Raw genomic sequence first — 72,089 nt, 5'->3', positions numbered from 1 at the left:
TTTTTTAAACAATCTTATTAACAGAAAAATAATTATTAAAATATAAACATATGTTTTTATTAAATTAAGATTTAATGTAAGGTTACATTAAGGTTTTATTTTGTGTGTCAAAGGACCAGGAGTGGGCGCGCAACGCGCGCCCTTTTGGTTCTAGTAAATAACATAAATCGGTCCCTGTTTATAACGCAGAAAATCTAACGCTATTGCTTTCTTCCTCTTTCCAAATAGAAATAACATTAATCGGTCTCTGTTTATAACGCAGAAAATCTAACGCTATTGCTTTCTTTCTCTTTCGAGGATAAGTAACATTAGACTGTCTCTATTTACCTAATTTGCATATCTACTCGTTTCATATTAAGGATAGCAATTTAAATAAGTTAGGGTAATGTCACATTGAGTGGACCGCTACTTTGAGTGGACCACCTGAGTTTTTAAGTTATCTGACAGCGGAAACGTGAAATAAATAAAACGAATAGCAGCACCGCACCTAGAAACAGTAAGAATTTATGTTCCGCGATTATCATACACGTTATTGTTTGATTTAACGCATTTTTAAGAACACAAACCAAAAAAGAAGTCGCTCTTACAATGAGTAAAGTGATTCGGAAGCGTAAAAGTAGTGCAAAATTTAAGTTTTAAAAGGTAACTTATTTTTTTCCTACTACTTTGGACATTGGAATTGATTGTCTTAGTTTAATTAAGTGATAATTTTGACTCAAAAAAAAATTTTGGTGTCTGCCATAAAAAGTTGCATGTCACCATGAGTGGACCACTGTTTATAACCATGATTGGACTGCCTGTTTTTTATATTTTTAATGTCAGTTTACCATTTTTATGGAAATAAATTGACAATAAATTGGTTTGAAACTGTTTTATGTTCTTTATTAATTTTTTTGTGATTTTGATGTGATATGTGCCAAAATTATTGAAAATGGTTTCACTTGTAAACATTGCGACACAAACATGGTCTGAAGCTGCATGAGCATGAATTTTGTTTTAAAATATCAGAAATATTAAATACATTAAAGAATTTAGAATAACTTTTACAATTTTTTAAAAGTGGTCCACTCAAGGTTACACTTTTTTCATTCCTTAAAAATGAGCTATTTTTTAAAAGTTAATTGTTTTTTCCAAATAAAAAAAATCAATGCTATTGTGGTATAAACACTTATCTAGGGATCTAAACTAAAGCTTGAAATAGAAACCTCCGATTAATTTGCTGTCATGAAGAATTTTTTAGAAAAAAAGCTTAGGCGGTCCACTCAAGGTGACATTACCCTACTTTTTAAACAAAAGGGAAGCTTTTTATTTGCACTAAGATTTCTTTTCAGTTCTTGTTTACCTACATTCTGAGTAACATTTAGCAAAGAAAAAAAATTTTATCTTGTGTAGAAAGCACTTAAAACTGCATTTGTTTATAAAAAAATTATTAAAAAATAAAAAAAAATAATTTTTTAAAATTTTTATTTTATTATTCGAAAGTACATTTACTCACTGATACAACCATACATTTTTGTTTAATTTATGCAAAAACTGAATTAGTTAAAATTGTTTTATTAAAAGGGTTTAAAAATCTTTAATTAACAATAAAAAATATAAATAATTTAAATATTTTTGAAATACTCTGTGAAAATATTACTAGATACTAGTACTTTCAAATACAAATACTTATTTCAAATTTTGCAACTTTGCAAAAATAGGAGGGCCACTTCAGGAATTTTTACTCATTGTCAATTTTTATTGAAAGTTGTTTAGAAGCAAAATCTATGCTTCCTGACCTTGCACAAGTATAAACAAATTTAGTTAAATTAATTAGAAGTAAAATTTCGGGTGAAGCAAGAAGAATTATAATAGGAAATAATTTTAATACAATAAAACAATAAAACAATTAACAGAAAGATTAAAACAAATTTACGCGCCAGTAAAATCTGTATGTCAGTTACAAGGAGAGTTAGGAGCAATGTATATGAGGGAACACGAAAATGTAATTTCTTACGGTTCAAGAATTGCAGAAGCATCAGAAAGAATATTAGATGCACATACTATTAATAACACAGCCCCACAAAAAAAGAAAAGTACCCTGCGCGAAAGTCCACAGTACCATACCCCTATGTATTTTGATGCGCTGAACACGAATCCAAAGTCAGATTTGCTCCATCACGTCAGGATTTTTTTCTAACCTCAAAAAACATGTCAGATTTTATGTAATTTATGTAAAATACAAAATTTTTAAAAAAATTGATAAGATTTTTCTCAAACTTGTTTTTCGGGGGTTTTTAAGATCGCTGATAACGAATCTGCAGTCAGTTTTTAAAAATTCAAAATGGCGGATCTAATATGGCGGACAAATTAAAAAATTTTGTTGGATTTTCACATTACTTGGTATATGTATAGGGGTTTTCGGGGTCGCTGATTACAAATTTGCAGACAGATTTTAAAAATTCAATATGGCGGTCATTTTTTCGAAAATTGATTTCTTTTGCTTTAAAATGGGTACTCACTGGTTTTTCGGATCGCTGATCACAAATTTCAAATCAGACTTTAAAAATTTCTAACAACTGGTCCAATATGACTTGATATGCAAGCATTTTGGGAGTCGGTTAATTTAAAAGTTTCGAAAAGTTTGTTGGTAAACATTTATGCAGCAGGAAATGCAGATTTTTGGTAACCTGAATGCCTAAATTAAAATGTATTTATCGAGATGACATCTAGGAACATTTCTAGAGAATTAGGCATAATTTCTGGGTGAAGTTCAATTCAACAATTGCAGAATACTTTTCTCTTGAACGCAGGCCTGCTAGGACATAATACTGTATCGTATTTCCGTTGTGCTTTGGCACAATATAGACCTTTTCATTTAAGACCGGAAGTTGAAACTACGCCATGACAGACGGGGCGATTTTAAAATTTTCGAGCAACTTTGTGTCAGAATGTATATTGTGCTAATAACAATTCAAATAAAAAGCTCGATGAAAATGATATTCCAGAAGCAAAATTAATGTATAAACAGGTAGAGAAAAATACTGTAGCTGTCAATTAAAAATATGGTTATAAAGCCGAAGTCAGTGTTTAAAGGGTAAAAAAGTCTATATTGTTTATATGTAAATAAGGTTATGTTATGTTCTGAACATAACCTTACCCAAAGGTCTCATTTTCGATATACTTGACAAGTTTTGCAATTACTTCGAATATTTTCATTCCTAATATTTTATTTTCTAAATGTTAAACGGTTTTGGGAAAGAAATAAAGTAATAATTTTCAGTCAAATAAGACTTGCAACGAGCATCACTTTTGCAATTCCCAAAACAATATTTTTTTTGTGCATCAATTTTTTTCCTTTGTGGATTATTTTTCTCAGGGATACTGCTCATTTTTAATACACGCTAATTTTTTTTCTACATTCATTAGTAATATTTTTTAATTACTTTTCACTATTAGCACTGTGCATTTTGTACAAAAAGTGCTCGAAACTTTGTCGGAAGTTATATATATACTCCGCGCTTGCGCAGTACAGATTCCTTAAATGAAAAGGTCTATTAATCCTGCTGCTTCGATAGATGTAGTAGGCGATAACAACTGCCCCGAAATGGGATGTGAAGAATGATTTGCTTCCTGTCTATCGAAGTAACGAAGCCAGCGAAGGCGCGCTGCCTTGGAGGGGGACGTTAGGGTGTGAGGATGATACCGTAGTGTGTCCGACGACAAGTTGATAATGTCCTCGTCAAAGTCGGAAAGCTCTCATACTTAGGCCTAGGGAGGTATGAGGGTTATCACCCCTAGGACGGTGGACTCGCCTGCGATCAGACCAGGATCCCTAGCGTGCGGGCATTTTCCTAAATATCATGGCTTTCAAAAATCAAAACAATAAAAAATCTTCAAACGCTTCAAAAGTTCTTTTTGGAGTGTCAACCTCACAACATACATGTGACAGAAATGCAGATGTATTTTGTTACGTATGCGGACAATTTTATATCCCGAAAAATCGCAAATTAATTAATGAAAACATTAAACAAATTTACAAAGATTGTTTTGATTTTGACATAGTCAATCAGAATGAAAAATGGGTTCCAAATACAATCTGCAGTTCCTGCTACACAATATTAACTCGTTAGAATGATACGAAAGAGGATAAACACCTGAAGTTTAAAAAACCAACATTGTGGAAAAAACCATTGAATCGAGAAGATTGCTACTTTTGCATGACCAATGTAAAAGGCTATAGCCTTAAAAAAAATAAAAAAAATAAAATAAAAGAATATAATTTACGCATGTGTAGTATCTGTGAAAAAACCCGAAATTTTAAGTCATTTAACTCTTTCTTCTGCAAATATGGAAATCGACAGTTCACCATTAGAGTATGTACTTTCCGATATAAGTGATGCGATTAGTAATATTGTAGAAGACAATGATGATATTTATATTCCAGATGGTTATCAGGAAGAAAAGGTTAAAGAAGGCTTTACGCAAGAAGAGCTTAGCAACCTCATCAGAGATTTGAAATTACCCAAAAATGGAGCAGAATATCAGCTAGATAGAAAAATGCAAAAATAGAATATGTAGCTAGATATCTAGCTTCAGTTTTAAAAAAGAAAAATTTGTTATCTAAAGGCACCACAGCTTACTTTTATCGTGACAGAGAAAAGGAATTTCGGAAATATTTTACAAGAGACGATGAGCTTTCATTAGTATATTGTTCTGACATTGAAGGACTAATAAATGAATTGAAACCAAACATATATGAAGATCAACATAAGACTAGAGGTTATTCATTGACTCTTCTAAAAGAAGTCTAAAGGCAGTGCTAATTCATAACACTAATGTTTTTGCTTCAATTCCTGTAGCCCATTCCACTAAACTTAAAGAAGATTATGAAAATGTCAAATTAGTTTTGGAGAAAATTAAATATAAAGAACACAATTGGCAAATTTGTGGAGATTTTAAAATTATAAGTATCATGTTGGGCCAACAAGCAGGTTTTACGAGAACACCTTGCTTTTTATGTTTGTGGGACAGTAGAGATAAAAAAAAACATTACGTACAAAAAGAATGGACCAAAAGAACATCCTTTACACCAGGTTTAAAAAATATTATAAAAAAAACCTCTAGTTGATCCTACAAAGGTAATTTCACCACCTTTACATATTAAACTAGGGGTAATAAAACAGTTTGTAAAGTCTTCAGGTAAAGAAGGGAAATGTTTCAAGTACCTGGAACAAATATTTCCAGAGATATCTAATGCTAAATTAAAGGAAGGAATTTTTGTTGGGCCAGAATTCGCAAACTAGTAAAAGATGAAAAATTTATCACAGTAATGAGTAAAAAAGAGAAAGCTGCATTTGGCTTAGTTTTAAGGGAGTTATTGAAAACTTTCTTGGCAACCATAAGAGCGAGAATTGGGAACTAATAGTGAATGTTATGATCAAAAACTTTCAAAAATTAGGATGCTTGATGAGTTTGAAGCTCCATTTCCTACATTCACATCTGAGTTACTTTCCAAAAAATTTAGGAGACTACAGCGAGGAACAGGGAGAACGGTTTCATCAAGTTTTTCAAGATATTAATGAAATGGAGAGCAGATATCAAGGCAGATGGGACGTAAATATGATGGCTGACTATTGTTGGATGCTAAAAAGGGATATTGTTCCAGGAAGAGTAAACTTAAAAAGAAAACTACTGCACAGGTCTTTCGAAGCCAAACGAGTCCGTTACCATAAACAGACATAAATAAAAATTACATTATTTTCAAACGGACATATTGATTTTTCAAAATCTAATTGAAGATTTGTTATCAGTGATCCAAGAAACCACTGAGTACCCATTTTAAAGCAAAATAAATCAATTTTCAAAAAAATGACCGCCATATTGAATTTTTAACATCTGACTGCAAATCTGTAATCAGCGACCCCGAAAACCCCTATGTACCAAGTAAAGTGAAAATCCACCAAATTTTTAAATTTTTGCCGCCATATTGGATCCGCCATTTTGAATTTTTAAAAACTGACTGCAGATTCGTAATCAGCGATCTTAAAAACCCCCAAGAAACAAGTTTGAGACAAATCTAATCAATTTTTAAAAAATTTTGTATTTTACATAAATTACATAAAATCTGACATGTTTTTTGAGGTTAGAAAAAAATCCTGACGTGATGGAGCAAATCTGACTTCGGATTCGTGTTCAGCGCATCAAAATACATAGGGGTATGGTACTGTGGGCTTTCGCGCAGGGTACTTTTCTTTTTTTGTGGGGCTGTGTAATGAAAATAGAGTAGACCAAGCATTTACAACAAGTTTAGATAAAAGCAACTGTCGATTGTTTTCCGCGAGGACTTAGACCAGAAATTAAAATACGAATCGGAACAGCCGATACATTTCAAGCCATAGTTAATAAAGCAATAGAAATTGAAAGAAGATTACACTGGACCACAAAGGGAAATTGAGGTGGACATGTTCTAAGCATAGGTGGACTTTATGTTTTTGGTGTCGCTGATTACGATGCTGGTGTCCGTATGACCCTATCACGTCAGCATCAAGGTCAACTCAAGGTCAAACACCTTATTTTGCAATATTTAATTTTTTTGACCCCGGATTCGGAAAGAACGGAAAATTTTACGTCCCAATACGTTTTGACCATTTTTATAAACCAACCTTTCAAAGTCAATTGGACAAAATTGAAGATGACCTTCAATTGACCTTGAAAGGTTGGTTTATAAAAATGGTCAAAACGTATTCGGACGTAAAATTTCCCGCTCTTTCCGAATCTGGGGTCAAAAAATTTAAATATTGCAAAATAAGGTGTTTGACCTTGAGTTGACTTTGATGCTGACGTGTTGGGGTCATACGGACACCAGAATCGTAATCAGCGACCCCAAAAACATAAAGGCCACCTATGCTTAGAACAAGTCCACCTCAATTTCCCTTTGTGGTCCTGTGTTATCATAATACCATGAACAACGTAAAAGTGAGCATAATACTGAACATCATTCTCATCTTAAAAATAATAAAGATTTTGCTAAAACAACAAAAATTAATATTGTTCAATATAATGTAATAAATTGTTTAGCCTATGGAAAGAAGGGTCATTTTGCAACAAACTGTTTTCAATTTAATAAAATATTAGGATCAAGACAAGAAAACTCTCTATCCAGGTCCACGAGAAAATTTTTCTAATCAAAATCGATTTAACTACCAAAATCCAACGTTTAATCAATTTCAACGTCAAAATTATTATAGAAATCCACAACAAAAACGAAGACAAAATAAATTTAGAAATGTACCACAGAATCAATTCTACACTCTGTTTCAAGATCAAAGGCAAAATCAACATCAAAATTTTTCGCAAAATCAACAACAAAATTTTTTCCAAAACCATCAACAACATTTTTCTCAAGAACCACGAACTAACACTACAACAAGCTAAAAACAGAAGCTTCAGGACAAAATTTATCGCAAAAAGTAATTAACAAAGATGAACCGTAACTAATTTTAACTAAGCAAGTGAAACCAAAGTCAACGCTTATCCAGAAATCCTTTTAAAAACATTATTGAAGAAAAAGTTCAAGGAGTAAAAGAAGAAAAAGTTAATATAATTCAAGAAACTCAAGAAAATATAATTAAATGTGTGCAAGAAAAAATTGAGGAAAAAGAATATATACATTATATACGAAGAGATTATAGTTCAAATAGTGAAACTTGCAATATTATTAAAAGGAATCAAGAAAAAATACAAGGGGACAAGAAACAAAACGAAAATGAAACATTAGAAAAGAAGACTCAAGGACTACAGGAAAGGCAGACTCAAAAAATGCAAGAAAAGAAGAATCAAGAAATTCAAGAAGGAAAAACACACAAGAAATTTTATGATAAAGTTTATATTGACAAAATTGAAACAGATCCTAAGTATATTAAACAAAAATCAAAAATGGAAAAACATGAAGAAATTGATCAAGGCTACGAAACCTCCAATTATGAAGAATTATCTGAAGAAGAAGATAACCCAAAAGAAGATAGCGATAATTTAAATATAAAACAAGAAAAATATATTATGAACTGTAGAGACCAATTACCAATGCGCAAAGACAATTTAACCTATTTTGTTTCAGTCAACGAAAATCCTCTAGATAATAAAAATTCATTTTTTAAATTTGTTACATGTAATGTATACAAAATATCCCCCCAGTAGAGAATAAATTTCCAAAAGTAAATTTACTAAAAAAAAATAATAAATATATATATAGAAATAAACAAGGAACCAAAATAGTAGTATATATCAATCGACCTAAAAAATCTAAAAAGAACAAGAATAAAAATTTTTTTTAAGGGAAATCAAAAAGAAATAGTCTTTTTTTGCAGACAAATCAGTGTAACAAACAAAAAATATTCTAGACAACAAAACGATAAAAAAGCATGAAATAATTAATTTAGCTTTATTTTATTTAAAACCATATTTAACAAAAAAAGATAATTTAAAGAATCAAAACTAATATAAATTTTTCTGTTATAGCGATCTAACACCATACCGTTTACATTTGCATGCCAATCTGCAAGAAAAAATTATTAATTAATTTTTTTTCTCTCTTTCTTTTCTTTTGCTTCCTCATAAGGAAGCTTTGCATTCGTGACGATTTTCAATTTTTCAAAAGAAGGTTATATGGACTCATTTTCATCTATAACATATATGTATATTCAATTCTGAGCAAATGTCCAGATGTATGTGTGTGTGTGTGTATGTCACAAAAATTGTGTACAAATTATCTCAAACAAATTTTGATGGATTGTGTTGAAATTTTGCAGGTTTATTGCAGTCATTAATACCTAAAATCTGACACAAGGATTTTCAAAATATCTAAAAAAAAAAAAATTTTATACAATTTTTTTAAAATTCAAAAAAAAAATTTTTGTAAATAATTTTTTTATTTGTTAATATTTTCATTAATTTTTCTCAAAAATACATTCCTGACAAGAAAACGAATCGATTGATGTATACAAAGTATATATTTTATCAAAATTTATCAAATTAATAAATATTTTTCTTTTTAAAAAAAAATTCAAATTTTGTATTTTTTTCATAATTTATTTAATATTAATATTAATATTTTGAAATGATTATTCTATCATAAAAAAGAAGCAATTGGCAAATGAAAGTGTAAATTTCACCAAATATTTATATAACAACTTATAAATTATAAATGATTTATATAATTTTATTTTTAACAAATCTTCTGGACGAACCCTTTTGTACATAGTTTTTCAAAAGTTTGCAAAACCGCAATTTTTATACATTGAGGAAGCTAAATGGTCATGAAATGAACAACTTGTTTTTATAGATTACCAAAAAAACCAACATGATATGGATAAGGTTAATTATTTTTATATTTTACACCATACTTCTTAAACCATCACAATCATATACACAAATACTTCTACCTAATGAACCCAATATTCTTTTTGAATCAGTTAAAGACATCATCTTTCCAACTAACAAAAAACATCTAATTAGCTATGTAACTATAAATGATATATTAGAATTTGGAAGATTATTAATAAATTTGTTTAAAGAAATAAAAACACAGTGCACAAATAAATGCTCAAATGATCACATTACAGAACAAATTAAAAGTAAAGAATTTAAATTGCAAAAAACTTTAATACAAATTAAAAACCTTCTTAACATCAGTAATACCGATGAAAATAAACAAAACTTTCAAGAAATTATTTAAAAAAAAACTATTTGAATCCAATGTTATTTTGGATACAAAAAGATATTGACATTTTTCCAATAGAATTCTCTAATGATATTAATAGCATAACTTGCATTAATGGAACAATACAAAATTATACAAATTTGTTTTATGGTTTTCGTAGTCGAATTAAAAAGAATTATGAATCATTCGTAAAATTCGTAAAACAATAAAAAATTATACAAATTTGTTTTATGGTTTTCGAAGTCAATTTAAAAAGAATTATGAATCAGTCGTAAAATTATGGATAAAAGAATTAATAAACCTATATATCAATATATTTACTATACATAAACTCTAATAAATATCATAACACATTCTAACAATAACCAATGGCATCCTATATTACTAAAATCTATACCACAAGAAAATCTTAAAAATTGCATTCAAAACAACATTACATTATCAGATTTACTTAAAAATTTAATAATTACACAATTTATTTTTAAAATCAAATTATATTTCTCATTTACAATACTTATTATCTCAAAACATCAATATAATGTATACAAATTACATGTAATTCCTTCATTTTTTAAATTTAATACAAACTTTAGTATATCTACATACATAAAATATAAAACTTAATATCTTGCTATCAATACGAACAATTAAACATATTTTCATATAAGTAACTTATTCGAGTCAAATAACATTTTCTTTTAGTTGCATGTGTAAATTTTAAATATTATGTGTAAAGAGTCAAATATTGTATAAGTACGAATATAAAAAATAAATTAATCCAGTAGATAACAGAAAAAACATGAACTAAAATTTTTAAACAATTGCCACTTGTTCTATTGAACAAGACAAAATTACATTGAAATTAACATTGAGAAATTACAAAACAAAAAAGAAACTAAGAGAAAATTAGCGAAAATAATGTTAATACAATTAAATCAAAAATATGATTTCAATAATAAAAAAGAAGATCTCCTGAAATATCTACATAATTTCAAATCATGTATAATAGTTAAATTTACTAATTGTAATTTAATAAAGAATCAATCTAATACATTGTAACAACTTCGATTTTAAAAAGTTTTATACAATTTTGAATTTGGAAATTGTTCAATTTCATTTTCCAATTTCCAAATTTTCGAAGGGGGGGGGGGTGTTACGTCACCGTAACCTATTTTCAATAATATTAATAATAATATGTAAAATAATAATTAATAATAATTATAATAGGGTCAGTCCATTATATTTCACCTTAAGTCGTTGCGGCTTATTTTTAGAAAAATCTCATAATTTGTAGAAATAATGTTTAATATCTTTAGAATTCACTTTTGATAATTATTTTCAAAAATTTTTTGAATTAAACGTATAATTTTAATTTTTTAATTGAGTTGTACAGAGAAAAGGTTAGTTTGACAGCCATGGAAATTTAATAAAAAAGCATGGAAACAATTAGGAGAATACAAATTTTTTGACTGATATTTGTTAAAAATGTGTAAATTTACTTGTATAAATAGATTATTATGTAAATATACCAAACATAATAGATAAAAATTAATTTCAAAACTTACCTATAAAATGTCAAAAATCACGACACTTCAATTGAATCTTTCTAAAAAGTTAATAAATATTAAAAAATGTATTTCTGCTTAATATTAAGTAAATTTAATGTAATTTCATATTATGTGATGATTTTTTAGTTTTACAATAAATAAATGTTGAAAAATTTACTTATAATATTGAGTCTTTCATGATTTTCGGTGATTTCAATCACTTGTATCTCCTCTGGCGATTAACGAAAAAATCCACTTTTGGTGTTAATATTTAAGTTGGGCCTTCTTTTCCATTTTATCAAATTTTGGCGATGGAGAACGAGCTGCTTCCACTTTTATTCATATTTAATAAATCTTGTTCCAAAATTGAATTTTTTGGTTAAAATACAAGTAGATGTTTGCAAAACTATCGAGACAGCCAACTTCAGTTTTATAAAACTACTTGCATTTTAACCAATAAATTCGTTTTTGGAAGCAGACTTTTTAAACATGAATAAAAGTAGAAGCAGCTCGTTCTCCATCGCCAAAATTTGATAAAATGGAAAAGAAGGCCCAACTTAAATATTAACACCAAAAGTGGATTTTTTCGTTAATCGCCAGAGGAGATACAAGTGATTGAAATCACCGAAAATCATGAAAGACTCAATATTATAAGTAAATTTTTCAACATTTATTTATTGTAAAACTAAAAAATCATCACATAATATGAAATTACATTAAATTTACTTAATATTAAGCAGCAATACATTTTTTAATATTTATTAACTTTTTAGAAATATTCAATATTGAAGTGTCGTGATTTTTGACATTTCATAGGTGAGTTTTGAAATTAATTTTTATCTATTATGTTTGGTATATTTACATAATAATCTATTTATACAAGTAAATTTACACATTTTTAACAAATATCAGTCAAAAAATTTGTATTCTCCAAATTGTTTCCATGCTTTCTTATTAAATTTCCATGGCTGTCAAACTAACCTTTTCTCTGTACAACTCAATTAAAAAATTAAAATTATACGTTTAATTCAAAAAATTTTTGAAAATAATTATCAAAAGTGAATTCTAAAGATATTAAACATTATTTCTACAAATTATGAGATTTTTCTAAAAATAAGCCGCAACGACTTAAGGTGAAATATAATGGACTGACCCAATAATTAATAATATAATCATAATAATTAATAATAATAAAAGTTAATAAATAATTGTTATTTACATATTATTATAAATAATAACTATAAATAATAATACATAAATATAACAAACAATAATAATAATAAACAATAATAAATTGTAATAATAAATATTAAATAACAGAATTATAATAATAACATCAACAACAGCAGAATTGTAATACTAAATAATAACAAATTTAAACAATTATAATTACCAAATAACAAATTGTAAATCAATTATAAACAATTAATAACAAAATTATAAAATAAGATATGAGTAATGGGTAAGGACAGTATTTTATGACGCTGAAAATTACTGGATTATGCCCTGAAAAACTGATTATTATGCGAAATTATGCGTTGAAAAATTAAAAAGTGCAAATTGATGCTTTTGAAAGAAAAACGTTATTAAGGACCTAAATAAAGCTTTTAACATTATGCTAAATTTTTTTAAGAAAAACCACCAACATTTTTAAATAAAGCAACTTATTCTCTATAAATATAGCGTAAAGGTCATCAGAAGAAATATGTTTTGCGATGACCACGGTAACAAGGAGCTGGTTTCTCAGAAATACAAAATTCAAACGAATTTAGTTAATGTAAAAGATAAAAAAAATGCTGTGGGTTCTCAGCTGTAAAAAGATATTGTTTAGGGTCATCCATAAAGCATACTTAATTTCCGAAATTTTATCCCCCCCCCATCTTGATACTTTTTCCAATAATGATTAATATGAAGCATGATATTTTATGGACCCCCCTACTCCTTCAAATATCACGTGCTTTATGTATTAAAAAAGCCCACTAAACTCAAGAAAAATAGGAGATTCAGTGCAGTAGTTTTTGAGAAATAGTGCGATCACCGATTTGAAAAATGCTGTTTTAAGAAAAACGAGTTTAAAATTTTATCATACTCTTTCATTAGACGTAATTTTGTTCCGGGCTACAGGAATCCGGACTTAACTAAACCTTACTTCAGATTTTTAAAGCTTTATATCTCACTTAATTTTTAAAATATCAACTTATTACACAGGCACACAAAAAAATAAAAAAGTCAAAACCCAGAGGTCACACCCCCCTATCCCCATGTTTTTGGGGTCGCTGAAACCGAATAAGACCATGAAAATTTTTTTTCATCGGCCATTTTCCCGCTACCACCCCCTTACACCTGCTCCCGGGGGTTGAAATTTCAGTTTAAAAAAAAGTGGAGTAGGGTGTCTATTCCTATGTTTTTTGGGTTGCTAAAACCAAAAAAGACTACCAAAAACAAATTCTTCCCTCCCTTAATCCCCTACAACCCCCTTAACACCCGAAAGGTGGGGGGTCGAAATTCGAATTTTCACGAAAAGTCGATTACGGTGTCTAAACCTACGTTTTTTGGGTCGCCGAAACCAAAAAAGACTACCAAAATCAAATCCTTTCCACCCTCAACATCCTACAACCCCCTGCAATAATTTTTGATAATTAATATATAATTTTCAATCTCCCAAAAATCGGTTCGTTTTATTTGTAAAAAATTATTACAGGGGGTTGTAGGGGATCGGGTGGAAAGGATTTGATTTAGGGAATCTTTTTTGGTTTCAGCGACCCAAAAAACGTAGGTTTAGACATCGTAATCGACTTTTCGTGAAAATTCGAATTTCGACCACCCACCTTTCGGGTGTTAAGGGGGTTGTAGGGGGTTAATGGAGGGAAGAATTTGTTTTTGGTAGTCTTTTTTGGTTTTAGCGACCCAAAAAACATAGGAATAGACACCCTACTCCACTTTTTTTAAAACTGAAATTCCAACCCCCGGGAGCAGGTATAAGAGGGTGGTAGCGGGAAAATGGCCGATGAAAAAAAATTTTCATGGTCATATTCGGTTTCAGCGACCCCAAAAACATGGGGAAAGGGGGGTGTAACCTCTGGGTTTTGACTTTTTTATTTTTTTGTATGCCTGTGTTATTTTACAATCATATGTCTGAGACCCTACCCACACAGTACCGAAACTTTCCTAAAAATTTATTAAAGATTTACTTGCAAAGTTAGCTCAACATTTATTGAAGTGGGGCATTTAAATCTTTGCAGAATTTTCACTAAACTTTGCAAGTAAATACTTCCAAGCTTGGAAGTAAATTTTTAGTAAATATTTAGGAAATTTTCGGTGTTGTGTGGGTAAACTTAGAAAAAATACAAGAAAAGAAAAACCGATTTTTTGAAAATTACAACTAAGATTGCCCTTTTAATTATGGATGATTAATTTTATTCATAAATTTATGATAAAATGTATTTATAAACAGATATTTCGTTAATGCAGATTTAGACTGTGTAATATTTTTATATTTCTTGCACAAAAAATATAATTATGCACAATTATGCGAGAATTCAAAAATTGTGCAATGAAAAAAAATTATGCGTTTTGATGCGACGTTAAATTTATTTTATTTTATTCATAAACATTATAATACGTAAAACTTTAAACTTTCTTTCAATTTTTGAAAATTATGCGATTATGCGCTTTGCACAAAGTGTAGGTTTCTAGTAATGGGAAATGTACACGTGCGATCTAATAGTGAGTCACCACAAGTGTTCCTGTAACATAGGGTTTCTAAAAATGCATGGGAAAGTGAACAATTCGTAAAATACATGAAAAAGTGAACAATTCCTAAAATACATGGAAACGTGAACAATTACAGGCAAATTTGGGTATAAGAGCCAGACCATCAACAGCAGTTGAGTCAAGAAAATGTAGTCGTCAATATTATAAGTCTCAAATTGAGAAGTGGTGCTCCGTACAAGTCCAGTCTACAAATTTAATCTATAACAAGTGGTTGTCTGCGACACAATGCTCTAAAAAATCCTGTCTTAGTGGTGGTCCTTTACTCTACGTGTATTTCAAAGGTGCATTTTTGAAGATAAATCTGGAAGTCAAATTTGCTGTTATGGTTCCTGTCTCAAGTCACACAATACTGCATTCACTCAGTCAACCATTCTTAGACTAGTGCCATTATACTTTAACGATCAGGATCACCCATTGTCCAAGGTAGAAACCACTTATACACTAATATTTGGAAATCCCGTGTTCATCTCTTATTTTTCATTTTATTCTAATTTCAAAAAATATATATATATATATATATATATATATATATATATATATATATATATATATATATATATATATATGTTCAACTAAAGTATTTTCTTGTGTTTACCAAACCCCGTCCCTATTTTAATTAATATTAAAATAAAATCGGAAAACATTAGGGATATAATAATTAGGATCGTTACACAGAGGTACATTTTCTAAAGGTTTTGGTTGTGCTCATTCCGATTCCTGTGTTAAAAATAAATTTAGTCCAAACTAAAATTAAATATGGCGGTTTTAATGTCAAAAAACACAAAAAAAATTTCATTTTTTCAAGTTTCACATTTTTTTCACCTCGAAAAAGTGTAAGAATAAAATTCTATTTTAACCATCGGTGCATAAAAATTACACTTTCGAGAAAAGTGAAGTTGAATTTAAAATTTCAAGATGGCGGGCCAATATGGCGTCAAATCTAAAGTAAAATTTGAAAATTTTGGGCAATATTCTTCATATATTGACAAAAAGTCGATGAATTCGACTGAATTTTGTTACTCGGGGATTTTTTGGAGTCGCTGATTACAAATATCACCTTCATTTTTAAAAATTTAAAATGGCTGATCCAAAATGGCGGACAAGTTTTACAAAAATTTATCGAATTCACTTAAAACTTGACACTCAGGGTTTTTTGGGGTCGCTGATTACGAATATGAAATTCATTTAAAAAAATTCAAAACGACGGATTCACTATGGCGGATTTATTTGTTAAAATTGATTAAATTCACTTGTAACTTGTTACTCGTAGGTTTTTGTGGTCGCTTATTACTAATATGATGATAGTTTTATAGTGAAGGAGAATAAAAGGAAAACATTCAGACAAATAGTTTTTAAAAATTAGTTAGTATGCAAATATTATTAGTTATTATTAGGTATTATTATTAGTTAGTATGCATATTAATTAGTTAACATGCAAATAATATACAAAAAAATATAAATTAATATACAAAAAAATATAAAATAATATATAAAATAATATACAAAAAAAGAATATACTTAACATTCGTCAATCAAAAAAATTATAAAATTTTAAAATAAATAAATTTCAAAAAAAATATAATTAATCTAACATTTATTCATAAATAATAAAAAGATTATAATAATATCTTACAAAAAAAATTAATAAATAAACATTCGTCAGCAAAAAATAAATATATACAAAAATTATAAAATAATATACAGTGCCGCTCAATAACTTTTGCCCACCCTACAGCGATTAAACACTTTACAAAAGTTTTGTATTTTGTTTATTATTAAAGTTAAAAAGTTAAAAAAGGTCTCCTTTTAAAGCTCTTTTTCTAAGCTTTAACACTATATAAAACAAAAATTAAAAAAATTAATTTATTAATATTTAAAAAAAATTATTGTAACATAAAATTTTTCAATTTTTTTGGTTTTTTTTAAGTGATACAGTTTATTAGAAAATCATCGCATGGTTAATCGCAGTTATATTATTTAAAAGCTGGTTTTAAGACCTTTAAAACGCATTTTTCAAAAAATTTTTACGATAATTTTTAAGAACAATATGATTATTTGTTTAAAAAATTAGCCATTTTTTTCAATTGTTGATAACTCAAAAACGGTTCGTTTAAAAAAAAATTTTAAGAACATAAATTGTTCATTGCAAAAATTTTTTTGCATTTTTTATATTTTTAAGTATTAATCGTAGATATTTGGTATTTGGTAAGGAAAAGTTGCAAATTTTTACGATTAATACTTAAAAATATAAAAAATGCAAAAGTTTTTTTTTTCAAAAAATACGTTAAAAAATTTTTTTTCTAAAAAAAAATGTTTTGTAAAATGTTGAATCGCTGTAGGGTAGGCAAAAGTTATAGAGCGGCACTGTACAACAAAATATAAAAATAATATGCAAATAATATATAAAAAGATATAAATTAATATACTAAAAATAAAATAATATACAAAAAAAGGGAATTGAGGACAGATGGCATTATATTGAGAAAGAAACTAAAATTCCGAATGATGATTTCAAAAATAGTATAGTTTTTATCATGAACAATATGTATTTTCAATTTAACAATAAATTTTAAAGACAAAAGTTTAGTACTCCTATGGGTTCTTCTATTTCTCCAATCTTGGAAGATATTGTTATGCAAGATATGGAGGAATATATTATTAGAAATTTAGATTTTGAAATCATCTCATATAAGAGATATGTTGAAAACACATTTCTATGTGTTCCACAAAATAAAATTGAAATTATTATTGATGCCTTCAATTCCTTTTATGACAGATTGCAGTTCACTCATGAGTTGGAATGTAATAGAGAAATTAATTTTCCGAATATTAAAATTATTAGGAACCACAATGATGATGGTATTATTATTAATTGGTACATAAAAGATACATATTCAGGTAGACTTTTGAACTATTATTCCAAGCATCCTTTACAACATAAAATTGCAATTATTAAAAATTTAGTTGATACAGCATTAAAACATTCTAATAAAACTTTTCATAATAAAAATATTAATTTATTTAAATTAGATTTAAAACTAAACAATTGTCCTGATAAATTTATAAATCAACATGTACAAAAATGGATTTCAGAAATTAACAATGGGAACCAAATAATTATTGAATAATAATTATTGAATAATAATAATATTGAATAATAATAATAATTATTTAATAATAATCAAATTAGTGATATTAAAGATAACTAGGGTAATGTCACCTTGAGTGGACCGCCTAAGCTTCTTTTCCAAAAAATTCTTTATGAAAGCTAATTAATCGGAGGCTTCTATTCCAAGCTTTAGTTTAGATCCCTAGATAAGTGTTTATACCATAATAGCTTTGATTTTCTTTTATTTAGAAAAAACAATTGAATATAAAAAAATTGCAAATTTTTAAGGAATGAAAAAAGTGTAACCTTGAGTGGACCACTCCTAAAAAATTTTAAAAGTTATTCTAAATTCTTTAATTTATTTAATATTTCTGATATATTAAAACAAAATTTATGCTTATGCAGCTTCAGACCATGATTGTGTCGAAATGTTTACAAGTGAAACCATTTTTAATAATTTTGGCACATATCACATTAAAATCACAAAAAATTAATAAAGAAGAGTCATTCCATTATATTTCGACTAAAGTCGTTGCCGACTAATTTTAAAAAATTGTAATATTTTGCAGGAATGATTTTAAAGATATTAGGATCACCGAACAAAAAGAATTTTTTAAATATTTTTTATATTTATTGTAAAATAAGCATCTAATGTATATGAAGTCGTAAAAACTGACATTTTTTCATCTATTAGAAAATATTAAAGAAAACACATAATTTACTATAAAAACGTAAAAAAATTATTAGAATTTATTAAGAATGAATTATTTTATTATTATAAATTGATAGAAACAATTATTAATAAGAAATATTAAATAAAAAGTAATTTTAAAGTTTACATGGAAAATAACCTATTTTTGCAAATTTCATTAACTAAATATGAGAAAGAGAAATCATTAAATTGGATAAAACCTTATGAAATATAAAGTACCTGTGATTAACTTTTAGTTTTTCTTATCACTTTCTTCCTGTTTTCTTCACAAATATTAAAAAATAAGCAATTAAAATTGGCACTTTGCTTATTTTCACGATTTTCAAATGTAAATAACTTTTGCCTAGAAAAATGAAAAATTACGAAAATTGGGCAATAATTAATTCATCACTAGATACACTTACTGGAAAAAGATTTTCTTTTGTCCCGAAGCTATTTCTCGAATTAATTAACTTTAAACTTTTTACTATTTTTATCAGGTTAATACATGTGATTTCTTTAAAACTGAAGTTGGTTCAAAACGATTAAACAAGAAGAGCTAACTTCGTCCTTTAAAAAACACATCGACGCCTCCCGTTCATATAATGCTTATTGAAAAACAAATGCAAGATCATTCTTATTCAGTTTTTAGTGCAAGACAATTCTTATTCGATTTTCCGTGCAATAAAATGCTTATTCAAAATTCTATGCTAAAAAGTACAATCTGAAATTAGCTTACACTATGAGTTTTATAAAATTTTCAATTGAATATAATTTTTAATTACAATTGCTTAAACAATATTTTTTTTAATACGTAAGAGATAATCAAGTATTAAATTTTCTAATAACAATAGATACGCACTGAAATTCTCAGATATTTAATTGCAATTTAATATTAAAAAGATGATTTAGGGTTACATTTATTGTTCTGTCAGTGGCAATTGTTTTGCACACAATTTTGAATAAGCATTTTATTGCACGGAAAATCGAATAAGAATTGTCTTGCACTAAAAACTGAATAAGAATAATCTTGCATTTGTTTTTCAATAAGCATTATATGAACGGGAGGCGTCGACATGTATTAACCTGATAAAAATAGTAAAAAGTTTAAAGTTAATTAATTCGAGAAATAGCTTCGGGACCAAAGAAAATCTTTTTCCAGTGAGTGTATCTAGTGATGAATTAATTATTGCCCAATTTTCGTAATTTTTTATTTTTCTAGGCAGAAGTTATTTACATTTGAAAATCGTAAAAATAAGCAAAGTGCCAATTTTAATTGCTTATTTTTTAATATTTGTGAAGAAAACAGGAAGAAAGTGATAAGAAAAACTAAAAGTTAATCACAGGTACTTTATATTTCATAAGGTTTTATCCAATTTAATGATTTCTCTTTCTCATATTTAGTTAATGAAATTTGCAAAAATAGGTTATTTTCCATGGAAACTTTAAAATTATTTTTTATTTAATATTTCTTATTAATAATTGTTTCTATCAATTTATAATAATAAAATAATTCATTCTTAATAAATTCTAATAATTTTTTTACGTTTTTATAGTAAATTATGTGTTTTCTTTAATATTTTCTATTAGATGAAAAAGTGTCAGTTTTTACGACTTCATATACTTTAGATGCTTATTTTACAATAAATATAAAAAATATTTAAAAAGTTCTTTTTGTTCGGTGATCCTAATATCTTTAAAATCATTCCTGCAAAATATTACAATTTTTTAAAATTAGTCGGCAACGACTTTAGTCGAAATATAATGGAATGACTCAGAACATAAAACATAGTTTCAAACCAATTTATTGTCAATTAATTTCCATAAAAATGGTAAACTGACATTAAAAATATAAAAAACAGGCAGTCCACTCGTGGTTATAAACAGTGGTCCACTCATGGTGCCATGCAACTGTTTATGGCAGACACCACAATTTGTTTTTGAATCAAAATTATCACTTAATTAAACTAAGACAATCAATTTCAATGTCCAAAGTAGTAGGAAAAAAATAAGTTACCTTTTAAAACTTAAATTTTACACTACTTTTACACTTCCGAATCACTTTACTCATTGTAAGAGCGACTTCTATTTTGGTTTGTGTTCTTATAAATGCGTTACATCAAACAATAACGTATATGATTATCGCGGAACATAATTTCTTACGGTTTCTAGGTGCGGTACTGCTATTCGTTTTATTTATTTCACGTTTCCGCTGTCAGATAACTTAAAAGCTCAAGTGGTCCACTCAAAGTGGCGGTCCACTCAATGTGACATTTCCCTATAAAAATAATAATGATAAGAAGATAGTTTTTCCATATTATGGATCAATTTCAGAAAACATAAAAAGATTATTGAAAACATTTAATATTAAATCAATTTTTAGTGTTAATTCAAAACTAGATAATTTTATTAAACTAGGGAAAGATAAGCTTGAGAGACATAATCAATGCAACTGTGTGTATAAATTTCAATGTAATTGTGGGAAATCTTATATAGAACAAACAAAAAGACCATTATATATTCGCACTAAGGAACATAAGAGTAATATTAACTTAAATGTAAAATATCATAATGTTATTAGTAATCACTTTTATAAATGGGATAAATTTGAAGTGCTAGATATTGAACCTACTCTTAGTAAAAAACTTTTCTCAGAAATGTTTTTTATAAAAGAAGGAAGTAATAGTTTAAATAAAGTAACTGATTTAGATAATTTTGATAGTTCATACGAAATGATTTTAAATTATTTCCAGTTTTTGTCTTTATTTAACAATTGATGTACAGAATCGATAGTGTTTGGAGTTTAGTTTTAATTTTGACTTCACACGCAGAGTTTTAATTTATTTTGTTTTAATTTATTTCGTTTTAATTTATTTAAGTACTTTTTTTAAAAATTTCTGTGGTGTGTTATTATAAATGTGTGTCATTATAATGTCCAAGTTTATCAGTGTTAATTTATTTATTTAACTATGATGTTAATGTTTATTTATTTATTACAAAATTGGTTTTATAATCTTTTCTAGGTATGTTATTCTCAACTTCATTTTTTATTATTTTATTTATTATTTTAATTAAGTAACTATTATATTTTTTAATTTAAAATTTTTATATTTTATTTTACTTTATTCACTCTAAATTCTTTATTATAATTTCGATTCTCATTTATTTTAGTTATGACTCCAAACTCTATGTTTTCTCTGACGTTTGATGGGTGAATATATTTTTATTTCTTTATGACGAATATTTATTTATTAAGGGGTTATATACAGTCACGATTTTCAAAAAATCGATTATTTTTTTTTGCATTTTCTTAAAGTATATATATTTGCCTGTTGTGAAAAAATTTTTTATTAAGATTCGAGAAATATTTTTGAAGTTGCAGACAAAATTAGAAAAGCGCATTGTGGGGTGTAGAGCAGGTGCAGCGTCTTTAAGGGGTTATATACAGTCACGATTTTCAAAATGTCGATTTTTTTTGCATTTTCTTAGGGTATATATATGAGGCATTTTACGTGAAATGTTCTAAGTTGAAATTTCAACTTCTTGAGAAAAATTGAAACTCAGGAAATTTGTTGTTCTATCAAGTAGAAATGTGCCCCAAAAAATATTTTTGATTTTTTTAAAAATTTGGAGGGGGTAGAGGGGGGTCACAATTTGACCAATTTTGCTAACACCGGCTACTTTGTGATTTTTTTCTGAACATACTTGTAATGGGAAAAATCTTTTAGAATATGTTTCTGAAAGGTTTTTTCGTCCTCTTTCCAAAAGTGTATTTTATTTTTTAATATTTTAAAAATTTACCTTAATTTTTGATAATTAATATTTCATTTTCAATTTCCCAAAAATCAGACCGTTTTTTTTAAATAAATTATTGCAAACGAAAGCTGAGGTTTTTTCCTATCGGCATGTAAATTTTCAGAATGCCCTTTTTTTTGTTTTTGAGTTATTAAATTTCAAAGAATAAATTGCGGCGCGCTGCGTCGCGGTTGCACTGAGCCGCGTGGCAACCGGCGTCAGACGAGGCGCCCGGGACGCAATTTATTCTTTGAAATTTAATAACTCAAAAAAAGATGCTCTGTCTTTAAATTTTTTCATTGTATGTTTGGGGAGTTTGTTATTAATTTATATAAACAATTATTAAAAAAAATTTCATTACTTGTATGTTTTTTATTTTGATACTGTGATCCACGGTAAAGAAAATAAGCCTAAATTGATTAAAAAATATTAATATTTAAAAAAGTTACAAGGATTTTTCTAAGTTAAACTTTAACTGCTGTTTTCTCGAAAACTTGTTTTCGCACGTAAGGTCTCTTTCCACTGTCCAGGTCACATATCCTTTTTTTGTATATTATTTTATATTTTTTTGTATATTATTTTATTTTTTGTAGATATATTAATTTATATTTTTTTGTATATTATTTGCATATTATATATTAATAATATATTATTTATTATGTTTATTATTTTATAATTTTTGTATATTATTTTATATTTTTATAGACTCCCTTAAGAGAAAATCATTTAGATTTCGAAACGTTGGAGTAAACTAATTTTTAAAAACTATTTATCCGAATGTTTTCGTTTTATTCTCCTTCACTATATTTACTATTTCTCGTACGTAAAAGATTGATTTAATGATAGTTTTTAAAAAATTTTAATTTCAAATCTCTTGGTGGACAGCAACATTGAAAAACTCATCTAATTGGTTCCCGGTGTCAAAATGTGTATATATACGTATCGCTTACAAGATATACACTTGATATCTTTCTAATTATGTGCATAAACAACACCGGACACCAATTAGATAAGTTTTTCAATTTTGCTGTCCGCCAAGAGATTCTGAATTAAATTTTTTTAAAAATTATTATCAAATTTGTAATTAGCGACTATACAAAAACCCCCAAGTAACAAGTTTCAAGTGTATTTGATAAATTTAAAAAATTAAGTCCGCCATATTGAATCCGCCATTTTGAATTTTAAAAAATGAATTTCATATTCGTAATTATCAACCCAAAAAACCCTCCAGGGACAAGTTTCAAGTGAATTCGATGAATTTTTATAAAACTCGTCCGCCATATTGAATCCACCATTTAAAATTTTTGAAAATAAGAGTTCATATTCGTAGTCAGCGACACCGAAAACCTCTGACTAACAAAATTCAGGCGAATTCATTGACTTTTGGGCAATATGAAGAATATTGCCTAAAATTTTCAAACTTTACTTTAGATTTGACGCAATATTGGCCCGCAATCTTGAAATTTTAAATTCTACTTAACTTTTCTCGAAAGTGTATAATTTTTATGCACCGATGGTTGAAAATAGAATTTTATTCTTACACTTTTTCGAGGTGAAAAAAAATGTCAAACTTGAAAATATTAAATTTTTTTGTGTTTTTTGATATTAAAACCGCTATATTTAATTTTGGTTTAAACGAAATTTATTAACACTGGAATCGGAAAGAGCCCATCCAAAACCCTTAGAAAATGTTCCACTGGTATAAATTGTCAACCGTTTTATTTATAACTAGCTGTCGTACCCGTCTTCGACGGGTTTGTAGTTCCTGTGTAGATAAATTTATTCGTACCTTCGAAAAAATTATTTTAGCACATTAAGCTTTTTTTATTTCTTTATAAATTTCAATGCTTTGAATAACACTTTGTTTGATTGGTATTCAGCCAATGTCACTGAAATATTTTTAATTTTTATATTTTATTATAACTTACCAAATCTAATTTAAACTTTGTTGAATTTAAATATCTCAATGATATTGTTTCCAAGATGTACCACATGGAGGTAACTAATCTTACATCTCACCTACACATAACCATGAAATATTCGAATATTTAAATTTAAATATTCGTGTGCCTTATGGTGCTTTGCAGGTACAAATCTGTATGTACAGATTTGTTTTATTTATTATTCACAGTATACATAGCCATACAAAGTGTTTGTTCAAATTTACACAATACATAATAATTACAATATTCTATAATTTTTTGTACATTATAAATTTTTCTTTTAATAAGAATAATTTAATTCATTAACACTTCTTTATATACTACATTTCGTGTCCTTCCTGTTGGCGCATAAATAAATATGGATGTTGTAGAACCTACTCTAGAAATCGCAACGTAAAATTCTCCATGAGAAAAGAATTCAGACTCACTCAGAGCAATGCCAACTGTAGACATGGTTTGTCCTTGACTCTTGTTGATTGTCATAGCAAAGCAGAGACTGATTGGAAATTGTAATCTTCTGAATTCGAATGAATAATTAGTTGGAATGAGAGGAATACCCGGAATGAACACAATCTCTCCTGCTGCACAACAAGTAAGAATTTCGGCTTCTATAATGAATCTATGCAATGCTCTAACTCTGAGGCGTGTACCATTGCAAAGTTTAGGGGGATGAATATTTCTTAACAACATTATTGGTGCTCCAACTTTTAGAATTAACTCATGAGCTGGCAATCCAGGAGCAGTAATGGAGTCCAAGAATTCAATAGGATAATGAATGCAATCATCTTGATTGATATGAGAATTTACAGAAAGATATGTTCTTTCTTCTGCTTCGAAAAGAGAGAGCACATTCTTGTTAATTCTTAACGCTATCTCGTTAGTAGGTGTAAGGATTGCTCGATCGCAAAGCCAAGAACTCTGTACTGATAGTAATTGATGTACCCCCGGGAATACTTTCTCTATTAATTCTTCTTGCGAACCAATAATTGTACCAATATTTGATGGGATGTCAATTAAACCATCGGTTTCTTCTAACTGCCCCTCTCTAATGGTCATTAAAAGGTTAGAAAATTCTTGGGCTCCTTGCTTTTCTCCTAGAAGAATTTTCATATTAAGCGACAAAGATAGACGTATAATTTTGGACCACAAAAAAGACCTTTTTATTGAATTTTTTGTATTTTTATTTTATTTACTTCATCTGCTCTTGTTCCTCTTAATACTACTGGCAAAGTTTGACGAAAATCACCTGAAAATAATATTGTTAATCCGCCCATGGAATTACTGTTATTTTTAACATCTTGAAGAGTGCGATTAAAAGCTTCAATGCATTTTTTATTAGCCATAGTGAGACCTACACTTTGTGCGAAGCGCATAATCGCATATTTTTCAAAAATTGAAAGAAAGTTTAAAGTTTTACGTATTATAATGTTTATGAATAAAATAAAATAAATTTAACGTCGCATCAAAACGCATAATTTTTTTTCATCGCACAATTTTTGAATTCTTGCATAATTGTGCATAATTATATTTTTTGTGCAAGAAATATAAAAATATTTCACAGTCTAAATCTGCATTAACGAAATATCTGTTTATAAATACATTTTATCATAAATTTATGAATAAAATTAATCATCCATAATTAAAAGGGCAATCCTAGTTGTAATTTTCAAAAAATTTGTTTTTCTTTTCTTGTATTTTTTCTAAGTTTACCCACACAACACCGAAAATTTCCTAAATATTTACTAAAAATTTACTTGCAAGCTTGGAAGTATTTACTTGCAAAGTTTAGTAAAAATTCTGCAAAGATTTAAATGTTCCACTTCAATAAATGTTGAGCTAACTTTGCAAGTAAATTCTTCGAAGTTTGCGCAAGTAAATCTTTAATAAATTTTTAGGAAAGTTTCGGTACTGTGTGGGTAGGGTGTCAGACATATGTTTGTAAAATAATAAGTTGATATTTTAAAAATTGAGTGAGATATAAAGCTTTAAAGATCTGAAGTAAGGTTCAGTTAAGTCTGGCTTCCTGTATCCCGGAACAAAATTTCGTCTAATGAAAGAGTATAATAAAATTTTAAACTCATTTTTCTTAAAACAGCATTTTGCAAATCGGTGATCGCACTATTTCTCAAAAACTACTCCACCGAATCTCCGATTTTTCTTGAGTTTAGTGGGCTTTTTTAATACATAAAAATCTACTCCTTACCTCAATAGAATGATTTCTTTTTTTAAGAAAGGGGTCGTCCATAAAGCATGTGATATTTGAAGGAGAAGGGGGGTCCATAAAATATCATGCTTCATATTAATCATTAATGGAAAAAGTATCAAGATGGGGGGGATAAAATTTTGGAAATTAAGTATGCTTTATGCATGACCCCAAACAATATCTTTTTACAGCTGAGAACCCACAGCATTTTTTTATCTTTTACTTTAACTAAATTTGTTTGAATTTTGTATTTCTGAGAAACCAGCTCCTTGTTACCGTGGTCATCGCAAAACATATTTTTTTATGATGACCTTTACTCTATATTTATAGAGAATAAGTTGCTTTTATTTAAAAATGTTCGTGGTTTTTCTTAAAAAAAATTAACATAATGTTAAAAGCTTTATTTGGGTCCTTAATAACGTTTTTCTTTCAAAAGCATCAATTTGCACTTTTTAATTTTTCAACGCATAATTTCGCATAATAATCAGTTTTTAGGGCATAATCCATTAATTTTTAGCGTCATAAAAAACTGTTCTTATCATAGTGCATTCATCCCACACTATAAGAACACACTCTCTAAGCACCTTAGCAATTCCAGAGTTTCTAGATATTGAACATACAGGGGTTTCCACTTTTTCAATGTTGATGGATATTTTAAACATCGAATGTGCTGTTTGACCGCCTGGAAGAAGGGTAGCGCAATGCCTGAAGGAGCCACGGCTATTGCAATTTTACCTTGACTACGTATTTTAGGAAGAATCAACTTTATTAAAAATGTCTTTCCTGTTCCTCCTGGAGCATTAAGAAAGAACATTTCTTTCGATATAATATAATTCACACTTGACAACATATTTTGATACACGTTAAATTGTTTATTTGAAAGATGAGGCTCATTTTCTGAGACATATAACAAAAGCTCATCAACATTGTAACTTATTTCCCTGATATAATCTATATTTATGTGGTCAACAGCAGGAGATGGAAGATGACATTCATGAAGACTTTTATTACCGATACATAAGGTTATATTCTCTATAGCTCTTAAACACAAATCATAGAGATAAGGAGTATTTTCACAATTTGCGTTTTCATTTGCTTGTCGAGCCTCTCTTAAGTAGTCTTCTGTTAATGAATCTTGAAATTTGTTCCATAAATCTAGAGGATCATTCGGATTACAGAAAACTACTAATACAGAGAACCATTCTCTAAGTCTTCTAGGACTGTCGGAAACGACAGCTTCTTGAAGGGTTTGCTCCCATTGACCATCATCTTCAAGAAGGCCTAAAGCTTTGCAAGCAGACTTATACGTTGGATGTAACATTCCCATAACTGTTCTTAAGCTCTCAAAAGATGTTGGACCTTTCACATGATGTAGGAGTAAACGAAGATGAAAACACTCATTATTATTTGGATGAATTGTATAAACTCTACCGATTGCAGGGTCTTTGAACGCTCCAGGGTGACCATCAACGGATTTACCTCGCTTTCTTCGAGAAAATTGACCCCTTTGCTTATTGAAAGTAAAATAAAAAGGTATTTCGCAATAAAGTAACAATTTGGCAAAATTGTCTACATGACACAATTTAAAATATGCCATTAAAGTAGTATTTTGAGGATTCTCATCCCTTTCTAACACGTTCTCTGCTCTAAAATAGAATCTTTGTCCATTCTCAAGATAAACGTCTAAATGAATTACTGGTGGATACCTCTCATGTATGGGAAATTCAAGAATCCGCCAAACCGCTTCTGAAGTTTATATATAACGCCATGACTGATACCGACTTACTTCATCTTGCTCGTTTGTGATAGTAATTGTGACTTGGTCGCTTCCTTTATTCACATACTTGCATACATACTTGATCGATTTTACACTTTTACAATACTCCACATTGATATGAGTTTTCAGTGAACGGGAGAGGACAAGAGAGTAAGGTACCACCTATCTATTGTCAATATTAATTATTTCTCCTGGTACATTAAAGAGAGTTGTAAAACCACCGTCTTCAGGTGAACGCCTTGTCTAAATAGGATAACTGTCGTGATCTGTTACTGTTTCTTTAATAAATTGTTTGGGATATTTTTTTGTACAATGTCCATCTTTCATACACCTGGACTGTCTATTAAAATGTCCACATGGTCCATGTATCATGTGAGTCTTTATTATATCAAAGAGTTCTTTGTCCTCTTCAACATTAGGCAATTCAGCTCTTATTACATCATCAACTTGATCAGGACGAATTGATTCTTCTAACCAAAGCAAAATATGTGCATGTGGAAGACCACGTTTTTGCCATTCTATGGAGTAAATGAAGCAAGAAACTTTTCCAAAAATTTCACCTTTCCTCAAAAGGGTCATTAAATTTTTCAACTTTAAATGAAATACCCTAGAAACAACATCATGTCGATCATGAGGACTTTGACCTTCGAACAAAAGATTAGAAATTTCAGACCACCTTGGATTGGTTGTAATTGTAATAAATAAATCGGGACGTCCAAACTTACGAACATAACAAAATGCATCTTGCGTCCGAGAATGCATGTACCTGGGTCCACCAGTGAAACTTGATGGTAAAATCACCACTTGTCCCAGAGATTCTAAATTCCCATCCCTCCTAATCGCATCTTGGAGATGAATATAATTCTCAGCTCTAAGCTGAGTTTGATGAGTTTGGATAAAAATCAATCTTTCAGACTCAATTTTAGCATACATGTCAACCAAAAATTGGTTAAACAATTGCCTAAACTGATGCAAATGATTAGGGTCATTTTGTCTGACCATTATACGAAAGGCATAAAACTCTAAAGCTGAGACTTTTTTATTGAGGAACTGACCAGTTTGTAGATCAACATGGCGATACAGAAAGTGATATCCATCTTCACCAAATAAAAACATTAAAGGATATTGTAAGGCATCATAAGAACGATGAGTCACATATTCTAGACCGAACACCTGCCCTTGTCTCTAAAACAATATCTCTCGAATCACTTGGATTTCCAACCATCACAACAGCGACTTCAGATACAGAAGGCACGTTGTATCTTCCAGGATGATGACCAGGTGGTTGTTTGTCAGCTTCAATTAAAACACGATATTCTTTAGAATCTAAAGGCAATGATTCTAATGCAACTTTTAAACTTCTAACATAAGCATTATGTTGATGAAGCAAATCATGCAACAGAAGTATTAGGTTCGAATTAAGATGATCAAAAATAGATACTCTTCTTTGAACCTGAGCATTAGTCTCAGAAATAAAATAAATTTGAAGAAATGTCGATGGCTCATTAAGAGGAGGCATAAAAGAGCTAATCAAATGATACACTTGGCCTTGTATTCGAACAGTAGGTCTGAATCCAGGTTCGTACATTTCATTGGCACCAAAAGATGTCATTTGGAAAGCACTGTTATAGGCTCTAATATTTTGTAAAAAGTTTTCAGAGTCAGGATGATCACCATTAATTAACGATCTTAGGAGTTCTGGTGCTTCTGGCAAAGAAAATAGCCGCAACTTCCCAGAAGAAAAGCACATACCCCTACTCTCACCTGGAAATGTCAAAGCTTTACAATGACGACATAAGATATTCATCTGACCAATGTTGGTTGCCTCAGAGTAGTCAATTAGAGGATCATAAGCGAAACCACCTTGTCTCGCCACATTCTCGCACATCTCTGTCTATGTCTCTCTACTTCTGTGTCAAGTCAAGTTCGTCTGTCATCATCTGATTCTAACAATCTAGTAATATTTCGCCTTTTTAAGTCAGCTGTCTGCCTTAGGACTGCGTTTGATTCAGTTTCATTTATACGTATATTTTGTATTCTCTGGCATTCTTCTATTAATCTTTCATTATGCTGCTCCATTTGCAACCTATATCGCATTCTTTCTTGAGTAAGCCTGGTTTCTCTTTCGTTTGAAGTCTCCCTTTGTCGTACTACATTATGTCCATCTCGATCATTTAGTAAACGAATATCTCTTTCATGTTCTGATTCATTTTCTCTATTAACATAATTCCGTTGCCTGTTTGTGGACAGCCTTATTTCTCTTTGTTCTGATGATTCATTTTCTCTATTTCTAGCATTTCGTTGTTGATTATTAAATAGCCTTAATTCTCTCTGCTCCATGGATTCATTCTCTCTGTTAACAGAATTCCGTTGTCTATTAGTAGACAGCCTTAATTCTCTCTGTTCTGTTAATTTATTCTTTCTATTTCCAGCATTTCGTTGCCTGTTAGTAGACAGCCTCAATTCTCTCTGCTCCGTTGATTCATTCTCTCTATTTTCATCAATTCGTTGCCTGTTAGTAGATAGCCCTAATTCTCTTTGCTCCGTTGATTCATTTTCTCTGTTAACAAAATTTCGTTGCCTGTTTGTGGACAGCCTTATTTCTCTTTGTTCTTATGATTCATTTTCTCTATTTCCAGCATTTCGCTGTTGATTGCTAAATAGCCTTAATTCTCTCTGCTCCGTTGATTCATTCTCTCTATTTTCATCAATTCGTTGCCTGTTAGTAGATAGCCTTAATTCTCTTTGCTCCGTTGATTCATTTTCTCTGTTAACAAAATTTCGTTGCCTGTTTGTGGACAGCCTTATTTCTCTTTGTTCTTATGATTCATTTTCTCTATTTCCAGCATTTCGCTGTTGATTGCTGAATAGCCTTAATTCTCTCTGCTCCATTGATTCATTCTCTCTGTTAACATAATTCCGTTGTCTATTAGTAGACAGCCTTGATTCTCTTTAATCCGTTGATTCATTTTCTCTATTTCCAGCATTTCGTTGTCTGTTAGTAGGGTTGTAAAATTTCATAAAATTTTGGTTTCGTTAAATATTTCATGCAAAATTTGAAATATTTTAAATAAGTTAGCGGGAAAATTTAAATTAGATGTGTAATGTAATGATTAATAATGTTATATATTTATTTTTATATTATTGTTTATTTATATTTATTATTTTATTATTACTTATATATTATTCATTTATTTTAAACTTTTTAAAAACAAATTATTAATTAATATGGTTTGTTAGGTTATGTAATATAACCTACATAACCTTCGTTGGAACATGCGCATATATAAGTGTGCAAAAACTGCCCCCGCATCTATTTTTCTCAAATTTGGCCCATATATTACTATACCATATATAATATACTATAATATATATACTATAACCATATATTACTAAATTTCAAATTTTTTTTTTTAATTCCAAAAATCTTTTTTTTTTTAAATTTAAAAATGAAAATTTTTTGAAATTTTCAAAAAAAAAATTTTTAGTTCTATTAAAGTGACATTTTTATGTATTTTCTCATTTCATTCTCTTATGTGATCTACTTAATAAAAAAATTTTGCCCGACATGATTTCAGGGTGCGACACGGTAAAAAAATCTCAAAAAATCCTAAAATTTGATTTTAAAATTTTCCAAATTTTTTTGTTTGTCTAAAAATATTTTTTTATATCAACTTCAGATTTGTATTTAGCAACCTCAATAACCCACTAGTTATAAGTTGCAAAAATATTTGACAGGTTTTTTAAAATTAACCATTTACATACAACATAAAAATGTACCGGGTAGGGTTTTTGAGTTATTTACCGTGACACACCCTGAAATCATGTCAAGCAAAATTTTTTTATTAAGTAGATCACATAAGAGAATGAAATGAGAAAATACATAAAAATGTCACTTTAATAAAACTAAAAAATTTTTTTTTTGAAAATTTCAAAAAATTTTCATTTTAAAATTTTCAAAACAAAAGATTTTTGGAATTTTTTTTAAAAAAATTTAAAATTTTTTTTTGGAATCTCTTTAATTGTCTTTTCAACATATCCAAAGCTGATTAAAATACATACAGTAGTTTTTGAGAAAAATGCGTTTTTCGATTTTTTCCCCTCCATACATAAGTTCCAAAAAACAAAATCTTAAGTTAAAAATTTCAAAAAAAAGTTATTTTTAAGTGGGTAGGAATGAATGGAAAAAATATATTCGGGTCACTTTTTCCATACTTATTTGGCTATACCCTAACACGTGAAATTGCCCATATGAATATATGTGCATTACCGTACGTGACAAATAGCATGACCATGGTTTTTGACATTTTACTCAAAAACTATATTTTTAAAAAATTTGGAAAAAATATATGTTAAAGGGGACATTATAAGGTACTTTTTACAACAAAAGAGAAAGTGGTCACTTCAAAAAATAACCCTAAAAAAAATTTTGAAAATTTCAGAAAAATTTTTTGAAAATTTTTTTTGGAAAAAAAATTTTGATTTTTTTTCTAAAATCGTCTTATCTATATTATTTTCCATAATTCCCCCAAAAAAGCGAATTTTGAGTTCAAAATTGCAGAAAGTTATAGTCATATGGATAGTAATATATGGGCCAAATTTGAGAAAAATAGATGCGGGGGCAGTTTTTGCACACTTAACCCCCTAAGCCATTTATATTAATCTGTGAAATGAAACATTGAAATATTTCAATCTTGCATGCAATTTTTCCTGTCTCACAACCCTACCTGTTAGTAGACAACCTGAATTCTCTCTGATCCATTGATTCACTCTCTCTATTTCCAGCATTTCGTTGCCTGTTCCGTTCTAATCTTTCCTGTCTGTCACCTACAGTTTTATTTTGTCTCGCCATTGCATGTCTTTCTCTGTATCGCATACGACGTTCACTTATGTTTATCAACGTTTTATCAATTTCATCTTCTTGTTCAATTAATCTAGACATTCTTATTCTCTTCGCTGCTCTTGAAACATTATTTAAATTTCTTTTTCTTGGCATGACTGACACCTACGTATATATTTTTATATATAACTATTATATAAAAATATACAAAGTTTATAAGAAGTAATAACAATTTATTTAAACATCTGAATTATTTATTAACTTGATTTAAATATATATTATTTTTTGTCATAAATCAATTTCTTGTAAGAATGTACTAATTCCAATTTAATTCAATATACAAAACAAAATATTTAATGCACCAGAGAGAAGGTTAAATAAAAATAAAATTAATACAAAAATATATGTCTACCTAGAAGAGTCTATAATTTTTGTTTTATAGTTTAGACCAAAGAATCCAAATTTTTCTTTAAAAAAGTATATAATATTTAATCAACTGATTATTTTCATTACAAAGTTGCAATAGTGAATTTAAATTTTTTATACAAATAAAAAAAATTTCAAGAAAACGAAATATTAAACAAAAATATTATTAAAATAAAAATAACTAAATATTTATTAATTATTTTCACTAAAAAGTAGTAACCGTGAATTTAAATTTTTTATAAGAAAAAATTTGTAAAAAAACGTAACCGCGAAATTATTGAAATAAATATAAATAAAATATTTATCAATTAATTTTTTCACTAAAAAGCAGTAACTGTAAATTTACATTTAAGAAATTTGGAAGGACATGTGAATGTGAACAAAATTATTATTAGAATTATTATAAACGAAATTAATTTTAAAAAACCTCTGCCAAGTTGTATATTTTTTTTATAATTTCGGTGCTCATTTCATGAACACTTTACTTCCTCATGGAGATAAAAATAGTAGAAATATATGAATAACTTTTTATAAATATGGTAAAAGTGATTGAATTTTGAGTCAATCAATGTATTTTTAAATACCCTGCAAGATAGTTACAATAATTTAATAGTTAAATACAAAATTTTCAAACAAAAAAATTGAGAAAATGTCATTTTTCACAATTTTTGGTTTTTAAAATACCAATAATTTCGAAATTTATTACCGAATTAGGTTCAAAAATAGGTCAATCGAAGCGTTTTTCAATGCTCTACAAGTTCATAACGATAATTTTAAAGTTACTTTTACGTTTTTCAACAAAATTTTCAAAAAAGTCTTATTTTCCAAAATTTTTGATTTTTAAAAGTTTAATAACTCTGGATAATATAGACGAAAAATGTTCAATTAGGGCTCAAAAGATGCGTCTAAAAAAACTCTACATAATTATGAAATAGTATATTGTGCAACATGTACAGAAAGAAGCTGTTTTCCGACGAGTACAAAGTTTTGCACGAAGTCAACATACGTACTTTTGCCAACATACGTACTGTTTAGCAGGGTTTGGAACGTATGTTACTGCACGTAATATACGTGGTTTTCTACGCGTATATTACTGTAAGAAACAGGTATTCTACAAATAGAAAACAAATACCTATGTGTATCACCAAAAAAACCCAAAAGTTTAAGAACTTTGCCGCACTAGTGAAGCAAAGTACTGTTTTGCGCCTACTTTACAGGCATACAAAGTATTACTTTCCTTACAGGTGTTGCACAATAGTATATTGTGCAACAAGTACAGAAAGAAGCTGTTTTCCGACGAGTGCAAAGTTTGCTGTCCCGAGCGAAGCGAGGGCAGCAATTTGCACGAAGTTGGAAAATCTTCTTTCGTACGTGTTGCACACAGTACTTTGTGCAACACCTTTTGGTTTTGATAAAAAAAGCTGTTTGGAAACGCTAGTTGACGCCAACATACGTACTGTTTAGCAGGGTTTGGAACGTATGTTACCGCACTTAATATTCGTGGTTTTTTACGCGTATATTACTGTAAAAAACAGGTATTCTACAAATAGAAAACAAATACCTATGTTTATAAAAAAAAAACCCAAAAGTTTAAGAACTTTGCCGCACTAGTGCAGCAAAGTAAGCACTTTGCCGCACTAGTGCAGCAAAATAACCACTTTGCCGCACTAGTGCAGCAAAGTACTGTTTTGCGCCTACTTTACAGGCATGCAAAGTATCACTTTCCTTACAGGTGTTGCACAAAAACATTTATAGGTGTCCTAACATTTTTTTAGAGTTATGGGCAAAAAACGTTTTTTTGCAACATTAAAAATAAAAAAAAAATTTAGTTAAACTTATTTAATATATCAGCAAGTACTCTCACTTTAAGTCCGCAGGTGAGATCTACAATTTAAAAAAAATTCAAGCCAAAAGCTCTTCATAATTTCGAGATATTTATGAAAATGTGATGTTTACACACACATACGGAATGAAATTTTTTTAAAATGTCATTTTTGAACTCCTCAAGTCAAATAACATAAAGATATGTCAAAAAATCGAACTCGAAAAATTTTGGTATTACAATACTTCCTCTATGAGGAAGTAAAAGAATAAACTACTTAAACTTCTTTATTACTCTTTAAAAAATTATTACAAATTTTTAACCTTTTTTTAAATAACTTCAAATTAAATTCAATTGACAATAATTTATTTCCTTAAACTTATTTATTGAAATATGAATTGTAGGTTTTAAAGAATTTTATTTTATTTATAAATGAAATGAAATTTGTTAATTAATAAATTTTAATTAAGTAATTTAAAAATATTTGAAATTTGAAATTTAAAAATAATTAGTAAAACACCAACCTCACTTCGTTCTTCTTAACTTATTGTTTTTTTTATTATTAGTATAATTACAGATGTGTAAATAAATATCTCTCCCTATTATATAAAAACATTTCGCCGCCGCCGCAGAGTTAGGATTTCTAAGGGTCCCTTATAATAGAGGGAACATAGTCAAGGTTTACCCACTGTTAAGGTAGGCCCATAGTCAGAAACAAGTTACATTTGACCTAAATTCAGGTCAATTTTAAAGGCAGTTTTAACCTACAGGTCAAAAATTGACAAAATAATCCCTTAGCCTTCAAAATTTAGGTCAATTTTAAGGGCAGATTTAACCTACAGGTAAAAAATTAACAAACTAACCAATATGCCCTTAAACTTTAAGTCAATTTTAAGGATAGTTTTGACTTAAAAGTCGAAAATTGATAAACTTATCGCTCTGCCCTCAAAATTTAGGTCAAATTTAAGGGGACTTTTAACCTACAGGTCAAAAATTGACAAACTAATCCCTCTGCCCTTAAAATTAATGTCAATTTGAAAAGCAGTTTTAACCTACAGGTAAAAAATTGACAAGCAATTCCCTCTGTCCTCAAAATGTAGGTCAATTTTAAGGGCAGTTTTGACCTAAACGTAAAAAATTTACAAACAATTCTATCTAACCTCAAAATGTAGGTCAATTTTAAGGGCAGTTTTAATCTACAGGTCAAAAATTGACAAACAATTCCGTCTGCTCAACAAATTTAGGTAAATTTTAAAGGCAGATTCAACCTACAGGTCAAAAAATGGCAAACTAATCCCTCTATCCTTAATATTCATGTCAATTTGAAGGGCAGTTTTAACTTACAGGTAAAAAATTGACAAACAATTTCCTCTGCTCTCAAAATGTAGGTCAATTTTAAAAGATTTTGACCTAAACGGAGAAAATTGACGAACAATTCCCTCTGTCCTCAAAATTTAGGTCAATTTTAAGAGCAGTTTTTATCTACACCGCAAAAATTGTCGAGAAAACACCTTCTGACCTGACCTTCCCTCAAAATTTTGGTCAAATTTGACATATTCTTTAACCTACTTATTAAAAAAGCAAATTAATTAGAATACTTCAAGAGGTCGTTACCTTACATTAAAATTTGACAAAATTTTTTACCTATAGGTTAAAAGAAGCTTGACTTTAATAGTAAGTTTTAATCAATAAAAGATGTTATAAACTGACATATATTTTTAAATATTTTATTAAAATTTATTTTCCTTTAGAGGAAAACATAACCTCAAACTTAGTTTAAAATTTAAAGGTGAGAGAGTAAAAATAAAACGCTAAAATTAGGTTAAAATAATAGGTGGGAAGGCAAACATAACTTTAAAATTAAATAGAGTCAAAATATAAGTCAAAATTTAATTTAATTTTTCACATATAGGTTAGAAAAATGTCAATAACGATTGTTTCATTACTTCAAAATCCATGTGTATATAATAATGTAATTTATTATGATGCATTAATATTAGAAACATTATTTGAAATTTATAAAAATTAAAATAAATATAAAAAATACAGATAGGGGGTTGTATGTAATTTATTATGATGCATTCATATACACGGAAAAAACTGCATGGTTGGGACAACCATATATATTGAAAAATACGGGATATCCATTTTTTTCTATGGATGTGTCAACTAAAGAAATGGATGTGGTAACTTTAAAAATGAATATCCAACTATGCAGTTTTTCCGTGTAAGAAAACATTTTAAATTTATAAAAATTTAAATTAAAATAAACATAGGGGGTTGGCGCGCGAAGCGCGCAGGGGGGCGAAGCCCCTTTAGTATATATATATCGCGTAATCGATTATCGATTCTCGAAATTTAAATGACGCGGAAAGTAACTTTGAATATAAAATAATTCGGTTTGTTACATTCCCCCTTACTTAATCGAAGTTACAGCTGCGTTCAATTCTTGGTGCTGAAAGGAACATGATTAACTAGACATACAAAATTTTTCGCAATATCGGTCCATCTTAATTGGCCATTGCGATTTTAAAGAAAATGAAATTATTATAGAAAAATAAAAAATTAAATTTAAATTTTAGAAAGAGCTAAAATATTATTTCTGAAAATAAAAGAAAGACTAGTACTCATTAACGTTCATTCTCTTTTTTTAATGATTCGTTAGTTGGTCGCAAAGTAACTTTATGAGTAAGAGTAATCGTAATAATAGTATGAAAATAATATGAATTTAGGAATTCTTATTCCGTATAACGCAAAAAATATCTTATGAACTAATATGCCATATAAGTAGTAACAAAAATAAAGTCCTTTTTGGCATGTGAAACTTGAACACTTATTGATATTCACAGCACTTAATAATACAAAAAAGTGTCTTTAAGCACTGTTATAGTTTTTTTTGCGTATTTTCGCGATTCACTCTTCTTCTTCGTCGTTGATTTCTAGTTCGTAGGCTTGAGACAATGTTTTTCACAATTCAGCGTTGTTGTCATCTGAGTCGAACGGTGAGAGAACTTTGTTTGGATCTCGGGTCTCGTTCTCGATGGCAATCTCTGGAAGTGGTAGCGCTGAGACGGCTATCGCATTGCGGAATCTCTCAGAGTGGAAATATCACTGCTGGCTTCCGTGGTTGGTTCTCGCAGTGGTCTCTGCGTATTTGTTACTGTTCGCAGAGCCATTTCTGCGCGGGACAACGACTTGGATGGAATTTCTTTGGCTCTTGGTCGAATTCTTATCTCGCGAAGTTCTGACTGCATCTTGAAGACTTCAGAATTTTTGTGTCTGAAAAGATCGCGGGTGCGGTGATACAATTTTTCTGTGTAGTTGTAGTCATCTAATAGCGAGTAGTAGTCTGCTTCGTAAGAATCGGCTTTCTGCTTTAGTTTCGCGGCTTCGGACTTGAAGTGGTCAATTTCCTCTTCATTTTTGAAAGCTGTTGAGCAGTTTCTTCTCTATGTTTTGCAAGTTGATCTGCGAGGTTTTGCTTCTCTTGGACCAAATCTAACAACATTTTATAATGCGCAGCCATGTCGGTGATACCACTGGTGGACGGTGTTGCTTCGGCTGCAGCAAGTTTTTCGCGAAGTATGCTGATAGTTTGGTTAGCTTCTATCAGCTGTTCAGAAAACTCTTGTCGCGAATTCACGATGTATTCAAGGTTTACTTTATTTAACATCATGAAACCGGATAATTGCTGGTCGAACTCCAGTTGGCTTCCATTATCAGAGATCGCAGAGATTCGAGTTATTGGAATCTCGGGGAGACTGGACAAGCTGTTGGCGTTGTTGTTGTCGGTTGAATCCATGTTAAATCTAAAAAGAAATTTTACAAATTGTTTTGCGATCGAAGACCTTTTTTGCGAGTTTTAAATCATTCACATGATATTTTCCAATTTTTTTACCATGCATGTCACCGATAATTACCACCATGGGGGATAATTTTTCCGTTATAATGGCTGGGCCTTTATATCGAGGCGCTAATTTAGAACTATAACCTTCGATAGCTTTGGACAATTCATTATTTGGATAGAATACTAAATTTCCAAGTTCGAAATTTATATCATTTTTGCGGTTTTTATTATAATTTTGTCTTTGCTTTTCACAAGCTTTGGTCATTAATTTTTGTACTTTTACACGAAGGTTGTATATGCGTTTTAGTCGTTCTGTCCAGTCATTGACTGTATCGTCAGTTGTCAGTTTAGTGTTAATTTCGAGTTTTTGTTCTCCTGTACGTCTTGGTTCGCGAGCGAAATTCAAGAATGCGGGAGTTACACCTAAGGAAGAATGGACGGTAGTGTTGTAAGCAAATTGTATTTCTTCTAACAACAAATCCCATTCGCGTTGATTTTCGCCAAGGAGACTGGAAATCATCGTTTTAAGGTTACGATTAACGCGTTCGACAGGGTTGGACTGTTGATGATAGACCGGTGTCGTGCGTTGGTCAGAACCAATTTCGTTTAAGAATTTCGTAATATTGCGATTAACGAATTCAGTTCCATTGTCCGTGACAAAAGTTCTGGGTGTTCCCCATTTGTTAATTAATGTGTTTAATGACTTAACAATTTTTGGACTGTCGGCTTTTGATAAGGCGAAACATTCAATATACCGTGTGTAAATATCTTCGCAAACTAAAATGAAGGATTTTCCTGATTTAGATCGCGGAAGTGGTCCTACAATATCTAAAGAAACAACATCCCATGGTTCATTGAACTTACGCGGATACATGAGTCCTTAAGGGGGTTTGTTTTTAGGTTTGCATTTTAAACAAATTTCACATTCGTCGATATATCTTTTAATATCTTCGCGCATACTGGGCCAATAATGGTGATTAATAATTGACAGGTAAGTCTTATTAATTCCTTGATGTGTGGATTGTGGAGAATCGTGATATTTAGAAATAATCGAGAATATATCGTTTTTTTTAATACTTTCTTCCATGGATTGTTATTGCCTATGGTTTCTTTGAGTTGGTTTGGTTTGTAGTAGTACAGTTCGCTGTTTGTGTCGAGTCTGTATCGTTCGTAGCGCGTGGGGGTATTACGTACACGTTCAACCATCTCGTCGTACCAAGATTTGCTATGGGTGTGACTAAGCTGTGGGAGGGGCCAAGCATTTCTTCTCGGTGGTAGTATAATTTAACTCTGCACCTCTCAAAGGTCTGCTTAGACAAGTGATGAGATATTCAATATCTCCATCTTTTTGAGTGAGAATAGCACCTATGCCAGTGTCGCTTGCGTCTGTATATAAGAAGAATGGTAAATTTGGTCGCGGCAGATTTAACGTTAACCCTTTAAAGCCCGAATTATTTCCACCGATTCGATTTCAACCACACTTGGTATATAATGGTTTTTGAGGTCGCTGATTACGAATCTGAAGTCAAAATTGCAAAATTCAAAATGGCGGATCCAATATGGCGGACGAAAAAATAAAAAATAATGGGATTTATATAAAACTTGTCACTCGGGGGTTTTTGGGGTCGCTGATTACGAATATGAAGTCGAAATTGCAAAATTTAAAATGGCGGATCCAATATGGCGGACAAAAAAATAAAAAATAATGGGATTTATATGAAACTTGTCACTCGGGGGTTTTTTGGGTCGCTGATTGCGAATATGAAGTCAAAATTGCAAAATTCAAAATGGCGGATCCAAAATGGCGGACAAGAATTAAAAATTAAATAGGATTTACTTGAATATTGTTACCAGCTGACTATCATTTATTCTTTTTCATTCAAGTCATGCGCTCCAGGGTTGTCAATTGTTTTTATTGATTGGCCAGCTGATTATCATTTGTTCTTTTTCGTTTGAGTCAAGCGTTCCAGGTTTCCTTTCACAAATGGATTAAATTTCTTACTTTTATTAAACATAATTCGCCCTATTAAATCCACCATTATGATTCTTAACATTTTAACCTCAGAAACCCCAAAAACCCAAAGCATCAAATTTAATGTAAATCCCATTAATTTGTTATTTTTTTTGTTTTTCATATTGTATCCGCTATTTTGAATTTTGCAATTTTGACTTCATATTCGTAATCAGCGACCCCAAAAACCCCCGAGTGACAAGTTTCATATATCTCCCATTATTTTTTATTTTTTTGTCCTCCATATTGGATCCGCCATTTTGAATTTTGCAATTTTGACTTCATATTCGTAATCAGCGACCCCAAAAACCCCCAAGTGACAAGTTTCATATAAATCCCATTAATTTTTATTTTTTCGTCCGCCATATTGGATCCGCCATTTTGAATTTTGCAATTTTAACTTCATATTCGTAATCAGCGACCCCAAAAACCCCCGAGTAACAAGTTTTAAAAGAATCTGATTAATTTTTTAAAATTTTTTCGTCCGTCATAGGAGAAAATGTATCTTGACACTTTTTTTATTTATTATTATTTTTATTATTTATTATTATTTTTTTACTTTTGTTTTTTTAAATTATCTGCTAGAAGAGTTTTACTAGAGCTAAGAATTTAAAATTTTTAGTAATATGTATTAGTTTCAAAGTTATGATGACTTTAATGCATTTGTGGTACAGCGTATGTACCACTGGGCGTTAAAGGGTTAAGGCATGTTTTAATAAATTTTTTACTTCTTGATAAGATTTTTCGTGATCTTCCGTCCATTTCCACGGTACTTTGGGACTTGCTAATTTATTTAACGGTCCTTGTACTCGCGCGATATTACGTAAATGACGGTGATACCAATTTATGGAACCGTTGAATTGACGTAATTCTTTGAGGTTACGGGGGGTAGGACGTTCGAGAATTGGATCTACGCGTTTCGGATTGGGTTTGAGACCTTCTTTGTCGAGAACAAAGCTGAGATATTCGACAGAAGATTTTGCGAAAAATGATTTTTCGCGGTTTATTGTTAAACCTGCTTTGTGAAGAATATCAAAGATAATATTTAACAATAAAAGGTATTCATGGAACGTTTTAGAAATTATAATCCAGTCATCTAGATACGCGTGTACTTGATCGATATATTGTTTAGGTAAATTGTTCGTGCGAATGTGTTCGACAAATTTTTCTTTCAGCCTATCAGTTAATTCTTGAAAAGTGGCTGGTGAGTTAGTGAGGCCAAAGGGCATTCTAACCCATTCAAATTGTCCACGTCCGGGTACTACAAAACCGGTATATTCGCGTGAATCTAGGTGAATTGGAATATGATGAAATGCATCGGTAAGATCTATTGTACTAATTATATTTGCTTCGAATAACGCGTCGAGGATAGTATCCATGCGCGGTAAAGGATATGCAGATTTTTTAGTATTTTTATTTAATTCTCTGAAATCCATGCAAACTCTTGGTCTGCCATCTTTTCGATAAGTTAGAACAATAGGACTCGCGAATCGACCGAAGCTTCGAATTATAAATCTTTTTTCGATATATTTATCAATTTGATCATTTATTATTTTATTAGCTTCTAAACTGTAACGGTGAGGTTTGAGTTTAAATGGGGTTTGATCTGTCAATTCAATTACGTGAGTTGCTAAGTTCGTAATGCCGGTGTATTCTGCGAAATTTGATAATTTTTTATCTACAAATTCATCTAAATTTTTTCTTTGTTCGGGTGTTAATTCTAATAATTGCACCGAATTTAGAAAATTACGCGTGTTATTTGATGGGTTAAAAGGATTTTGTGTTTTTGAATCTTCGATTGACCAATAACCTTTACTGGCGTCTATGACGACTTGCCATGCGGTTATGAAGTCCATGCCTAATATTATGGGCGTGGTTAGTTTATCGAGGACTGCGAACCATAATTCGCCAGTACAATCTTTAATTGTAACGTCAAATTTTGCAAAATAACGGGGCGCGGCTACGTGGTCGCGTTGAGCTAATTGTACGCCTGCACGAGTTATTGCATCTTGACTTGGATCACCGTTCGCGAATTCTTTAACTAAATCGTATAATTCTCCGGACATAAAGGTACGATCGCTACCTGTGTCGAGAAGACCGATAATTTGTTTATCGCCGATATTTATTATTGTGGTTATCGTGTTCCGTTTTTGTGGCGGTAAGGGCAATGCAGGCCCTCTGTAAACTAAGCGCTTGAATTTTGACAAGGGCTTCGACGTAAGTGAGTGTATGCTCGTCTCCACTGTATCAATGTGTACGGTAGTGGGAATGAGCTCGTCGCTTGAGTCTGAGTACTCCGTCTCGGATTCCGAGTAGCAATTGTCATCGTATTCGCTTTCGGAGTCACTAGTGAAATTCCTGCTGGCCTGCACTTGATTAAGCGCTGATTCTGGTGGAGAGGATTTATTTGTTCATGATGCGCGTGTTGTTGTTGTTGTTGAGTATTGGGATCTAATTGTAAATTTTCATTTTTTTAAAATGGGGAGGTGTTGTAAACATTTTTTCTGTTTTTGCGCGCGATTTAGTTAAAATTCCTCTTTGTGGTGGGGTGTTTCTCTTTTTAGGCATCAAAAGAAAATAGTGGGGAAAAATTTTTGTGTTTGATATTAATTTTTGAGAGAAAAAAAATTCAAAATTTTATTACAATTTTAATTGTTAAAAAAAAATTACAATTTTATTACAATTTTTAATTGTTTAAAAAAAAATTTCAGAATTTTATTACAATTTAAATTGTTTAAAAAAATTATTCCTTTATTTCAATAATAGTAATTTATTAATATCTTCAAAATTTTAATAGAATTTTAATTAATTGCGTGATTTATTTTTCCGTAATTTCAAATATTTTATTTCAGAATAATTTTCTTTAAAAAAAATGACCATGCCTGTGGAAAACAATAGAGCTGCAAAAGTAAACACAGCTGTGTTTTGATCGCGTTATCAAACTTGAATCAAGTATTCTCTAAAAGCGAATTTTAGGCAATTAATATTCTATTTCCAATAAAATAAAATTTTCCAGGGTAGTTTTATCGCGGACAATAAACAAAAAAAAATTTCTTTTGTTTATGGTAATCAATTACAAAATTTCATGTAAAAAAGCGAAGTTTTTCAAGAACAATAAGATTTTGGCATTTTACAAAAAGAGAAAAAAAAACAATTTTTACAACAGAAAATTAAGCAAATTAATACATAAAAGAAATTAAGCGAAATCCTGTAAAAAAAATGTATGCAAAAATAATTTTTTTTTTACAAAAAAAGCGAAGTCCTATAGAAAGAAAAATAGGCAATTTTTACAAAAAAGCGAAATTGTACAAAAAAAATCAAAGTAGATACGTTTTGATACAAGCTTTTCTAAGCGTAATTATTTTCGATAAACTAAATCCATAAAATATTAGAAGCAATAATTAATAATAAATAAATTTTTAAAATTGAGATTGTGCGAGCTAATAAGCAATTTTAGAGAATTTTCATCTGGTGTGTGCTTGTGTTGTTTGCGACGCGATTTTGAAACTGAAAATTTATTGTCTATTTTCGAAATTCGCGAATTAAGCAAAACAGAATTTTTGTTTGACTTGTAAAAATGAAACAAATTTTTGGCGTTATTATTAAAACGAAAGTTGGTAATTAGCCGTTATAAAGTTGTTAAATTTTTAAATTCAAGTCAAAGACACTTAAATACGTTAATTATACGTTTATTTGGATACAAAAAATATTAGTTGAAATGCCAATAATTTAGTCGCTAATCGCGTACAACTTTCGTGTAAACTACTTGTAATTCGTGACAATCTCTCGCCGTAGCTCGCGACAATATGCTGGTTGGCGTCGACTTTTAGCACGCGGTTTTGTCGTCTGCTCTCTCAGCAACGAGAATTGGCGTATCGAATCGCTATATCGCGTAATTGATTATCGATTCTCGAAATTTAAATGACGCGGAAAGTAACTTTGAATATAAAATAATTCGGTTTGTTACTATATATATATATATATATATATATATATATATAACCATTTTGTTGTAACAACAATGTTTTCAACAAAATGTTTAACTATTGTTAAGTTGTTTGTATGTGCATCTGACTTGATTCATAAATTCAAGTGTCATAAGGCATGCAAGCCTTGTAGTTTGCGTCAGCTGTAACGCACGTGAGTTTGTTTTGAAGCTGTAGTTACAGCTTATGGGCCCTGAAGCTGAATCCAGATGCATGCCTAAAAGCGAAACTATCCGTTAAACGGACCCCCCACCACTACTTCTTGACGGAGGGGAAATGTCAGTGGTTCTCATCACACTCTGAAGTTTATTTACGTTTAGAGTTTATGATACACAATAATGAAAAAGACAGGTTACATTTGATAAAATAAGAAAAATACACAAGTGAAATTAATTAAGTGTTTTTTCATCAGTATAAAATTGAAGATGGGAAAATATATTAATATAATCAAAGTTTTTCAGTAAAAGAGTGCTCCAGCAGTGATAGTCTGCAGATAATAACAAAGACACTCATTTTCAAGAGAGTAAATAAGATAAGTCAAATTTTTTCTATTTTAATGGTAGCTTTGTTTTTTATTGTAATATTAGTGAATTAAATTAAAAATTTACATATTATTTTCAATAAATTAGGATTTTAAACAAATTTTCAAAAGTAGATTTATCTGAGTTTATCAGCTTTCCTTTTAATTTTTAAAACGCTTTTCTTTTCCAGGGTGTCTAACAAGGATTGAAAAAAAAATTCCCTGACTTTTCCATGACTTTTCCCTGACTTTTTCCCTGACCTTTAACTAATTTTATTTTTGCTTTCTTGAGACAAAAATATGATAACTGACATATTTAACAATAAATTAATATCTAATGATAGAAAAAAACGGTAATAAAAATCTTCTAATTTTTGTTAGATTAAAAAAAATTTTTATTCACAAAAAATTTTAATTTTTGTATGCATTTTTAGAAATTTCCCTGACTTTCAATGAAATTCTCTAACATTCCCTGACTTTTCCATGACTTTTCCCTGACCAAAGAAATTCCCTGACTTTTCCCTGACTTCCCTGACTTCCCTGACCGTTAGACACCCTGTTTTCTAAAGCATGGCTGCTGCACACCATCTATTAATAAGAGAACATTTTTTCATTTTTTGTTATAGTATAAATCAATCAAAAGAATATGTCTTTTTAAGGTTAACATTTTTATACTCTAATCATCTGTGGATAATAATTTCTCTGACATGTTTAAAGAGTTGTCAGCATTTATCATTATACAACAATTTTTATGTGTTTTTTAGTGTTATGTATTTTTTATTTTTCTTCTATTGTATTTGTTCATCCTCTTATTGACTATCAACTAACGAATCTACCAACTTTTTCGATTTCTTTGAATATAAAAATTAATTGTGCTCTTTTTTTAGGTAACTCTGAACCTATGAATCACGTAAATTACTTTGTCAAAGAGAGGATTTCATACTTAATTTAAAAAGGACCTAAGTAAAAGGTTTGGAGGCGCTCTCAGAAATAGAGACCTCTCGACTGAAAAAAGTGTCTCGGAATATAGACACCTTTACCTTAATGAGTATTTTTTTCATTATTCCTTATTTTATTGGATAAAATAGAAATATTTAAATAAAGTAGAAAATTTTAATGTCTTTGTTATTATAATTTTGCTTTTTTTCTTTAAATATTTAATAAATTATTATTTATTTTTTATTAATTAATTTTAATATTTACTTTCAGGGATGGTAAAGTGGATAAATTAAAAGAATAGTCTAGTATAAGAGGGAAGAAATCAGAAGATTCAAATAATATTCCAAGATGTTCCACATATATTATCTTGTAGGAAATATTTTAAATTCTAGAAGCCTGCGAGCATTGTAGGCTATATACATTACAAGGGTTGCCACAGTTCAGAGAAGATTTTGGTGTCTTTTGTTTTCCTCATAAATTATGAAACTACCATACGAATTTTAATAAAAAACCTTCAAAATTTTTTTCTTTTCTGACAAGAATAAATTTTTTAATATTATTCAATTATTTTAAAAGTTTTAATGCAATTATTTTAATAAATAACAAAATTATTTTGAGGAATTTTAATAAAATTCTTTTTAAAATTCAATTATTTTCATAAACAACAATATTCATCACAAGAATTCAATTATTTTTAAAAATAATAAAATTCTTTGAAGAAATTCAATTATTTAAAAAAATTGTAACGAATATTTCGTCAAGAATTCAATTATCTTTATAAATAGCAAAACTTTTCTACAAAATCTCAATTATTTTCAAACGTTTATCGCAATTCAACGATTTTCAATATTTATTGTTTTCATAAAATTTATCAAATAATGTAATTCTTGAAAAAAAATTTGATACAATTCTAAGAAAACATTCAATCTTAAAAATTTTATTAAAACTTAATGAAATATTGCAATTTTAAGGAACATTCAATTATTCAATAAAATAATACAATTCGTAATAATAATTAAAAAAATAAATTTCGAAGAAGTGCAATAATTTCGAAGAAGTGAAAATAAATCCTAATTTCTATTAACAAATAATAATGATTAAATATTTATTTAAAAAGAAGTTATTGTTGTTTTCGAATAATTGTACAGTTAAAGAAATTTTTAAATAAATGTATTAATATATTTGTCTCAGTATCTCAATAATTTTTAGTGTAAATCAGAATATTCTCTATGGTCATGGAAAAAGGTCAATATTCTGCCTGGAAATCAGGAAAATACAATGTCCAATTTTTGTGGCAACCCTGATTAAAATATTTTCAATTTTTTAATGACATATTCTTCAAAGAACATTTAAATACTACTTCTTGGTTTGAATACTGCTTAGATAATTTTTTAATAATTTTAACTTTAATAATTATTTATTAGTTTTATAGCCAAGTATTTAATTATACGTTAAAAATATTATTAAAGCATTAACATAAAAAAATTGTTTACCCTACAAGTTGAATATATTGTTACAAAGAAGTTTAGGTTACATAAAAATAAAACATTATTCTTTGGTCAATTACTTTATCATTTATTTCCTGTTTACGTACACAATTTTTTTTTAATTGAGCAATTATAATTTAATTTTTTATATAATAACTTTTTAAATAAACTCATTCGCAGTAAATGCAACAAAAATATAATCTAAGGTTATCGAATCGATAATAATTAAATAATTAATAAATAATTAAACATTGAACATAGTCCTGTTACTAATCATCATTTACCAGCAGTTGTAGAAAGTGAGATAAATGACAGTAACATTTCAACAAATTTAGAAAACATTGAAATCGTCTTCGTCAAAAATGATTTCTTCAAGAATTTGAAAGATTCGAAGAATATTGATAAAGGCAATAATTTCATAAATTTTCATAGTCAAATAATAAATATATAATTTCTCAAAATTATTTTTATTTGAATTTTAGATATTGTAAATGAAATGTCATTCAATACTATGGGATCATTAACTCAAGTTATCGGACATGAAGCAAAAGAGAATATTTCTACGGATCATTTACTTGAAGAATGTGTGAATAGTAAAACTTCGAGAATGCTGGAAAATAATACTTTTAATAATTTACATGATTTGAAGAAAATTGGTGAAGGTAATAATCACAAAAATTGACTTATAGGTATAGAGAAAAGAAGTATCCAATCTTGATACCCTCACAGCAATGGATATAATGACGATATCCACTGACATCCTGGATACATTCTGTAAATATCGTTATTTCCGTTAGCCAACAGATATTCCTAAGACGTCTGTTGGATATCCTAAAATATCACGAGACTGTGATGGTGCATATATTTCTTAAAAATTATTTATATACAATTAATTAAGGTGTGGATACTGCATTCAATTTCAATAATGTGCGTTCAATCACCCAAGTTGCTGAAAATCAAGCCAATAAGAAAGCTTTTGAAGATAACTTAATTAAGGAATGTTTCATTGATGACAATTTGTTACAACTTGTGAATGATATTGAGAAGCGTAATCAAGGTAATAATTAAAAAATATTTCACAAGTAATAAAATAGTGTAATCTTATTAATGATCTGACATGAAAGGTTGACGCAAGCTTTGCTGTGAATTTCTAATTCGCGCAGATTATCAATTTCCACGCATAATATTTGTATAGTAAGCTAGTCAAAATCATGAGTATTTGTTAATGACAAAAAAATGACCGTTACTTTGCAGATTTTTCTGCACAGAAAAATACAGAAGGAAAGTTAAAATTGCACGAACGCGAAGATGAGTTACCATGTACATCAGCAACATCAACTAAGAGAATAGCAGACAATTACATGGTCAAATATTGGAGGGATAAAATGCAAGAAAGGGAAACATTAAATCAAAACTATAAATGGCGACTATGTTTCTTAAAAAAGATAAATAAACCGAAGGAACTTGAAGTAAAAGCACAATTTGATAAACTTGAAACAATTTTAAACGAAGAAGTTGATTTCTCTGAAAATGATGTTAGAACAAGCGAGGATATAAGTACTAATAATCAAGACAAAAATCAATTTAAATTCAACTTTAGAATTGAAAATGACGAAATAAATAATCAAAGTATGTGTGAAAAGATTTATGATGAAAATGAAGAAAATAGAAATTATAATGAAAATGAATATGACGAAATTGAATATGATGAAATTGGAAATAATAGAAATAGATATAATGGCGAAATAAGTAATCTCCATACAAATAAAAAATTGCGTATAGTGAGTGATGTAAAATTGAACAATAAGATTATATATAATAGAATTCCTTCATCTCTTGCGAATGTTCCTATAAAGAAAGTAAATAATCGAGATAATTCAGAAGAGTTTACACAGAAAGTAATACAGAATTCACAAAAGAGAAAGCAATTCTCTGCAAATAAAGGTAAGAAGTTCACATAGAAAATTGGATATTCAAAATTAAATTCAAGAAAAAACTTAATGGGTCATCTTGTATGATAGGTTATCGCATTCCTTCACTTTTATCTTTACTCAATTTTGCCAATTCATCCATTTATCCTTCAAGATACATCTCATTTTCCACCATTTATTCCTTCCTTTTAAATGCACATATCCTACACTTTACTCGCAATGTATTTTTTAAAAATGGATCTTCCAACATTCTTTCGTCACTTTACTACATTTTCCATGTTCCAGCTTTTCCTTCATCCCCTATTGTAAAAAAATTGTTAGTCTACTGTTTATTTATTGCCTTTTTGAAATTAATGAACGTGCTTAACAATATTTAATAGTGGATTTGATGTAAATTCTTTAAGTATAAAAAGTGTGGTGCAAGACGCCCCACCTGTGGGTCGTCTTGCATCAATAGCGACTTTTTTCAATGTTGTTGCCATGATCGAATCATTTTATAACGAGACATATATATACTTTTAAATCATAAATGAGTGATTGCTCTTTTAATTTATCATATATAACCTATTAAATAATTGATATTATAAAAGTCATTACATAAAAAAGTGGTGCAACTAGCCCCACTCTCCCCTACATAACGAGCAAAATTAATTTTTTCATGAAGCGACTTTCTAATGTATATTTATTTAAATTTATAGAAATTGTTCCGCCATTCGATAACTACACAAAAAGATATAAAAATGATTTGGAAGCAACCGAAAAATCGTTTGAAGAGACATTATCCTTATTCAAAAATTTTACGGAAGTTGCATCTCAATATTATTTGACAAAAACTAATTTCTATTCACAAAATAAAAATACAGCAAGAGCGAAAAATACTGTACACAACGTGGATTTAACAGAAATTGAAGACAATTATTTTCAAGCAAATGATCCATACGAAGAAATTTTACTCGAGACATTTAGGAAAGTTTCTCCAAATGAGAAGAGAAGAACATTTCATTTGATAATGGACACAATTGAAAATAATTATCTGGGAAATAAAGATTGAAACTTTAACCGTGCTTAGCAGTTACTCCAGATATTGGATTACAGTATCTACTTAACAGAGAAAATATGGAATTTTTTACTTTAATCGTACATTTTCAATAAAATAAATGTGTGTCGGGGTAGGCACCATATTATTCACTGCTCTCACAAATTCTTCATTTGAATAAGATTTTTGCATATGACGCATGTTGACATGATTATTATTAGTTTCATTAGTATTATTTTAACTATTATTATTAATGTATTTAAGAGTGTAATCCGTTAAATTAAAATAAATTAAAATTATTGTTATTTATTCTCGATGTGCATAAGTTGAACAGTTGTTGAATCTGTCTATCTTCTGTATTATGTACTCGCTTGCTGGGAAAAATCAATAGATTCTACACATTAACGTAGAAACAAATAAAAAATTTACGTTTATTTTGAATATCTCACTTTATATAAAAAATAGATTTAAAAAATTGGCAATATATCATCTTTGATGTATTGTTCTTTGAGATTTTGTAGTAAAAATTTGTTTATCAAAATTAATACTATTTTCCAAGACAAAAATTTCTTCTCATCCATTTTATAGGTTTTCTCTATAAAAAATTGTCTGATTTGTTATTGTAAAATTAGTAATTAAAAAAAATTCCCAGGGATGCATAAAGAATTATGTGGAGTAATGTACCAAATTTCAGAACGATTGGTCCAGTAAAATTATGGCGTACATGGACTTCAAAAACAATTTGCAGAAAAACGCTTCAACAATTGAGGATCAGATGCACAATACTTGAAGTTTTGCATTATTTTTAAACGTTAAATTGCAATTTAAAAAATTTAGCAGTAGATATTTGTAACCTTAGTTAAGCTTCTATAAAATAATCTTAAAATTGATTTGCAGCTATTGAACTATTGATAATAGATATTAAAAAGATAGTTTTATTTCAAACTTTATTCTAAATAACAAAAACAATAATATTTGATATTAAGGAATTTAAAAATACAAGTTCAATAACTTTTTTAATAAAAAGCAAAACATGACTAGTTTTTGAAACGTTTCGAGACATTGACGAAAAAATGTACATTATTTTTTTCTATTCTCTAAATATGATGTTAAAATATCTCTGATTTTCCATCCATCTGAATCACAAGTTTTATTTTCTTTATTTTCCTCATTTCTCGAATCTTCCATATTTCGATTTTTTGAAATATTTTTCAAAATCTCTTTGTTTAAATACTTTTTTCTTTCTTCTGCGTCATTTAACTCGCTTGTTATTAAACAATTGTGTAAGCACACTGCAGCTTTGACAATATTGACAGATGTTGATAAATTAAAACCTAAAGCTTTATGAAATACACGCCACTTTCCAACAAGAACTCCAAGTGAGTCTTCAATTCTCATCCGTGTACTTGAGAGACTATAAAAATAATTGTATTACGTAAGGTAAAGATACTATAATACTTGGACACTTAAAATAGTAGCAAATTTGGCAACGATTTTTACAGGATATTATATACTGGTTTACTTGACGATATTTTTATACTTCGTTCGAATTATGATTAAAGGATTCAAATTAATTCGAAATTAATCAAAATTTTTATTTTAGTTAGATTTAAATGTGGAAATAAATAATTGCTTCTTGACCGTAATAGTTGGACATGCCATTTTTGCGGGTCCAGTAGTTGGACATGATAAGGACCAAAAGTTGGAATTAATGTTGGCTTAATGCCTGTAAAGTTTTTGTCCAACTACTGGTGCTCAATGTTAAAAAGCAGAAGAAACACTCGATTTCGATAGAAAGATAAAGGACGTAAAATTATATTCACAAACAACAGATTATATTAATTGTAATTTTAAACACCATTCATTAACATATGTGGACGTCCACATGAAAAGAGCCCATTTTGGCACTATTGGAGTTATTTATATGGGCGTATTCCTGGCAAAATTTGGAAAATTTTGAGTGGTCTTAGAACTTTTTTGGTTAAAAATTCGCTGATTTACGAAATTTCAAAGTTTAAAACGCCAAAAACCTCATTTCGAGAAAAACTGAATTAAAGATTGCGATACCAACTAATTGTTTTATCTCTGGTTCTTGTTGGAAGTTATTCAGATAAGAATTGTTTCTAGTTCAAGGCACCTTAAAGATAAAAAACTAACAGGTTTTAAATTTTTTAAATCATCCCCCCCTCTTAATTTTGAAAATACGAAAAATCGACAATGTGGGCCCTTTTCTAAAAAGGACAGTTTTTCTATTAAAAAACCATTGTTTACAAGATTTATGATGAGGTACAATTTTATTGTGTCGTTTGAAGAAAAAGAATAGATATTAAACTTATTTAAAAATTGTTGACAGTCTCTATTATGAAAAAATTGACGCAATATCCAAATTTTCATTTCGACAGTTACGAAAAAAATACTCTAACATCAATATCTCTGGTTCTTCTGAGAAGTTATTCCAGGGTGGCCACAAGTTTCAGTTTATCAATTTCCCTGACAATTTACTGACATTAAAATTACTTTCCCTGACAAAATTCTTTTTACAGGAAAATATGAATGTTTACGAAAAATGGGTAAAATTTATTAATTTGAATAATTTCTAAAAATTACAATTATAACCCTTCCTGAATTCAATTATTTTTTACAATTTTCAACTAAACTTCATCTCTGAATCAATTAATTCAAATAATTTCCCAAAAGTTCTTCTAGAATTAAATTATTTAAATAAAAAAATTTCATTTTTTATAATAATTGTAATTATATAAATATAATAGTTTTTCAATTTTAAATAATTTACATACAATTAAAATTTGGTAAAATCTTTTAAAAATAATTGAATTTTTGAAAAATATAAATAAAAATCATCAAATTTTTTAAGAATTTTAATTTTAAACAGGACCATGATTTCTCAAAAATTTTAATAACTCCAAAAAGTAAATTTTCAGAAACTTTTATTCACATTGTTCGAAGATAATTAAATCTTAAAAAATTATTTTAAAACAATTTTAATAATTAGTTTTTAAAAATATTTTAATGTAATTTTTCGAAAATAATTGAATTTCTTAAAAAAACTTTGGTATAATTTAAAAAACTAATTAATTTTTCTTTAAATTTTAATGAAAAATTTTGAGCTTGATTGTATTCTTCAAAGTGTTAAAAATAATTCTAAAATATTATTATTTTTATATTTATTTGAATTTTTGGAAATATGTAATTGAAAATACTGATGACATTGAATTTTTAACAATTAGAAGCTAATATTTCAATTATTTTCAAAATTTGCAATTAAAAATCTTCAAAAATTGATTTTTAAAAATTGTAAATAAATACTTGAAATGTTTGGAAGAAAAGTCGAAAAAGTCGCAATTTTTTTAAATAAGTCGAAAAAATTCTCAATTTTCTTAATTTCCCTGACAAAAATTTTTTTCCTGACATTTCCCTGACTTTACTGACATGTGGTATTTTTTTTTATTCTTATCTGAATAATTCAGATAAGAATTATTTACAGTCCAGGACACCTTCAAGATGAAAAATCAAGAGGTTTTAAATTTTTTCATATCTCCATTTTTAAAATACGGATTACTTTTGCGAATGACAGACAAAATGAGGCTTTTTCATTTTTTTAAAGAACCAATGAAATCAAACAGTTGAATTATCGATAAATTAATGAAAACCGCATGATTCGACTTGTCAAAACATGTAGATTGATAATAAAAAATAAAAAAAAAGATTTTGCCCCAATTGCGATTATCTTGAAAACTAGAACCGACAATATGGGCCCTTTTCATGTGGACGTCCTCATATAAACAAGTTTACCAATAATTAAACAGTTCTTCTCTAGATGTTGTGACCAATCTTCTCGGGTATGGACGCATCATGTAAGGACGTAATTTAAATGCCTCATCTCCAATCAGAAAGTATGGAATTGATGATTGGGTCCCTGGCAAACATTCAGGTTCAGGAAGAGGAAGCCTTTTCTCTTCTAATTCTTGTGCCAATCCAGTAGCACCAAAAACACTGGCATCGTTCAAGGAGCCTAAGCAATATTATAAATAAAATTTTTTATAAGTGCTAGATTAAAACCCTATTAAAAATAATCAGAAGTTTTTATATTTGGTCATGTAAATATGAGGAAAGAATATTACAAGTGTACAAACTTTTCCTCGTGTATCTAAAAAATACACTTTTCCTCGTGAAAATATCTGGATGCTATAAAGTGTTACGCGCCATGTTAAGTAAATGTCGCGTAACACCTTATAGCATCCAGGCCCTTATTATGGTTTCGAGAAGGACAAATGATTCTCTACAATAATTGTAATAATGTCTTTAACTAACTTACCATAATCGCCAACATCAATCCACGTAAAGCGATAATGGGCATCACATATGGCCATGAGTACGAAACTGTAGTACTTTTTGTAATTGAAAAAGGCACTTCCTGAATTTGGAGGCTTGGTAATTCTGATGTGTTTACCATCTATTGATCCTAAGCAATGAGGAAAATTACACTTTTTCTCATAATCGATCGCAATTTCTTTCCAATCATCAACACTTTTTTCCGGAAGATATACAGGAGAAAGTATGTCCCAAATATCTTGGCAAACATCGCTTAAAATACCATAGACGGTTGACTTTCCGATGTAATAAAGTTTACACAAAGTTTCGATGCTATCGCCGTGTGCCAGAAAGCTGTAAATGAGATATGTTTATATTTTCTAGTGGAAATAAAAATACGATAATTACAATATTAGTCAAGTAAGCGAAATCATGAAGCTGAAACTTACTGTAAAGTTATTGCAAATCTCAATTGTGGTGGTAAAGGCTCTCTAACTGCAGAAGATCTTTCTAGTTTGGTTTTCAAAATTTCATATAGTTTATCAAATTGGGGGACACTCATCCTATACAATTTGTAAAACTCTTCATGGTCATGCAATTTAAAATAACAGAATAGAGTCGAAAATGCTCCGTAATCGTTTCTAATACATGTCTGAATGTGCGGTTTTACCCACCACCTTCGAAAATGCTTTTTTTTGTAGTTTATGTCATGCCGCAGTTTCAAAAGTCTTAAAAAAGACAATCCCACTTCAAAAAATGCTACGGCATCCATGCCTGAAAAATCTTTTTGTGATGTCACGAAAAACAAGATAATCAAACGCGCACTCAAAAATTACAAAACAATGTAAAAAAATACGAAATGGAACACAAAATACGAAAAAGAAAAGAATGAAAACAATTTCTGTTCTTGCGTAATGAGTTAAAATTTTCGGTTTCACATACTAAACAATCTCAAATTAATATATGCATATAAACAATCATTATAATTGTTTAGAGTGAATGTTACTCTTCTTTTGAAAGCATATCATTTGTTTTTTATATAATTTAAAACTGATGATTAAAACTGCCTATTAAAAAATAAGTAAATTAGAAGCGGAATTTAGTAATAAGCTTTAAAATTATTACTTCAGAACTACTTTTACTTAGTTTGGTTTTAAAAAAATAAATAATTTACTTTTCAAACTGTATCAAAATTTTCAACCCCCTTCCCATTGTGTACATTTTCAAATAAAATTTGCCCCCACACAATTACTATTACAACCCCGATCAAAAGCTCATCCTATTCTAGCAAAATGATCACATAGACAGACATGAAAAGATATCATCTTCGAAACACATTCTTTTGTGCACAAGTTTTTTAAAAAGTTTAGATGGAAATGACCTTAAAAAATTAGTCTGCAACTATTTCACTTTGGGTTTAAAAATTCTCAAAATTCAATTTTTAACAACTATGAGAGTAGCTTATGCTAAGCAAATCATACTGTTAACACTATCCATTTACTTTTTACTTAAAAATTTATAGAAATTTATATCACTTTACTATTCTTAAACAACAATTTTAAATTTATCTCTAAAGGGCTATTCAATCTTTCCTTGTTGTCCTCCTTCATAATTAATAGCATCAATACATTCCTAATTCCACCAAAAAGCTTCTATAATACGAATATTGTTTACAAAAGTCATCTAATGTTATATAGGAAAATGTATAGTGTTTTTAGGATATAATCAATGAATAATTTTTTATTAATATTAGAATATCAAGAAATAAATTAAGAATTCATTAACCCTCCGTCACACACCTAGGGAGGGATTCCCTCCGCGGTTTCAGTATTTTTTAAATAACTTTTGTCTTCCTTATTGCAAAATAAAATCAGTTTCTATACCTTTCGACGGTTCCCTCCTCAACACATTTCTAAAAAAACAATTAGTTTAAACATAATTAATCTTCATTTATGAGACTTCAAAGCTAATAAATCTCGAAAAAGTGAGGAAATTTTAAGTAAAATTCAAATTTTCAAAACATTTTTTGCTTTACTGTTGGTCGATGAAAAAATTAGATTATAAATACAATTAAAATGAATTATTTGATGATTTTTTTGCTTATTTGTTAATGTTACATTATTTTTACATGTAAAGTGGAATTCCTTCGAAGATGTGCTTCGTGTAATTAATTTTTATTTTTGAGACCGAAAATTAATTTCATTAATTTTATGATTTTGGAATAATTTACTACATATTTGTAAGTTTGTATGAAATCAAAAAAGAAAATTGTTTACTCAGGGGTTTTTTGAGGTACTTAAATACAATTTCGATGACAGATTTTCAAAAGTTTTCAAGTTTAAATTATATATTCAGGGTGTCTACCAGTCCTAGAATTTTTAGAAATGTCCTGGATCTTCAACTTTGGTTCTTGAATTTTCCATATTCTGCTTTTAAAAATTCAATAATTCAAAAGTTTGCTCAAACTTAAAAAAATGTTTTTGATCTATCGAACAAACTACTTTTAACAAGATAATTTCAAATTTTAAACGTATTATAGTTTATTGATAATTATTGGGGATCGAATTTTGATTGTCAGATTCAAGACAGATATTTTTGACTGTGGTAACCCCTTCTATGTGAGCGCTTCCAAACCTTTCAGATCCTTTTTGATTTGAGTCTAAGATCCTCTCTTTTACAAAGTAATTATTCTATTTTCAGATTTACCTAAAAAAAGAGCACAATTAATTCTTATATTAAAAAAATCGAAAAAGATCGAAATACGTTGGTTGACAAATCAATAGGAGGATGAATGAATGCAATAGAAGAAATTTTATTACAATAGTAGATATTGAAAATAATTGAAATTAAAAAAAATGTTGAAAATAATTAAAATTAGGACAAGAATTTTTTTACATAAAATAATTGAACTTTGGAGAAAAATTTTGTTATTTATAAAGATAATTGGGATTTTTACGAGAATTTTTTACAAATTTTGAACATAGTTGAATTTTATTTTTTTTTAAATAATTGAATTTCTGCAATTATTTGTAATTTCTCTAAAATTGTATTTTTTAAGTGTTTTCAAAAAAATTTAAATTAGAAATTTTTAAATTCTATTATTTTTAAAATTGTTAATTTTATTTAAAAAAGGCAGTAAGAAGTTAGTTGCCCGCTTTAGCGCGCGACTTGTTGGTAGTTTAATTAAAATAATTGAAATTTTGCAATAAGATTTATCATTTATGAAAATAATTGAAATTCCTGAAAATAATTTTATTATTTATGAAAATAACTGGAATTCTTATAAAGAATTTTATTATTTATAAAAATATTTGAAATTCCTGAAAATAATTTTATTATTTATGAAAATAACTTGAATTCTTATAAACATTTTTATTATTTATGAAAATAATTGAAATTTTTGAAAATAATTTTATTATTTATGAAAACAACTGGAATTCTCATAAAGAATTTTATTATTTATGAAAATAATTTAAATTTTGTGAAGAAATTTAAAATTTTTGTATAAAAATTGAAATAACCTCAAAAAGACATATTCTAAAAGAGTTGAAAATAAATTAAATTTAGCTCATTTTATTTAATAATTAATAATTTTTAAAATTTTGAAATAAAAAAATAAATAATATTTACTACATCAAAAAATTTCAACAACTGAACAGAAGTGAAAATAGAGATGAAAAAATAACCAAAATAGGTGTAGCAAGTGTCAAATTTAGAATTATATAATACTAAGAAAATATTAAAAGTGTAAGAATAAAAAGTTATTATTGGAAATATAGAACATAAAAGAAACGAGATAGTTTAAGTAAAATTCTCACCTTCTTCTATTGTATCTTATATATATCCAACTATATTTTTGGTTATGGCCAACGTCAATCTTTTACATCTTTTACACCTTTTACACTCTGTAATTTAATTCACTAATATAATATTACAATAATAAACAAAATTGCCATTATAATAGAAAAACACTTAACTTAACTTATTTAGTCTCTTGAAAATGAGTGTCACCATTCCTTTTTAATAATATACATATAATATGATGAAACTATCACTGGAGCACTCTTTCATTTGAAACATTGGATTATGTTAATATATTTTCACATTTTCAATTTTGTACTAATGAAAAAGACACTTAATTAATTTCACTTGTGTATTTTTCTTATTCTATCAAATGTAACCTGTCTTTTTCATTATTGTGTATCATAAACTCTAAATGTAAATAAACTTCAGAGTGTGATGAGAACCAGACATTTCCCCTCCGTCAAGAAGTAGTGGTGGGGGGTCCGTTTAACAAATAGTTTCGCTTTTAGGCATGCATCTGGATTCAGCTTGAGGGGAGAGGAAAGTTCTACGTACAACAAGGTAGCGATTGGAGGCAAGCATAGCGCGCTTATGTTGGTGTCCGTAGCATGAAAGCCGTAAAGGTATTAGTTCTGTAGCCGAAGAAACCAGTGAGTGTGTTGGTGTCCATAAACGGCGGCCGCACATGCATGTGTGTGTTGCCGCCGACCATCCCCACACACGCACAATCTCTCAATGTAATTTTTTAGTTGATGTTTTAATATTTTAGAATAACGCTTACACTTTTGGTTATTAACATAAAATTTGAATTTAATAAATTGAATTCATTTACGTATTTTGGCAGCAACATCGCGCCTTATTTATGTTTTTCAGAATATAAATTTTCATACTTATTATTTGTTTAGGTAATATTGCCGCAAGGTTTGATGCAGGCAGCATTGATGGCGCTGGTACAATTGTAATAACTATTTATTATATTTGTTATTTAGTAAAAGGAGAAAGGAAATAATAATTTCTTTTGTTCTTTGAACTATTTAATAAGCATTTTTCAGTTAAAGGCATCCTTATAACGTGATATTTAACGTTATCAGGGTGTCAAATATCCTCAAGCATAGCGTCGCTGCATAGCGACGTTCTTATGCTTGGACTGACTTGAAATTAATATTTATCCTACATGGTTGCCAAATAACCTATTAGGATTCTAACAATCCACCGTGAAAATTCCTGTTTTCGTCCCCGAAAACCCAGATGCCTTGAACTTAGAGATGCGCATACTATGGCTATGTATTAACAAAATTTCCTTAATATTTAGAACAACAATTACACAATTTTATGTAAATCTATAATACGAGTAAAATAGTAGTGGCTTTAGTAATAACATTAATTCTTCGTAAGTTATTGTCGGATAGTATTGTTGTTATATCATATTATTATTCCAAAATAATCTTGCAGTAAAATGGTGCTAACAGAGCATTTTCCTTTGAATGGTTATTATTATTTTCAAATTAAAATTCCGATTATATAATTAATAATCTTCTGCTATTACACAAAATTTTAAAGAGCGCAAAAATGTAATTTCGGTAATTGCGACTGAAATTAATTTCTATATTGCTACTGAGACGAGTTTTCCTAGATACATAACATTTTTGATCGTAACATGCTACATTTTAAGCCGTCTCAGTGGCGCGTTAGTCTGATTTTTCGCTTATAACCCTTAAACGTCGCTCAACTCATGCCTTTAAGTAGTACGAACGCAATAGGAACTTTTAGTTTGGTGACGTAAGTTCAATGTTGGTGTGATAAGGTCCAGTACCCCACCCTAGCTATTCAGTTCTCTTACGACTTTCGCGGTGATTGGAATACTGACAGCACGAATAACGTGTCAAATTTAAAATTGAAATCGTGAGTTCCTCAAGAAAACAACACAAAAATGTCTTTCATTGGTGGTAGAACCATTCCCAATTTCGACGAAGGAGAAGATTCTGATTTTTCCTACGAGTGGTCCTCGAGTGATGAAAGTGGCGGTGCGATGGACATAGTGAAGAGAGGTTGGGAAATATGTGGGCTAATCCCAGGCGACAAGTTCGTTACCACGAGGGGTTATCTTTTAACCAAACTGTTTGAAGTCAAGACGGAGTGGTCCTCAATGTCCTATACGGCAAAAGTGAAACGATACTTTGCGGCGAAAAATTGGCTCTTACAACGCGAATCAGAAAGAGGGTAAGTCCTATATATTCAAGTAATTAACTATAATAATCGTCGTATTCTGTCCAGTCTTGAAGTTGGACTATTGTGCATTCTTCTTCTTTTTTTTATTTAATAATATTATTTTTAATAATTAGAAAAAAAAAATTTTAACAAGGTTTCCTTGAGAGTTTTTAGAATCCGTTTGTTTACAAATCAATTTTACGAGACTCAAACTATTCAGAAATTCTTCGAATAACACTTTAAATAATTAAAAAAATTCAATTAAATATTTTCTTTTTTTTAATTAATTATTCTACATGATTGTGGGTTTTAAATATGAAAATTACAAAAAAAATTTTTTTTAACAATTTGATTTGAAACGATTTTTTTTTAAATTTAATTATTTTTTTTAATTAATGCTATAATGCTTTCAATACTCAATCATTATGTAAAACCCCAATTGAAATTCATTTTTAAAACGATTTTTATTAGTTAATTCAATAATTTAAATGTAAAAATAAATAACTTATTGAATAATTAAAATTTCCCAAAATCGAAGTCCTACAAGGAACTTTATCAAAACACCTTTAAATAATTGATTTCTACGAGTTTTCCCAAAATTTCTAAGAACAATTACATTTTTTGATGAATTCGATTAAAACTGTATTAAAATAAATGAAATTATTGCAAGAAATTTATAGAATTTTGTAAATAATAGATTTCATATTATGAAATTAAGAAAAAATTTTCCTTTCTTTTTAAAAAAAAAATTGACATTTTGACAAGAATATGAAAATTCTTGAACATGCTTGAATTTTTTTTGCAAAATTCCACTACTTTTGAGAATAATCCAATCCATGCAATCACTTATAGTCTTTCAAAATTCAGATTATTACTGGGAAGCTTGAAATGAAATTTTATGCAAAGTTAGCAAAGCAATGATAAATTTTGTAAATTTCAACCTATAACGAAATCAATTTTTCTTACAAAAAAATAGGCATCATTTTTATTTTACAATCATAAAAATTTTTTTTTCTCATTTTTTTACGTGTATTAACCCATTCGTTCTTAGTCTGTTACAGTCGCTCTCGGAATTTCCGCCATACGAAGGCTTTTCTCCCGCGAACGATGGCCTCCGTCTTTCGTACATACAAACTTTTAAATCTGCTGGGGGTGAATACAGACAGGCTGGTTCCTGGCAATTAGTGAGTGTCGTCGCATAAAATTTCCCCCCCTTTTTTAAATAAGTGAAAAGAATTTAAATTAATCCCCATCCTTTTCTTTTCTTTTTTTTACTTTTAGACCCTCAACGTAGATTTAAAAGAAGTGTGGGAGACAATCGGTTCGGAGGGTCACCTGTTTCGGGGTTATCGCGACGAATCTTCTGAGGAGGACTATGATGCGGGTGGAGAAGGAGGGGCAGTCCAGGAAGCTACTGTAGCAGAAAGCGAGGAAGACTGGTTTTAATCCAAAAAAAAAATGTTTATTATTATATTTTTTTTTAATAAATAAATTTCGAAAGGTTTCTCGTCAAATGTAAGATTTGAAAGATCGTATAATAAATATCAAAATATTCCTAACGGCAACTCGAATGAAGATTCAAAACTTATTTGAATAAAATTGACCCTCTTTCCTCTTTTTTTTAACTAAAATTCTTCTTGAAACCGATTTTTAACAATTTTCAAAAGTTCTTTGACAATTTTTTTTTAAATCCATTTGCTTACAATATTCAACTTCAAGAAATTTCAACCATTCGTAAATTCTTCAATTCAATAAATATTAGAAAATAATAACTTTAAATAATAAAAAGAAACGCAATTAAACTCTTCCAAAAATCGTTTACGCAGAATCGTTAAAAAATATAAAAATTCAAATTTTCAAAGATTTTAATCTGAAACCCATTTAATATTTAATTATAATCTAAAATTTTAACTGGAATTCATTTTTAAATCAATTTTATTAGAAAATTCAACGAGAATTTCATAATTAAAAAAAATTTAATTTTAAACTTATTAAATAATTATACGTTTCCCAAAATTGGATAAAGAATTATATTAATATATTTTCAAACAATGGATTTATTTTTATGAATTTCAAAAAATGTATATATATATTTTTTATTAATTAATTAATAATTACATTTTTTTTATTTGAATTTATAAAGTATTTGAAGTTAAATTAAAATTTGTTCACTGTTTTTTTTATAAATAAATAATTATTGTTTATTATTATTAAAACCTTGAGTAACTTTAATATAAGCAATTGCAACGACGAGAAGAAGGCGAGAGTTGAGATCAGGGCAAAAGGAAATTCTATCACATCTTTATTTAGGCTTTCCGTCGCCTGCCGGTCGCTATTAGTGTGTTAGGGTCTCGATGATTTATGACGGTCGGAGTGTCAAATAGCGCTGTAGGTAACCGGACCTAGCTCAGCTGTGCTTAGCTTGCAACATCGTTGTCATTCATTCTAGTCATATTTTCTCAAAAGATATTTCCCTTGCAACTACAAATTTTATATAACAAAAATTATTTTCCTTTTCTTTTAAAAACTCAATTGAAAATTTCTGAAATAATATTAATTATCAAAATTTCGATGAATAATTTTCAAGTATAAATTCAATAAAATAAAATTAATGAAAAGTACGTTTTTATGTTTTTAGAAATAATATTAAAATGGTTTTAGAGGGAAAAAAAGATAATTCCTTGAATTATTAAGTTCCAAAAATTTTCCATATATATTTTTTTGAATTGATGCATCTCCAACAATTCCAAAATCGGAATTCATACAAAATAATAAAATTAAAATCGTTCACAATTATTTTCAGCATTTTGGAGAAAATAATCATGTAAAAACTCTCAATTGAGATTCTTGGAAAAATTCCGCCTTTTAAACTGTACGAAAATTCCCCAATTATCTTCGAAAATTATATTACAACACTTATGAAAATTAATTCTTAGAATGACTTCAATATATATGTATATATATATATATATATATATATATATATATATATATATATATATATATATATATATTTCAACTTTCATTTTGGGGTGTTGAATAGCTTCGTAAGTAGCCTGACACCTTGATACGCCCGACGCCGAGCTGAATATTATTGGCCTCGCATTGATACGAAATACTCTTAACTTTCTGTTAAATAAACTTTGTCATTATTGTTTTCCATAGGAATAAATTATTTCCATATACAATATTCTCTTTTTTTTATCAAATCAAAGTAAACACTCTAAATAATTTCGACAAGGATTCAATTAGACTCCCCTCCCCCTTTTTTTTAATTAATTAATTCTACAGAATAGTCAGTCATAATTACGAAAAATACAAAATTTCAAAGAATTGGATTTGGAACAATTTTAGAATTCAATCATCATGTAAATTTTCAGCTGAAATTCATTTTAAATAAAATTTTATTAGATAATTCAATAATTTAAATACTAAAATAAATAGTTTATTGAATTTTCGAGGAGAATTAAAATTTTTGAAAGCAATTGAACATTGCAAAGAATCCTATTCGAACTTTTCTTTTCAAGTAATTACGCTTTAGAGAAGAATGTTATTATTTATAAAATAACTGACATTTTTTACTTTAAAAAAAAGAAATATTTAAAAATTCTTGGTCATAATAGAATTTCTAAATAGAATTGTTCCAAAGTAATTAAAAAAATTTTTTTTTTAATTTTCTTTTAATTTTCCTTTCCCTTTTCTTTTTACTAAACCATTTAAAATCAATTTTAAATCAGTAAGTCTAACTAGTGTTGATGAAAGGAATTTTAGTTTGGAATAAATAAAATTTTCAATGCTGAAAATATCATTTACAGGCCTGTAACGAAATAGAGAAGTTGAAATTCGGGGAAGAGAATCAGTTTTCTTCGCTTATGACTTTCTACCGCCCGACCCTTAATGGTTAAGTGTTTAGACTTCGCAAGATCTTGTCTCGATAAATTTTATGATCCTCGAGGGATTGAATGGCGCCGACAGGCGAACCTAACACCGACCCGACGTGCTCAATCATGGATCTCCCTGTGACAAATGTTCCTTTCATTGGGTATACTAAGTTATGCGTCTTTAGTCTATGCTTGCCTTTTCTGAAGTACGTGTCGTTCAGCACCATTAAAAGAATATACAAATAGTTCAAGTTTCTGTTTGTCGATCAGTGTTTGAAAGTGAACTAGTGACAGTATTTGAAAAACAACTCATTTGATTCGTATTACAGTTGGATAATAAGTGAAGGATTTTGTTGGAGTTCACTCTTATAATCTAAAGGTACTTATTAAAATTAATATTCTCTTTTAAAAAAAAAAAACTTTATGGCAATTTTCCGAAAGAACTGATTCCAAAAAAATTTTTTTTATTATTCATGAAAACAATTGAATTCCCTGTGAAGTCTTAATTATTCCACAGAATCGTTCTTTATTTAAAATATGAAAATTCAAATTTTCAAAGATTTTAATCCAAAATCTCCCAAAATTTGATCACTTCTAAAACTTTACGCTCTAGTACTGTTAATGTTCAATTATAATCTAAAATCTTAACTGAAGTCCATTTTAAAATCAAAATTTGTGAGATAATTCCACGAGAATTTCCTTATTTAAAATAAAAAAATTTATTTATTGAATAACTACATATGTTTCTCAGAACTGAATCCTTTTAAAGAATTGTATCAATCAATTTTAGAATAATTTAAATTTCTTTACAAAACTATATTAAAATAAACATTGAAACAATTAAATTAGAAATTTTTTTTTTATAGTTGAAATTCTGCCAAGAAATCCATTAAACTTCTTGAAAACAATTCAATTTTAGAGAAGAACCTTACTATTTATAAAGATAATTGATAATTTATACAGAATTGCAATAAAAATCTTAAATGCAGCAACTCTATTCCTTAAAGAAATTTAATTTAAATGTATTAAAATAATATTCAAATTCCAATAAATAAATTGTAGCAGGGGTCATTAAACTAATTAAATTGCCCTGACAAATCCTAACAAATTTTCTAAGAATAATTACATTTTTCGAGGAATTCGATCAAAACCGTATCAAAACAATTGAAACTCTGTAACATAAAGTAAATATTTCTGAAAACAACAGTATCATTGGGAAGAAGAATGAACCCATTATTAGAGCTTTACCAAAATTGTATTAAAATAATTGAGGGACCGACAGCAAGAACGGGCCAAACAACTATCGGGAGCGAAAGAGATTCAAAATAGTTCACATTTGAAAAAGTGAAACAAACTACGCTCTACGATTAAGAAAAAAAATTGTCAGATCAAAAACGGAATAGGATTTCATTATTCGCAAAAATGAATTAGAAGTATTTTACATATTTGCCCGCACTGATATTTAAAATGAATTAATTGATTACAAAACGCTGACTTTACGAGATTGCATTTGTCATTCTTTATTTAATTGATAAAATTAAAAGCATTTTATTACAAAAAAAATCATAATCATTATTATAAATTAAAAATATAAATTCAAAAAAAATATTTTTTACGAGTAAAAACGGAATAAAGAGATATACCGTTTTTGTTCTTAATTTCAAGCGATTTGTTTTCTCTCGTCATTCATTATAAACCACCCCTTTTTTTAAAAAATCATCTCATTCTCGCTCCGAACATTCCCCAACCCGCTCCTACCATCAAACCCTCAATCATAACTCTATAAAATTCCCTTTCTTTTATTATGAAACAATTAAACTATTGCAAATAAAATTGTAAAGGCAATTCTTTTTTAAAATTAAATTAAGAAATTTGAATTGAGAAAATTGAATCAAAGAAAGTTTAAACTCAAGAACAAGCACAACAACCTTAGAAATCAATTATTGTTATTGATAAATTTATGTCCTGCGTAAGATTAGTAACGTTTTTTAGTTTATGTTCTCAACCACCGCGCGAAGGCTACTCGTCAGGCGGCTGCTATGGTCGATAGCGGCGGCTACCTTCGATGATCATTCGTGCGCTCGGCGATTGGTGCCACTGAGAAAATTGTTAATAAGTCCCCAAAATAAATGCAATTTTTTTTTGGACATAGATAATTGTTCTCCAGAGCCACAGCTACAATTTTCTCTGTAAGGTCAATTGTTACGAATTTTTATCGCAAATACCCCAAAATTGACTTTAAAGTGGGGCACTCCTAAAATTGACCTTAATGGTATTAGAGATAAAACTTTGTTTTCTCAGCCTTTTCTTGGGATCTCAATCAGGGATCTTTGCAAGATTAAAACAATGTATAAATTTATTAAAAAAACTTTTTTTTTAATATAACATTAACTTATACACAGGTGTTTTCAAAATGAGTGGCAGATCAACCCGATCCCAACAATTACCATTAGAGGAGGAATTAGTCTTTTCCGAGCGTTCGCGCACGACTAATGGACGGCCTGACCTAATAGGTCTGTACGGCCAGTTGGATCAAGAATATTTTAATGGAAAACTATCAGCTGCAGGATATACAATAGCATTGGGACGGAAAATGAAAGAGACCTCTGGGTACACCGACTTGCCCCTACGCATAGTTCGGATAAGTTGGGAGATCCATAGGCTTCTTCCACAGGAAGAACTGATTGGAACAATACTTCATGAGATGATTCATGTTAAGCTGTTCCATCACAGGAACGACGTTGATAGTTTCCGTCACACCGGCGAATTTCAGAAGGAGATAAAACGCATTAACGAAATTGGACCCTACCGGGTATGATATTAACTACCTAGGTTGTTTCCAGTATTTTATCAAGAGTTATTAGGTGTTAAACATACATAAAATTTCCCTTTTTAGGTGGTCGCTTATCACAACCTTCCGCGGAAAGTAATCAACCAATTGCGTCCGTACGTGTGGAGATGTAAGAGCTGTAAATACATTCTACGGCTGACTGACTCTCGGAAGCCTGGATTAAAGAGTGGCCATTGCATAAAAGGGCAAAAGCGTTGCGCGAAACCTTCGTGGATTAAAGTTAAATAGTCGATTACCTATACAATTACTTAGGATACGCTTCTTTCCTTTTTTTTACTTGTACAAACAAATAAAAGAAACTAGCACACGATTAATGATTATTATTTAGATGGCCTATTAAAAAAAAAAAAATCTTCTCAATATATATTTTATAAAGTGATCAATTTATCTGACATAATTAAAGTTTAAAAAAAAATTTTTTTATATAATAAATAATTTCTTTAAACTATTTTCTTTTATATAAAATAGGAATTTTCTTAGTCAAGTAGTAATGAAATTAAAACAAAATCTTTATATTATTAGAATGAGAAAAGATTTCAATATTGAATTTATATAGGGGGCCGTCCATAAATTACGTAAGGCCATTTGGGTGGGGGGTGGGTGGACAATTTTCCTATGTTAACTTACATGGGTGGGTACCTAGTTAAACGAATTTCTTACGTAAGATATATTTTCTTACACTACTCCATAAATTTCGGAAATTCTCAAGCTATGATAGGGTCGTTCCAGAATGAGCCAAAACGCAACGAAGACGCGACGCGTTCAAATGCCAAAGATGTTAATATTAAGCTAAATTTCTGCATGAATATTTATTATTTTGACCAAAGGAAAATATGTTTAATAAATTTTATATAAATTAAGTATATTCTAAGAAATACATAACTATACACTAAACATCAAACATTTGTTTATTAATTCATTTTATTAGTTAAACAATTTTTTGCAATGCTACTAGTAAATTCTCGTAAAAAAATACCTAAGCAAAAACTTACGTAAGATAGGGGGGGTGGGTGGTTCAAAATCTTACGGAGTCTTACAGACGTGGGTGCATTGGTCAAAATCTAAGAAAAATGCCTTACGTAATTTATGGACGGTCCCTAAGGCATAAAAAATTTTTTTTTTTAGAATTCGAATTAAAAAAATTTTTCTTTGAATATATATATGTAAAAAAAACTCTATATCTATATTTTCTTTACATGATAAACCTGCGAAATAAGGTTATTTCGGGTGGCGATTTTGAACGTCTGTTAGGGTCGTTGTAACCTCTTCAAGATCTTTCGTGTTGTCTTGCGGGGTTATATTTGGCGGAAATTACTGGCGAGAAGGTGGTTGGTGATTCTTTCCCAATGTAGTCTCCTCTACTTGGATCCCTCAGAGTTTGGAACCTAACCCTTCGGTTAGTCATCTGATCTTCACTGATGGTCTATCTTCGAACGTTGCAGACTTTATCTCCTTTTTCGGAGTAGTTGTTGGTTCGGTTGAGGTTGTCCTTGATTGTACGGTCACTTCTTTGTTGGCAGTGGTTCTACTTGTAGAAGGGCCATCCTCGTATAATCCAGCAATATCCTTGTGTGTTGGAGTTTTAATCAACGGTTTCCCTCGCTGTGGCATTTGGATATTCTCATCTCTTGGCCTTGAGAATATTGATTAAGATAGTTTATATGCCCCAGTTTTCAGCGGTGATCGACACAAATACATAAGCAGAAATGCACATAGAAGAATAATTCCTCCATATGATCCGTAAATCAAGGTCGAGTGTCTTCCTTGGTTATGTTGCTGTAAGGCGAACTCTTGAAGCTGTTGTTCTAGTTCATCTAGGGTTTTGGAATTCAACTTGAATGCTGATAACTTCGGGTTAATTTCGAGAATGGACTTCGTTAAGACTCTGGTATTCTCAAGCAGGTGATTAAATTTTAGTAGTGTTGGGGAAAGTTTTGTTAAGTTTAAATGTAGATCTGATTCAAAAATAAATTCTGATTGACCAGTTTGTGAGGTGGTGGATGGAATTATGGCGTCCTTGGTTTTGAGGGAGCACCCTGGACCCAATTTGAGGATCCCAACTTCGCTCAGCATGATCTTGATTGGACTCATGGAATGGCATGCAATTGTCGCCTTTTCTGGTACAGAAAAGGAAAAAAAAAAAAGGCGGGTGGATCTATATCCACCCGCCTATGGTGGTCAAAGGCTTCCAGTAAGACTTGGATTCGCTGGTTACTCTGACATCGCAAAACCTTAAAGCTTCCACGTTGGGCTTGATCAATAATAAGGCTTCACAGGACGCTCGTTCACGGAGATCGTAGATTGGGGCGCCTTGAAGGCAGGCGTGAAAAGATGTTGTTTTACACAAATTCTATTCCTGCTCCTTTAACAAGAGGTATGTTCGCTGATCCTCGTCAATAATAAGGTAATCATATTCAGATTTTATGTATGCTCTTCCGGTACAATTCTCGAGCATTTCTTGAGTGGTCGGGAGTGAGTGTAATTTAAAGGCTTAATAATTATATTTTTCTAGGAGTGGTATGTCGATGAGGACTTTAAGTTGATGATTTTCGCACAAGATGGTGATGGTGGAGATATGCATCAGTTCGTCGATGCTGATCCTAGGTCCGGTTAATGGAAACTGAACATCCTTAAGGTTATCCTGTACTTCTCGCAGGATTGGTTCCAGTTGTTCGGATGTTATGAGGCCAGGGTGCATATATCCTTTCCTGGCTTCATGAACTGCCTCTAACATAGTGGTGGTGGCCTGCATGCTGTGATCAAGACCCAGTCTTAATGCCTTGGCAATGGCATATGTTAAATTCTGCCTTTCCCTCTCTTCCTTCGACTTCAGCTGGTTCTTCTCGAGTAAGGCTTGGAGTTGTTCCTGTAGTTTTCTCAGCAATGATCCATGTTGTTGTACTTGGGAGTGCAACGAGTAAAGTTGTGATCGCACTAAATGGGTTTGCTTTCCGACAAGGTGTGATAAATTAGCCTGGGCTTCATTGAGATCTTGGATGGCAGCACTATATCTTTCTCCGTCATCATAGGTCAATACCCCAATGATTGGTCCTGCAATCTTTCCCAGGAAACCCAATAGTGGAACTGAACGCTTTGCTCGTATTTGCGTAGTCATCTTGGTTGGTAAGGTCTTTTTAGCATTTTCCAACTCTTTGATTTGGACTCGAAACTGCTTTTGGAGTTCCGAGGCCATTTCCTATTTATCTTCCCAGTCATAGTATTCGACTAATTCGTTGCACCATTCCTCATCAGGTTTACACTGTTGTTTTAGTCGCTGTAGTCTGGTCCTCAAATCGTCGAAGAATCGAATCTGCTTGCCCACGTCCAGGAATACGGCAATCCTCCAGTTGCTGACGGACCTCCTCACTTCCCCGATATATTCGAAATATATCCCGCTGCTGGACTTGAAAGGAGTGATCTGGTAACGATCACTTGGAGTGGGCATCTCTACTTCGCGGGAATGGAGCTGCTTTGTTGTCATCACTAGGATGGAGAATAGGCGTAGCATGGTTATGGCAGTAGTCGTCATCTTTCCTTGAGTTAGTCTAAAATGAGAAAATAAGTTAATAACGGGTCTAGAGCTAGGGTCTAGGTCTTATAATCTGGTGGCTCTGACCTTGTCCCTATGC

General features: G+C 29.3%; 6 protein-coding genes across 8 annotated transcripts; 3 read left to right on the top strand and 3 right to left on the bottom strand.

Annotated features, from left to right (window-relative positions):
* Window positions 1–24,853: 24,853 nt before the first annotated feature.
* LOC122507577 lies at window positions 24,854–28,553 on the bottom strand. Its single transcript, XM_043620372.1, has 3 exons — window positions 28,549–28,553; window positions 27,347–28,249; window positions 24,854–25,604 (listed from the first exon to the last, which is right to left on the bottom strand). The coding sequence occupies exons 1-3, from the start codon at window positions 28,551–28,553 to the stop codon at window positions 24,854–24,856; spliced, it is 1,659 nt and encodes a 552-aa protein (XP_043476307.1).
* Window positions 24,940–68,688, top strand: LOC122507575 (DNA-dependent metalloprotease dvc-1-like). Its single transcript, XM_043620370.1, has 3 exons — window positions 24,940–25,151; window positions 68,012–68,421; window positions 68,506–68,688. The coding sequence occupies exons 2-3, from the start codon at window positions 68,023–68,025 to the stop codon at window positions 68,686–68,688; spliced, it is 582 nt and encodes a 193-aa protein (XP_043476305.1). The 5' UTR covers window positions 24,940–25,151; window positions 68,012–68,022.
* On the bottom strand, window positions 28,783–29,472 carry LOC122507576. The gene has a single exon (XM_043620371.1). It carries the CDS (start codon window positions 29,470–29,472, stop codon window positions 28,783–28,785), a length of 690 nt encoding a protein of 229 aa, XP_043476306.1.
* Window positions 38,453–59,982, bottom strand: LOC122507582 (protein ALP1-like). Of its 3 annotated transcripts, XM_043620379.1 has the most exons (5): window positions 59,535–59,982; window positions 56,166–56,490; window positions 55,721–56,070; window positions 55,198–55,417; window positions 52,324–52,798 (listed from the first exon to the last, which is right to left on the bottom strand). In XM_043620379.1, exons 2-5 carry the CDS (start codon window positions 56,486–56,488, stop codon window positions 52,465–52,467), a joined length of 1,227 nt encoding a protein of 408 aa, XP_043476314.1. In that variant the 5' UTR covers window positions 56,489–56,490; window positions 59,535–59,982; the 3' UTR covers window positions 52,324–52,464. The 3 variants fall into 3 exon arrangements, with proteins under 3 accessions (XP_043476315.1, XP_043476314.1, XP_043476313.1); XM_043620380.1 differs by lacking the exons at window positions 52,324–52,798; window positions 59,535–59,982 and adding an exon at window positions 38,453–39,436 and having other exon boundaries at window positions 56,166–57,749; XM_043620378.1 differs by lacking the exon at window positions 59,535–59,982 and having other exon boundaries at window positions 56,166–57,749.
* Window positions 48,914–49,485, top strand: LOC122507588. Its single transcript, XM_043620388.1, has 2 exons — window positions 48,914–49,079; window positions 49,316–49,485. The coding sequence occupies exons 1-2, from the start codon at window positions 48,914–48,916 to the stop codon at window positions 49,483–49,485; spliced, it is 336 nt and encodes a 111-aa protein (XP_043476323.1).
* On the top strand, window positions 61,305–63,299 carry LOC122507586. The gene is made up of 3 exons (XM_043620386.1): window positions 61,305–61,740; window positions 62,780–62,912; window positions 63,010–63,299. The coding sequence occupies exons 1-3, from the start codon at window positions 61,451–61,453 to the stop codon at window positions 63,172–63,174; spliced, it is 588 nt and encodes a 195-aa protein (XP_043476321.1). The 5' UTR covers window positions 61,305–61,450; the 3' UTR covers window positions 63,175–63,299.
* Window positions 68,689–72,089: the final 3,401 nt, after the last annotated feature.

This window comes from Leptopilina heterotoma, unplaced genomic scaffold (genome assembly GCF_015476425.1).
Source record: "Leptopilina heterotoma isolate Lh14 unplaced genomic scaffold, ASM1547642v1 Lhet_474, whole genome shotgun sequence".
NCBI lineage: Eukaryota > Metazoa > Arthropoda > Insecta > Hymenoptera > Figitidae > Leptopilina > Leptopilina heterotoma.
The sequence above is the reverse complement of the archived record's forward strand: the minus strand, read 5'-3'. Positions and strand labels throughout refer to the sequence as shown.

Coding starts and splice junctions, on each gene's coding strand:
- LOC122507586 (XM_043620386.1), top strand. CDS start 61,451: ATGTCTTTCATTGGTGGTAGAACCATTCCCAATTTCGACGAAGGAGAA. Junction 61,741..62,779: donor CAACGCGAATCAGAAAGAGG/GTAAGTCCTATA, acceptor ATTCGTTCTTAG/TCTGTTACAGTCGCTCTCGG. Junction 62,913..63,009: donor AGGCTGGTTCCTGGCAATTA/GTGAGTGTCGTC, acceptor TTTTACTTTTAG/ACCCTCAACGTAGATTTAAA.
- LOC122507582 (XM_043620379.1), bottom strand. CDS start 56,488: ATGGATGCCGTAGCATTTTTTGAAGTGGGATTGTCTTTTTTAAGACTT. Junction 56,071..56,165: donor AGATTTGCAATAACTTTACA/GTAAGTTTCAGC, acceptor TCTCATTTACAG/CTTTCTGGCACACGGCGATA. Junction 55,418..55,720: donor GATTGATGTTGGCGATTATG/GTAAGTTAGTTA, acceptor AATATTGCTTAG/GCTCCTTGAACGATGCCAGT.
- LOC122507577 (XM_043620372.1), bottom strand. Junction 25,605..27,346: donor GAAACTCTGGAATTGCTAAG/GTGCTTAGAGAG, acceptor AATGACCATTAG/AGAGGGGCAGTTAGAAGAAA.
- LOC122507576 (XM_043620371.1), bottom strand. CDS start 29,472: ATGTATGCTAAAATTGAGTCTGAAAGATTGATTTTTATCCAAACTCAT.
- LOC122507575 (XM_043620370.1), top strand. CDS start 68,023: ATGAGTGGCAGATCAACCCGATCCCAACAATTACCATTAGAGGAGGAA. Junction 68,422..68,505: donor ACGAAATTGGACCCTACCGG/GTATGATATTAA, acceptor TTCCCTTTTTAG/GTGGTCGCTTATCACAACCT.
- LOC122507588 (XM_043620388.1), top strand. CDS start 48,914: ATGTCATTCAATACTATGGGATCATTAACTCAAGTTATCGGACATGAA. Junction 49,080..49,315: donor TTTGAAGAAAATTGGTGAAG/GTAATAATCACA, acceptor CAATTAATTAAG/GTGTGGATACTGCATTCAAT.